Source organism: Vicugna pacos, chromosome 23, assembly GCF_048564905.1.
Source record: "Vicugna pacos chromosome 23, VicPac4, whole genome shotgun sequence".
NCBI lineage: Eukaryota > Metazoa > Chordata > Mammalia > Artiodactyla > Camelidae > Vicugna > Vicugna pacos.
In genome coordinates this window covers 17,905,210-17,977,298 of record NC_133009.1, presented here as the reverse complement: position 1 = coordinate 17,977,298, position 72,089 = coordinate 17,905,210, and the positions used below count along the sequence as shown (strand labels likewise).

The window sequence follows — 72,089 nt, the reverse complement described above, 5'->3', positions numbered from 1 at the left end:
AAACCACCATGAATTTATTTCACTTTCACCTCTCTCCACTTAGATAATAATGTGATTTTATTCTAGTACCTTCCCTTCAGGAATGTCTAATGTATCATTCTGATTCTAAAGATCATGGAGACAGATCAAGTACAGAAATATAATTTTTGAATTTTTGATTAAATAGCCTCTAAACTAGGGGGAAGAGAATGTACCTTAAGTCATCTGTAACCCAGTATTGAACTTCTAGCCTACCCTATTATCTTAGTAACTTATAACATCCCAATGGCTGCCTCTCCACACCCAGCTATAGTTATCCCTGAATGTCTATTGATTATTTCTCATTTTCTAAGCTCTGTTCTAATTGTAGTGTCATTTCTCTTTCTAATCATAGTATTTTTCCTATTGTTTTCCTTTCTTTGTTCATATCTATCTATCTATCCATCCATCAATCCTATTTTGTGTAATGGGGTAGGGAAGGATGCAAAGGAGTGGAAAAAAAGCCAAAAATTTCTCTTACATATTCCAAAACCCTACTGATGACAGTTCTTTAGATTAACGGACATCTAGTTTTTTGTTTTTTCTTTTGTCTTTAGAAAATATGACAAAAGTATTTTTAATGGTGGTATAATTGACATATAATATTACATTAGTTTCAGGTACACAACATAATGATCTGATATTTGTAAACACTGAGAAATGATTATCATTACGGAAGGTCTATTTAGCATCCTTCACTATACGTAATAAAATTTTTTTTTCTTGTGATGAGAACTTTTAAGATCTACTCTCTTAGCAACTTTTAAATACAATATTACTTATGAATATTATATTGTATTTTGAAGAGGAGAAGAGGCAGATGTGAAAGGAGAATGCCATTTGATAACAGAAGCAGAGGTTGAAATGTTGCTGCTACAGGCCAAGGAATGAGCAAACCACCAGAAGCTATGAAGAGACAAATATGGGTTCTCCCCTCCAGGTTTCAGAGAGAACACGATTCCGCTGACACCTTCACTTCACATGTCTGTTATCCAGAACTGTGAGACAATAAATGTCTGTTGTCTTGAGCCACTCAGTTTGTGACATTTTGTTACGGCAGCCCCCAGAAACTCATACACATGGGTCATAAACATTTGTTTCTACATTAGGTCAGATGTAATTCCTCCTGAATGCAAAACCTATGAAGTAAAAAGATACCTTGTTGCCTCCCCTGTTTCCCCAGTGCACATGTACCCAATGTGCGGTGCTGGGACAGGCCAGGGCGGGTGAGTGTGTTCTGCACAAGGGGTGAAGAGGAAATGAGAGTGTGACCAGAAGAGTGGTCGGTGTAGATACCAGCGCCTCCACTGAGGCCCAGTGTCCCTGTCCTTCCATGTGCGTGTTAAGATTGTCCTTCCTGGTCTCTTCAAAGTCCAGGCACAGTCATGTGACTAGGTCTAGTGGATGGGTTTGGGTAGAAATGATGTGCTTTTAGCTACTGGCCCAAGACTTCCTAGCCATCATGAAAACCCTTTGTGAGATGAGTTTCGATCAAGCTGCACTCTAGACTGAATCTGATGATCAGAGCTCCCCTCTCCCCACATTGAAGATGCAAGTAAACCCCTGTTACTTTAAGCCACTGTGATCTGGGGTTTGTCACCACAGCACAATCTAGCTGATCCTGACAGTACATGCATCTAACTCAGTGGTCTATCTTTGTAAATATTGTATTCTATTATAATAATATAAAAGAAATGGGTATCTGAATTCAATTTCCAATACTCCACAAAACCTTTATTCTTCAGACTGGAAGTGTTTTGTGAGTGTCCTGACTCCTCATCTAACTTTCTGTTCAATTCTTTGGGCTCCATTGTTATTATTATCACTTGTACTCATTCACAGATTTATTAAATGCCAAGTACACATCAGGTCCTATTTTAGGCATTGGCAAAGATAAAAAAGACACAGTTCCTGACCTGAAGTAATTCACAGTCTAAAGAGTTAGGCAAACATGTAAGCTACTTACGTCATTTCAGTGTGAGAAGATTTACCTAAATCGTTTTACTGTTTGGTGCACCTAGGGGACTGGGTCATGGCTGCTGTGAGTTGCCTTCAGAGTCAGGATCCTGGTGTGGGTCACTGTGACGTGCACATGATCAGGGTCTTAGGTGGAAGATAATGGAGGTGTCATAACGTAGGATTCATGAGTCTGTGGAGAGCTGAGTCTTAGGAAAACTCAGGTCAGAAAGAAAAGCAGATGTGAGAATCTGGAAATCAAACTTCTCAGTCTTGGAGAGGGGCAGAGGCAGGACAGTGGAAGGACAAATTTGGAACCTTGGAGATAGAGCAAAGCCTAAGATGCTGAAGAGGCTAGGTGAGGTTCTGTGTGGGGAGTGGGACTGGAGACTAGCAGAGATGGTTAAAGGGACAAAGTGGGCTCCACACTTTCACAAGGTGTTACAAAAGCTGAGAGGAAATGACAGTTGAGTTGCTGTTGAAGGATGACTAGGTGTTTCCCCAACTCAAACAAACAGGATTTATTGTCAGGCGATAAGGAACATTAAAAATAATTCTGGGCAGAGGAAAGTGATGTGAAAGATTCCCTGGGATTAAAGCAGAGTTCATAGGGGATGGGATTTAGTCCCAAGATGATATCCCTTGGGACTAAAGTAGAGTCCAGACAACTGCAAAAAAAATTTTGTACCCAAAGGTGAAGAGCTTGGATTTGATTTCTGAGACCACAGAAAGCCAGTGAAGTGTCTAAGCAGGAACATGGTGTGATTGAGTTGTTATTTTGGATGGGGTGGTTTTTCAGCCTCATAGTCAAACTAGTGGGAGGGAGCAGGACAGATGGACAGAAGGACCAGGCAGTGATCCAGGCAAGAGGCAAGAAGAGGCTGGATCAAGGCAGCCACAACAGGAATGCAGAGGAGGGACCAGAAAATAAAGATATTTCTAAGGTTGAAGGCTGAGATTTGGTGCTGAGCTGGATACAGGGATAAAGAAGACACAGGTAAATCATATAGACAGTGACTTTCAAAAGATGGTGATAAAAACCAGGGTTGGCCAGCAGTGATCTCAGTTCCAATTCCAGTGCTGCCGCGAACTGGCTGTTGGACACCACAAAACCACTTCTTCTGAGTTTCCTTATGAAAGGAAGGAATTAACTGGGAAATCTCAAGTTTCTTCCAGCTTGAAGATTCTATTACTCTAAGCTATTTCCCCCTGCATTTTACTTAGTTCCAAAGCCAGTGATACATGAAACCCCTGGAACTTTTCTTTAAAGTAAACTTAGACAAAATGACCTTGCATCGCCTTGAAGAACCTAAGGGTCCAACATTGACTGAAGATGTACTGAGGCAAATGTTGAGGCAGATCACTAGCCTCTGGAATTTGACCTTGAGAAAACAGCACATCGTCCACAGAGGGAGGAGATAAAGGGAACTCAGAGATAGGTTAGGAGATTTGAATTGAGCAAGATAATTAAAAATTGAGAACAGTTTTTCTCATTTGCTGTATTTGTTAAAAGCTCGTGGGTTATAGAAACATTTAACTTCAATTTTGGAGCAAAACCTGCAGTGAAACCAATTGATTTTTAGGCTGTTTGGTCATTCATACCTTCTTAATCACTGAGAAAACTTTTGCAAGTTTCTAGTTCTTTGCAGAGAATAGTTTCTAAGATCTTTGGATGTAGCCTCCATTGTCTGAGGTAAGTTCCAGAGCACAGTACAGTAAGTAAAAATGATCACAGCCCACACATTTAATGGGAATGATTAGCAGCAAAAAAGCTTGGCCATTTCCCTCCACACTGCCGACAGCCCTCCTGATGGATGGTTTGTGTTACTGTGCAAATGTTCTTTTCGGGCTGCCTGAATTTAGCGAAGCAGCTTGAAAAATATTTCATCTCACATTCCAACTATTTTGTTCCAAGGATATTGAATAATAAAATGTGTTTCCCAGCATCTTGAATAATCAATAAATTTATTCATGAGGCAACTCATTTTATAAACTTCATGTAATTTAGGTTTTTTTTTTTCTTCTGATCTGGTGTAAGATTTTCCAAGAAAGAGGAAGGATATAGAATCAATGGAATCTGGTCTTTTGCTTTTTATTTTTCTAAGTGTAATATGAAACTCAGGCCACAAAGATGCTTCAAACTGAAAAGCTGGATGTTTTGACCCTAGGCCTTTAGACTTTAAGCTTTAATAGCCTTAACCTCGACCGTAGGCTTACGTCAGGGGTGGGAGACAAATAGGTAAGGACTTCCGGAGAAATAGCACTTGACCTTCAGTTGTGGAAGAAGACAGTTTAAAGCTTCCAGTGCTGTAGGGATGCTAAACGATCTGAAAGAGGAAAAAATTGTGGACCATGTCACCTGTGGCGCTGAGAGGAGGCCGAGAGAGATCCTGCAACTGCCGTCTAGAAATCGCTGTGTTAGGAGCCAACCACCGTTTTGATCTGAACTGGAGTCTGGTTAGAGGGAGGTGAAGGGTTGTAGGACATGGAGTTGGAAATGGGCTGTTGGTAGCTGGTAAAAGTGAGGTAAGTGAGAAGACTGTTTGCACTCATTTGTTCATTCACTTATTCATCCATCCATTGATTCATCCAATACATATTTACTGAGTTGGAGTATGTTCTAGGCATTGCTGGGACTAGAGCAGTGAATAGTACAGACAAAGACTCTTGCCTTCAAGGAGCTTATATTTTAGTGAAGGAAGCTAGCCAGTAAACAATCAAGCAAAAGATACAGCCTGTCAGAATGTGGTAAGTGTTATGGAGAAAAATAAAGCAGGAAAGGGGGATAAAAAGTACTGGTGGGGATCAAACGCTACTGTAAATGGAGTGTTAGGGAAGGCTTCACTGATAAGGTGACTTTTTAGAAGTGAAGGAGGTGAGGAGACACCACCATCTGGGAAGAGAGAACATTCTCGGAAAAGATTCTCGTCCCAGGTAGAGGACAAAGGCCCTGGCTTGTACATGGAAGCAGGTGGGTGGAGGGGAGTGGACCCTGGGAAGACTGTGTGTGGGGAAGAAAGTCGGCTTCTCTGTGTGCAGGTGCGGTGGGGCGGAGGGGGGCGCTGTCCCAGCTCCTAGCGCCTCCTAGATGCCCACTCCACCCGGGACAGAAGCTGCTGCGGAGCGTTCAGCTCAAGAGGAATGTGATCTGACATGGATTTTCAAATAATCACTCTGGTTGCTAGGCTGCGAATAGACTGTGGGTGGAGATGGGGGCAAGGGCAAAAGCAAAGATACAGATATGCGGATCTTTCAATCAAGATGAGAGATGACAGTGGCGTGAACCTGGGTGAAAGGAGTAGGGATGGGAAATGGTTAGACTCTGAGTGTATTTTGAAGGGAGAACCGATTGGATCCACTGATAGCTTGGATATGTGCTCAACGAGAAAGAGAGGCATTGTAGGTGACTAAAATCATTTTGTCTGAGCAACTTGAAGGATGGAGTTGTGAGACGGGGCCAGCTGGGAGGTGTGAGGTTAGGAGTTTCTCTCTGAACCTGTTAAATGGGGACTGTTTCAAAATGTGGAGGGAAAACTAACAAAACAGGATCTTCCCCAGATTTTAGTATGTGTTGGTTAGGAATACAGATATGCATGATAAAGTTTTCTAAAGTAAAATGCAATGATACACACAAAATTTAAGGTAATGGCTTCCTCTACATTTGGAGGAGAAAGGGCAGAGTGTTGGCATAGAGAAAGAACACACAGATTGATGCACAGAATTTGGGGATGCTCCTGTTTTCAAGTGTTGTCGAAGGTTCATTGATGTTCATTTTTTAATGAACAACATTTTCACAACATATATATATTTATTAGTGAACTATTACATGATAAAATTTTTTAAAGAGAATGAGAGAAATTGGAAGCAAGAAGTCTAAACAACTATTTTGGGGGTCGTTTCTATGAAAAGGAACAGAGGAATATAGTTGAAATGGGGTTCAGAAATTGAAACTGAATAAGAAGCAAAAGGATGTGCATGTGTTGATGGGAATGGTCCAACTGAGAGGGAAACATCGATGGTACAGGAGGGAGAGCATCTCCATGCTGCAGAGATGACCTTGAGCAGGTGAGAGAGCGTGCCGGGCTGCTGCCTGCTGCTTGTCGATTTGATGGAGTTCCTTTCCATTCTAGATGGAAATCCATGCTTGGTTTTAGATGTTGAAGATATCATCTTCCATTCTGTCACCTGTCCTTAGCATTCTCCATTGAACAGAAATTCCTATTTTTTGACTGTTTTGCCTGTGGCATTGTTTTTGAATTCTGTTTAAAAAGGTCCTTCTGTACCTCTAGGTCATAGAGAGCGTCTCCTGTGTTGTGTTATATTAAATTTATCACTTCACCTTTCAGCTTTCAGCTTTTAATCCTTCTAGCCTCTGCTCTTGTGTGTAACATTAGGTAGTGATTCAACTTCAAATTCTCCAAACAGTAAACCAGTTTTTCCAACATAGTCTACTAAAGAACTTACCTTTTACCTATCCATTGGTGGAAAAATGACTTTGCAACTTCTCCCCCAGATAGTCGTGTTCTCCAAATTGCTTTTTTCACTTTTAGGATGTTTTGGCTTCTGCCTTTTTATTAGAAGTTTTTACTCAAGTGTCTGGTGAGCCTGCTGTGTGTGCACACATTTTAAGCTCGACAGCTCTGTGTGTGAGGGTGGGGGGCAAAGGCCAGGTCGGGGAGCGGAGCGTTGCCTACCCGCAGGCGCCTTGCAGGACAGTGGGGGTCCGTGTCACAGGGCAGTCCTCCATGTCAGCATCTGAAAACCTCTTCGCTTAGGGGTCAGATTCTCCTAAGTCTCTTCAGATATCCCGCCTAGAGGATATCCATCAGTGGCTCGCTTTCAGAAAAGGGGAGGAAGAGTGTAGGGGAAGGGTAGAGAGAGGCTTTCCAAATAGAATATGTACATTTTTCACATAAGCCCCCATTTTTATTGGGGCAGCCCAACCTACACCACATTCCTAAACCCAGAGACTCAGCTTTACACTGTCAGGGATGAAATGTTCAGCCCTCTTTCTGGGTTCGGGGAGGGCTCCTGGTTAGTCTGGCTAACTGGACTTGGGGGAGTGTACGTGGTTCTAGATTTTGCAGCGACTTTGGCCCGGTCCTCTTGCTTCAGCCTCACAATTACCACACTCCAGACATACTCGGAGCTGCCAAATCCTGAGACTCTGGGAACCCTGTGGAGTAAATTTGGTGGCTTCTTTGCTTGTTCCTCTTCGGCTGTCTCGTGACGTCTACGTCAGCACCATCCATCCACCTGTTTTCCAGCTTCCCAAATTCTGATGTACTCGTTTCTTCTCGTTTTCTATGTCTTTTTGTGGAGCCAGACAATCTCGGTTCCTTGCCGTCAGTCTTTCTTGGAGAAAAGTCATTACTGCTTCCCTCAAAGATGAGGCATCTGGGCTGTGGCTTTACTGGCCTCCTCAGCTGAGTGCCAGAGCTCCCTGGTATTTATGGGAAAGGCCTGTTCTGTTCTGGCCTGATCTGGCTGTGACGAAGAACAGAACAAGACCCCTCAGGCCCCAGAGACTGACCAGCCTCGGGAGTCCCCTCTCCCTTCCACTCGGCCTCCTTTGCCCTCAGTCGCCCTGTCAATCCCACCAAAGCCCTTTTGCCCAATGCAAACTGAGCCTTGGTGAAGGGGGAGAATGTTCTTAAGTCCAGATGACCTGTTCTTACAGGGACACCATCCCTGGATGCTACAAAATGAAGATCCCAGGGAGCCCAGCTGTGGGGCAAGAGGCCGTGTGCACACACTCATGTGCAGCGCTCTCTAACAGACCTGTGGGCAAAGGCAGCTGCTTGGAAACAAAAGGCCTCTGTCTCCTATTGTGTGACTGCAGCCGGCGTGATGGCTGGGAGATAGGTGGCCAGCTGTGTGAGTAGTGCTGTGTTTTTTCTTGTTGATTGTGACTTTGTGTTTTCTGTTTCTTTTAATATTGGCAGATTGAACTCTTGTTCACAGTTTTCTCCTCCCCTGTAGCGAGGGTCTACTTTCACAACCTTGGCCTCATGGCGGGTGGAGTATAATTCACCCTTGTCTTTGGCTCAACCACGTGATTCGTTTGGGCCAAAGGGATGTTTGGGTTTGCTCTCTTGCTTCTCTGCCATTGTCACCTCAATAGCCCAGTGGCCTCAGGAGAAAGAGAGCCCCATGCCACAGAGCTGCCCCAGTCAATCCGCAGACAAGTGCCCAAGAAACAAATGTTTACATAGAATTATTATGGCTCTAACTGACAGATCTACTCAACATTTTATTGTATTTGCTGAATAAGAACAGCAAAGGATGTAAGTTCTTGTTATTATTACCATCATTTTATAATTGACAGAACATCTTATTATTAAAAAAATAGAAACGTAATTTAGAATAAAGGACATTCTTTTAAGCTGAAACATTTAGCTCTACGAAAACAAATTACAGCATTCTCATGTTCCTCATTTTTTTTATGGTACCTGTGAAAATGTCATCATTGGCTGAGGCAGTCTGGGGACTATCTAGAAGGCGTCTTCTCATAGGAGAAGTGACTAAGTCTGGGTCCTCCAGAAGGTTTCTCTCATCTCCTCAGCTATGTATGAGTCAAAGTTCCTTCACATTTTTTCCCTGTGTGCAGGGTACCACTTTGGTGAGGTATGCTTCATAAAAGTCCGCTTTCTTTAACTCTGCAAAAGGCAGCAACACCTACTGCATTAAGAGTGTGCTGTTTTCGGAGGTAAGGGCGTGCTGAAAGAGCCTGATAGAGGCCCTGCAAGAGGAGTTGTGAGTGTCTATAGATGGAACCAGTTGTTTCCTGGCTCCAGTGGGTGGTAACTCAAGCCTCTCCAGGAATAGTTGAATTCTTTTGTCATAATTCTTCTCATTTATAGCAAATCATAAAATAATATCAATCACAAAATCTTTGAGTTGGAAGGGCTCTTAGAGGCCACCTAGTCCATTGCTTTATAAACCCCACTTTGTCCCTAGGATTTCATGGAGAAGTTTTCATGTGAAGGGGCTTTGCTGTCCTAGGAATGTTTGAGAAACTCCTGGTCTAATCCAACTCCTATGGCTCCTATATCTTCCCTTCGTCATTCCATCAGATGGTCAGCTTTTTGAGGAGGCGCTCATAGACACTCTGGACAGCAGATTCCAGTTTTGTGTGACTCTTAGTCACTCTATAACTTAACCAATTATAGGCATTACTTCTTTTTCCACCACTCAAATAGAGCAGCATTCATAGATTTAATACCAGCAATTTTGCCGTGGTCCTCAAATGTTCATGAAATGACCTAACTCATAATTTTATTAGAACATTAACTTGAGTAATGTTTTCTGCTAGACTGGTCTGTGGAGTTGAGTCCCTTAGCTAGTAAGTGGGCCTATCCAGAAAGTCAACATTCATTTGATTTTCTTTCTTCTCTTTATGTTCACAGTAAGTCTCATGAAAGGAGTAAATAACCCTATAAATGACTTTGGCCCTATATTTATTGCATACAAAAGATTGAAAGCAATCACTTAGAATTTTTAACAATTTATTATTGTATTTTGTGGGAGAATACAGCTCTTGTGGTATTTATATATTTAGGATATTTGAAGGCCTTGGGAAGCATTCTTAATGAAATGCCAACAGTCTACCATATAATCTGTTTCCACAGGGCATTTCTCCCAAGATCTCTGAGCACCACTTTAGCATTTCTTTATTACTAGGAAGGAGGTGGGAAGGGAGACATATATTGCAGCCTGTAAAGGTTTTGACATGTTGAAAATCAAACAGCATTTTAAAGGGAAACTGAAGGAACAGCACCTGGATTAGCCTCAGCAGGGAGCAAGCCGGTGGCGTGCCATGACAAATGTGTGCCTCAGTCCTGGTGACAGAAATCCCCTAATGGATAGCTGTGCATGAAACTGACATGATGGAAACTTTAAATTTAGTAACTCTTCTTCACAAAATGAATGTATTCATATTATTTTTTTATACTCCTCTTTGTTCCAGAACTGATTTGAGTTGGTTTATAAGCTATTGAATTGACAATATAGTATGAGTAAAAAGGTAGCAATAATACAGGTGACTTTCTAAAAGTCTGTTTTATAAGTAAAAAGGAAAAATGCATTCAAAGAGACTACCGAAGACTATCATGTATATCAAAGGCTGGCAAATGGTGGCCCACGGGCCACATCTGGCCCTGTTTATGAGCAGTATGCAAGGTAAGAAAGGTTTTTACATTTTTTAATGGTTTAAAATGAAAAATAAACCCTAGCAAACAAGAGAAGAATATGTTTGACAAATGTAATTTTTTTTAAGTTGAAGTACAGTCAGTTTACAATGTTGTGTCAATTTCTGGTGTACAGCATGTTTCAGTCATACACACACATACATAATATTTGTTTTCATATTCTTTTTCATTATGGGTTACTATGAGAATATTGAATATAGTTCCCTGTGCTATACAGAAGAAATCTGTTGTGTATCTATTTTATAATAGTAGTTAGTATCTGCAAATCTCAAAATCCCAATTTATCCCTTCCCATCCCCTTCCCCTCTTGGTAACCTTAAGTTTGTTCTCCATTTCTGTGAGTCTGTTTCTGTTCTGTAAATAAGTTCATTTGTGTCTTTTTTTTTTTTTTTTTTAGATTCCAAGTATGAGTAATACAACAAGGTCTTTTTTTTCCTCTTTCTGGCTCACTCCACTTAGAATGACAATCTCCATCTGTGTCACTTAGAATGACAATCTGCATCCATGTTGCTGCAAATGACATTATTTTATTCTTTTTTATGGCTGAGTAGTATTCCATTGTATACACATACTACAACTTCTTTACCCAGTCATCTGTCGATGGATACATGTAAATTACATACAACTTAAAGTTAGTGTCTTCAAACAACGTGTTAGTGAAATACAGCCATGTTTGGTCATTTCCATATTGTCTTTGGCCACTCTGATGCTAAATTGCCAGAGTTGAATAGTTGAGACAGAAACTGGATGGCATGCAAAGCCTGAAATATTTATTGTCTGGTTCTTTATAAGTAAAAGTTTGCTGACCCCTGATGCAAATCATTTAGAAATATCTCCTGTATGAAGAAGGCTAAGAATAAGGGGGCCTGGATGACCATCTGATCCCTGCCCTTCCTTGTAACAGCTTAACTATGTTCTAAGTCACTGTGATGGGATGGCAGCCACATGGCATCAGGGTTTAACTGTTTCATTCAAGGGAGGGGCCAGGGAGGTGGTGGCGAAGGGACCACAGGTAGTTGTTTCTAAAGCTGCAGAGTGTCTTCTGAGGTGCAGCAATGCAATTAGCTCAGAGGACTTTAGCTGGAGTGTTTTGGAAGGCCTGGATCATGGGTAGGGAGAATAAAGAACAAAGGAAAGCAATGTGAACTGAAGAAAGTGTGGGATGAGGAAAAAAAGAGGTGAATATTGCAAGGAGTCATTGCTTCTGGCTAAGTTTTTTTACCTCTGCATTCTTAGTGAAAGGGAAGTTTAGAAGAAGCAAGAAGAAAGTAGTCAATGTTTTAAAAAGATTATTCTATTTCAGTCAATACAGTTTTATTTTAGTTTATTTCCATCAATATTGATTTAGACTGACCTGTTCAAATGATCAAACGTCATGCAGCCGCATATGCTGACCATAAGTTGGGGGATAATAATAGAGTATTGAAAACATTTCATGATATTAAGATTACAGACTCTGAACAGCTCAAACCTTCCCCACTCCAGAAGCACAATACTTCTGGTGATGACTGGTAAAAGCTGGGTAAGGGGATAAAGTTTAAGCTGTGGCCTAGGTGGGTACCCCTTCATTGCTCTCAGCCTGAGTGGAAACTGGGATCTTACTACACCTTCAGGTTCCCGTGGTAGAGAAAGCTGTTACACAGCCAGCAGTCAGGCATACATGCTGGCCACACCACCTATAAGCTAAAAATATGTTTCAAGTTCATTAACACACAACCTCATCAGGAAAAGAAGTTCAAAAAAGAGGCAGAAGAGAGAGCCTCTTGGTCTGCCTTATTGGTTCTGAGTTCACAGTGGCTGTTAATGACCCAAGACACCATTCACTAGTGAAGGGGCCACATCAGTGGCTTGGAGGATGGCAAAGTAAAGCAGTGAGAAAATAGTAGAATGTTCTTTATAATTATTCCCCAATTTTTTGTCTATAAAATAAAGTGGACTAAGTGATTTCTAAAGCAACTTCTTGCTTTAAAATTCTATATTCATAAATTCTACAAATGAAGAAACTGCTTCAAATTCTCTTACTGTTTCTGATAAAGAATCTTTTCCAAAAATGTTGCTGATTAAAAGCTTGCAACAGACAAATGTGACCCCAAATTATCTCATAAATCTTACTCTAATGAGTTCTGAAATAGCATACTTCGCACAGACTTAGTGATGCCGACATGTTGAAATATTTGCAATTCAAAAACTTAAGCTATTTATTTAAAATACATTTCATGGCTGCAGTCAAAGATGGCAACTTTGGAGTCTCCTTAACTCCCCTCCTCCCATGGGCACACCAAATCTACACTCTACACAGAGCAATTTCCTCTGAAAGAAATCCAGACACTACACATTGACTCCTACACATTAAGCAAATGAGAAAAATTAGGCAAATGAGAAAATAAGAAACACTGAGACACACTCTCTCTATAAACCCCACCCTGGGCAGAATGCCATACAATCAGGAGAGAACTCATGCTCCCAGTTTTGCCCTGTGGAGCAAAGGGTTTGGACCCCATATCTAGCGCCCCAACTTTTAAGACTCCCTGAGGAGTCTTCAAATACCAAGCTCTGAAAGCCAATGGGACTTGCATCCAAAAGACCCAGAAGTCTACGTCAAACAAAGAAATGGTTCTCAACTGGCTCACAGGAACTCACTGTGGCTATGCTCTACGATGTAGCACAGAGGGAGCAGGCAAAAGATGCCAGTTTCCAAGTCTTTCCTTGAAAGGTGACTACTGCATACTTTAAAAGCTGGTGCCTGGCTCAAGCTTCAAATTTAGCACACATCTAGGCACTGACTGTGATCCTCATCAGAGACAGGGGAAGCCAGCAGACAGCACCTCAGCCCTCACCCTCTGGCCCACTGAAAATTGCCAGTATCTCTCTAGAAGGAGCTTTTGCACACATTAGGCACCTTAGCTTTTGCAACTGCCACCCAAAGGATGGGCCCCTGGGTCATCTGGCTCTGAGAGCAAATGGAGCTTGCATTCACAAGTTCCTCAAGACTTCAGCCAATAAAAAATCAGTTCTTAATGGTCACAGTATCATCCACTGCCCTGAGGCTATACAGCTAGGTCCACTGCAGAAAAGACAGGCTAAAATGCCCACCGTCCAGTTTCTCCCTGGAAAGGCCCTAACCACCGACTCTCCCAGCTGCTGTCTGAGGATCAGCTTCCAGCCATCCTGCATCCAGATGCTGGCAGCAATCATCCTATTTGGAACAATGACAGGTACTGGCATACCTTCAGCTCCTGGGAGCCAGCAAGAACAAACAAGGTAAACAAACAAGGTAATCACAAAGACTGGGCTGGTGGATAAGCTTCATGCCCTACATGAGCTCACAAATCAAGACTGGGAGAGGTGGCTGTATTATTTAATGCACAGAAACTAACACAGGGAGTAAAGCATAATGGAGAAAAAGGGGAATATGTTCCAAACAAAGGAACAAAATAAAACCTCAGAAATAGACCTTAAAAATCATATGATTGTCTCACTAGATGGAGAAAAAACATTTGACAAAATTCAATGTCTATTTATGATTAGAAACTCTCAACAAAGTGGGCATAGCAAGAACACACATCAACGCAATAAAGGGCCTATGTGAGAAGCCCACAACTTATATCAAATTCAACATCAAAAAGCTGAAAACTTTTTCTCTAAGATCAGGAACAAGACAAGAATGTCCATTCTCATCACTTTTATTCAATATCCTACAGTATGTTCTAGCCAGAGAAACTAGACAAGAAAAGGAAAATAAAAATCCAATTTGGAAAGGAAGAGGTAATACTATCTCAACTTTCAGAAGATATACTATCTATAGAGAACCCTAAAGATTCTACAAAAAATGATTAAAACTAATAAATAAATTCAGTAAAGTTGCAGTATACAAAATCAATATAAAAAAGATCACTTGCCTTTCCATACACTAACAATGAACTAACAGAAGGAAAAACAAAGCAAACATTTACAATTGTTGACAATTAGCATTGCATCATTTATAATTGTATCTGCAAGAACAAAATACCTAGGAATAAATTTAAGAGATGAAAGCTCTATGCATTGAAAATTATATTGATGAAAGAAGTTGACTAAGATACAAAGAAATAAAAAGATATTCTATGCTTATGGATTGGAAGAATTACTACTGTTAAAATTTTCATACTTCTTATAGCAAGCTACAAATACAATGTGTATCAAAATTCTAATGGCAGTTTTTATAGAAATAGAAAAAATAACTCTAATATTTGCATGGAGCCACAAAAGACATTGAATGACCAAAATAATCTTGAGAAAGAAGAACAAAGCTAGAGGTATTACATGTTCTGATATTAAACTACACCTAAAAAACTCTTTACAGCACAGGAAACCATCAACAAAATGAAAAGGCAACCTATGAAATGGGACAAAATATTTGCAAATCATATATCTGATAAGGGGCTAATATCCAAAATACATACTCTCGGTAAGAATTCATACAACTCAATAGCAAAAAAAAATTGATTAAAATAGTGGACAAATAATCTGAATAGACATTTTTCCAAAGAAGACACAGTTGGCCTACATGAAAAGATACTCAACATCACTTATCATGAGGGAAATGCAAATCAAAATCGTGATGAGCTATCACCTCACACCTGTCATAATGGCCATCAACAAAAGACAAGAGATAACAAGTGTTGGTGAGAATGTGGAGAAAAGGGAACCCTTGTGCACTGTTGATAAGATTATAAGTTACAGCAGCCACTATGGAAGACGATATGAAGGTTCCTCAAAAAATTAAAAATAGAACTACCTTACAACCCAGCAATCCCCCTTCTCGGTATATAACCAAAGGACATAAAAATAGAGTATCAAAGAGATATCTGCACTCCCACGTTCACTGTGGCATTATTCACAATAGGCAAGATATGGAAGCAACCTACGTATCTACCAACAAATAAATGGTTGAAGAAGGTATCATATCTACATACATGACATATGACAGATACGTGTGACACATATGGTAGATGTGATATATACGTGTGTACATATATATGCATATATTACACACACACACACATAAGGTGTGGCAACATGTCTACACCTTGAGGATATTTTGCTAAGTGAAATAAGCCAGACACAGAAAGACAAATACTACATGGTATTACTTACATGTGGAATCTTTAAATTTTTATCTTTTAATTAACTCATAGAAACAGAGAATAGGAAAGTGGTTGTCAGGGTCTGCGGGGTCCAGTTACTATTAGACGTTGGTAAAAGGGCACAAACTTTCAGCTATAAGATGAATAAGGCCTGAGGACGCAATGTAAGACACGGTGACTGTGGTTGATAACAATGTACTATATAATTAAAATTTGCCACAACATTGTAAACTGTACTTCAATTAAAACAAAATTTGCTGAAAGAGTAGAACTTGAAGTGCTATCACCAAAAAAGACAAATATATGAGATAATAGATATGACAATAATTAACTAGATGGGGGAAATTCTTTCATAATGAGCATGTGTATCAAGTCATCATCATGTATACCTTTAATGTCTTACAACTTTATTTATCAGTTACATAACTCAATAAGCTGAAAAAATATATTTCATAAAACACATTTTCAGGTTCTGACTTGGAGGATGAAAAAAATAACAGCGAGCCCAACTACCACTTTTCCCCATAGCTATGTAAATGATCATGTCAGTTAAGATTACACTTGGCTGCATAAAAATACTAGCAGAAGCTTAAATGAGTTAGAAGTGTATTTCTCTCTCACACAAAATAAATCCTGATGTAGGCGGTTTAGTCTGAAATGGTGGCTCCAAGGTCAGGGATAACTAGTCAGTAGGCACCTTGTTGTTCCATCAATGGGCTTGTGCTGTTACATCATCCTCAGTACGTCATTTCCGACTTCAAGGTCACCTCATCACTCAAAACGGCTGCTGGAGCTCCAGTTATCATGCTTGCATCTTGGCATGATACAAGAAACAGGCACTCTCTATGCTGACTGTTTGGAGCACACATACATCACTTAACACATTTCATTATCAGAACTTAATGAAATGCCTTCACTTTGGTACAAGGAAGGCTGCGATAAATATATTTTCTATAGTAGTGCATTGCCGTGTAAATAAAAATTGTAGACCTATCTTGAAGACAAGGAAAATGGATGCTGGTTTGGAAATATCAGCTTCTGATACAATGATGAAGAAAGGAAGTTGCATCAGTAACTGCTTCTGGACCAAAACTAAAGACACTTGGGATGGATTTTCTCAGCTTAGTAGATGATGCAGAAGCATGGGCTCCTTCAGCATCCCTGGTGTACTCTGTAGAGTTTGGTTCATTAGAAAGAAGGTGGGACAGGGACTGAGAAGATTTCATTTCCATTTGGCCTCCACTTGTTACAAGTGATATACATGAGTATATTTTCTTACTTGAAAATTGAGAATTTATATGATACCTTCCCTACCAATTTCCCAGGGATTATATAAGATTCAAAAAATGCAAAAAAGCCATGTTTACTGAGCAATCACTATTCCCCATTTTGTGGGCTAATGATTTATGTACAGTAGTTAATTTCACTGAGAGCTTGGATTCAACACTCAAGATTGTGCTAAATGTTTACTGTGTCTAGTATGTGCGAAACATTTGAATTCAGTGGTAAACAAGACAGATATGTCCCTATACTCCAGGAATCACATTCTGTCAGAGAGTCAGACATTAAGGAACACAATTATAGAAATAATTGCTTCTTGACAAATATTCTAAGTGCCTATAAGGCAATGTACAGGGTCCCATGAGGGCTAAAGAAGAGGGTGTGACTTACTTGGAGAGTCAGGAAAGGCTTCCTAGGAAGGAGACACAAAACAGATTCTGAGGGAGGATTAGAAATTAGGCAAGTTGGTGGAACATTTCCACAGACAAGATATTGCATATGAAAAATCACAAATATTAGGACTAAAAGTGCAGTTTTTCATTCTAAGAAGAAAGGAGAATTGTAAAGATCTGTGTTTGGAAGGACAGGCAGAAATGTTTTAAATTGCTTACTTCTCCCGTTTCCCCAAGTGTATATATTTGTACATTCTTCTCCACATGAAGAGGAAAATTGGCCTAAGAGTTGTATAGTATAGTGTTTAGTTTAACTGTAATTATTTTTATTGACAAACTGAAATTCTTCAGTCCTAGACAATTCTGTCCTGCCAAAACCCCACTGAAGTTGAACTAATAGATGATCTGAGAAATAGCACCTTGTGTCATTTCCCCGCACAGCTGGAAGTCTGCGATGTTCGCTGTCACTCTGCAAATGTGCAAGATGCCGAGGACCAGATTCTCCTCAATTCCCTCTCTTGCTCATGAGGTCGGGGCCCAGGAAACGCCTTTGTCAGAAAATATACTAGAGCTGCCAGCTGGTAATTTTCATTTATCAGCAAACCTCCATGGTTGGCTTGCACCAAATTATTGTCTCAGCCAAGAAAAGGTGGTAAAAAAGAACTGAAGCTAAGTGGGAAGCCAATCAAATACCAAAATTCTTCATTTGCTGACAGTTTTACGGCCAGATTTGAGAGAAAATAACTCACCTTGAACTTTTTCTGAGGATTAAAAACCTCTAGGGCATGTGCAAGCCCTGGAAGTGACCTTCAAAATCTTGAAGCTATTTGGTATCAAATCCTCTCAAGTGACTTTCTCTTGGCCTTCAATATCTAATAATAAACTTCGTATATCTGATTTTACCTTTTCAGAGGTAAAGCTGTTACCTTTTGCGGGGGGCAAGGAATAGTGACTTTATTCAGAAAGCTGGCAGACTGAGAGGATGGCAGACTAATGTCTTGGAGAACTGTCCTGTGCTAGTCAGAACACAGGCTCCTTTTATACAAAAAAACAAGGGGCAGGGTGTGGTTGGTTGTTGCAAACTTCCTGCTGCAGGCATTCTTTGTTCTTGCAGCCGTCCACCTGGGCCAGGTCATGGCGTCCCTGTGAACAGATTTTTGGTGTTTTTGTCTTTTGAAGAGGGCAATGTTCTGTCGGAGTTCGGCAGATGCTCTGGTTGGCTGAGTGGGTCCGTGGATGTGAGTTTTGGTGTATTTGTGGGAGAGGGTGAGCTAAGAGCATCCTTCTACTCCACCATCTTGGCTCCTCCTGCTGTTACCTTCTTAAAACTACCTTCTGGCTCTTTAACATACAGATCTGTATCAGGGGCAAACTAGAGAATGACCAATAACAGAACTTTAACTTGAGAACTTGAATTTTATCATTGGTAACAAATACTGTCAGTTGTTTTTCTTGAAGTCCCGGGCTTCCTTCATTTGTTTTGAAGAAAATGCCCTTAAATATCCAAGTCTGATATCTAAATATCTGTTGTCTGTCAGTTGCTCTTTCAAGTGAAAACAGTGTTCAGTGAGAAAAGTGAGTAGACCAGCTCACAGGAGCCATCACACCAGTGCATTTCTGCAAGTCAACCAGGAAATTTCAAGAAGAACCTTGTGTGTAGTTCCCACTTCATCACACAGGATATTAAAAAGACATGTTTTCATGAGTTAATAAAGTTAACAAGTTTTTACTGCTTCTTTGTTGATATTTTTAAAGGACACTGACCTTTCTTTTTCTGTGCGTACCTGGTAGTGAAGAGCGATGACCACTAGGCTGGTGTGGAGCCACCACCATGATTCATGCTAAGACACCAACAGTTTTACCCACCATTGCATTTGCACCATCAGTGCAAATGTCAGAACAATGGAAAAGATGGATATATTTATATAGAACTATTAAGAAAAATAGTTTTGACCTCACAGACCTCTTGAAGTGTTGTGGGCATCACTAGGCATCCATGACCACACTTTGAGAATGGCTGTTAGAAGATGTAAACTATTTCTGTCTTTTTTAGAAATTCAGTCTCATTCCTATTCTCTTAGGATAATTAAAAACCTTGGGAATTTGGTTATTTATTTGTCAAATACCAAATTTGAGGAATTCTAAATCCTCTGCCTTTCCATATGAATTTTAGAATTAGCTTGTTGATGTCTATAATAAATACTTCTGGGATTTTGATTGGAATTGCATAATACCTATAGCTAATGTGGGGAGAATGTGAGTCTTCCAATTGCTTACATGGTCTATGTCTTTATTTATTTAGGTATTCACTGTTTCCTTTTATTATTATTTTGTAGTTTTCAGCACAAAAATCCTTACTGTATTTTGCTAGATTTATAAGCTAAGTTGTAGTTGTTGGTGGTGGTGGTGGCGGTCCTCTTCTTCTTCCCCCTCCTCCTGCTTCTTCTCCTCCTTTGCCTACTTTCTGGTGTTATAAAAATGGTACTTTGAAAAATTCAAGTTCCTAGTGTTCATTATTGGTAAATAAGAAGGTAATCAATTTGTTAATACTGATCTTGCATCCTGTGACCTTGCTGAACTCACTTGAGCTCAGCATTAACTCTAGATCATTTTGTGAATCTCTTGGGATTTTCTACATAAACAAATATTTTGTAAATAGAAACAATATTGTTTTTTCCTTTCCAGTCTTTCTGTCTTTTATTTATTTTTCTTGCCTTGTTGCATTTCCACTATAATGATGAATAGGAGTGTTGAAAAAGGATATTTTTGCCTTGTTCTTGATTGAAAAGTATTCAATCTTTTACCATTTAGTATGATGTTAGCTGTAGGTTTTTATAGATGCCTTTTATCACATCAAGAAAATTCTCTTCTATTCTTGGATTCTTGAGAGGTTTTATCATTAATGGATGTTGAATTTTGTCAAATGCTTTTCTGTTTCTTTTGAAATTGTCATATAAGTTTCACCTTTTAATTTGTTAACAGAGTGGATTATTTTTAAGTGTAAAGTCAACCTTGTACTATTTCTGGGGTAAACCAACTTGGTCATGATGCATTATCTATTTATATGCTACTGGATTCAATTTCCTAAACTTTTGCTTAGAAAACTTAAACCTATGTTTATTAAGGATGTTGGTCTGTAGTTTTCAAAGACAAAATAGCTATAATGCTATCTCCCACCTTGAATCAGCTTGATTCAAGACACTAATTCAAATAACGCATATCAAGACAAAGATGCATTTGGCCTGCATGCCAGGGTGCTCTAAAATGCCTAAGAATAATAGAAAGTACTTAACATTATAGTCCTTTTTCTTAGGACTTTCTATATACAAAATAAAATACTGGTTAGAGACACAATGATTTATTCTAATTAAAAATATGCAGGACTTTTACTTTTCTGGCCTGTTTTCTCTGTAAGAAGTTTAAAACAGGATGAAAAAAATTCTGTGTGTGTGTTTCTGTTGAATTTTGCTCCTTACCTCATTTACAAAATGAGACCAGTTGTATCTGGTCCTCTCTGAGGTTCTTTTTCTGCTCTGAAATTCTGTGATGCTGCAATTGAAAAATGGAATTTTCAGAAAAATGTATCCAAGGTTAATTTAATTTGTGGTCACCTTTATGATCTTTAGATTTTCCAAATGATGTAGTAGAAAATATTATCCTCTGAAGAAGAGAAGCAGCTGCAAAGGTGTGAGCGATAAGAGTGTGGTGTAACCATCATTTATCTTCACTATTGGTACCTGGATGCAAATCTTCTACTTGGCAGCAGAGATACTTTTGAGGTCCACTAGACCTGGCTCCCAGGATACAGGAAGCCTGCTGAAAGGCCTGCTTGACTAGAAACATTTCTTCCCAGCCTTACCCCAGGCTGCTTCCATGCTTCAAGGCTGTTGTCTGCTACATCGGGGAGTGCTCTGTTAGGCTATTAACTTCATTGGCAACAACAACAAAAACAACAACAACCAAGGACCTGTTCTTTGGTCCTGCCCTAAACAAAGCTGGAAAGTCAGGGAAATCAATTATTCTCTTTGCAGCCATTCCTTCACCAGTCATTTCCTCCACTTTTATGGAGGCTAGCTCTGCTCGTTGGATCTAATCACATGTAGCTTAATCTCTGAGCAAATTCCTTAGACCACCCACTACTTCCAAGTACTTTCTTAGGTCTCCGAAGACCTCATGTAAGCCAGATGCATTCCTAAGCAGACCAGCTCTCATGGATGAGATTTTGTGCTCCTGGGTTAATGTCTTTTCCCTGCATTGACTAATGTAGTAGCGATCAACAATCATCTTTAACACTGGCTAAGAGGTAGATAAAATGTGTTCTCTGTCTTAATAGCTGTTCTCATTATTTTGACAAAATCTATCATCCAGGAACTGAATCTCATCTAAAACCTAGGTTCTCTTGTCCCAGGATATCCCTCCAGACAGAGCAGGACTTGCAATCAAGTCTTTGATCCTGTCTGGTTAGAGCTGTGTGATGTTCTTATACATGGTTGGGTATGGGGGACTTTATCATAAAACAAAAATCCTAAAACCCAGCAGTAGAACCATACCATCTCCCGCTCTTAACCAGTCTAAGTAAAACCAGAGCAGAATAGAATTTGATTATGGTTGTCTGACGCAGACTACATTGTTGAGATAGACAGACAACACATAAGCAATCTTTTAGTGGGAAAAAAACAAAACAAAATGAAACAAGGGCATGAAGTTTTACGCCAGAAATTCATGGTTTGAATTCTGTCACTTTAGTAGTTATGTGGCCTCAAACAACGAACTTAACCTCCCTGAATGTCTCTTTACTCATCAGTCAGAGTGAGAACGCGAGTCATAACAATGACGGCAAATGGGATAATACCCACTTCATACTGCATGTGTGAATTAATTGCAAGGAATACAAAAATGTCTGCCAAGATGCTTGTCTGACAACACAAATCAGTTTCCTTTCCTTCCTCCGAACACTTTTATCCTGTCCTTGTTTTCTTCAGACAAAATAAGATCAGAGTTTTATCCCTCAGCAGACATCTTTTACAACTGCCGTCTTCCAGCGGATTAACAGACATTTACTAAGCACGTTATGCAAAAAGTAGTTTTCCAGCGATGTGGAAAATACAAGGAGATGTGAGCTTGGACTCAAAATATTTGCACATTCATAAGCAGCAAACATATGAAACTGCTTAGTTTCATAGGAAGACACTATAAAAACTCTAAATTAAAGGTATGAACACTACGTGATCTCAAATCTCCAAGGAGGTCTGGCCACATTTCATTCTGGTAAAACAAAGGAGACATGCTTCATTCTTCTGCATTTGGATAAAAATACATTTTTCTCCATGATAAAAATGTCCAAGGTTGGATGGACTTATGTATATGCAGAATCAATTGACATATGAGGCAACCGTTTCACTGGAAAACAGAATATCTTACTCTTTCCTCCCACATTGTATATTGCATGGCTTCCATAGCTGCCAGCAAACTCCACATCAGTCGTCTGTGCCTTCCTTCAGGTCCTGTGGGCTGTCAGATTGCTTGCGTCATGGCCTGTCGTTCTAGCTAACTAGCAACATTGTGATAATTATACAATCCAAATTTAATATGGATGGAAGATTTGGGGTAAAGTTTAGTTAACTTTTCCTCAAGAAATACACAGATGAAAATATTTTAAATTAATTTTATGCTGAATTTAGCATATTTTAAATGGGTAGGAAAGTTTTTTAAATGGCTATGTGTTTGATTAACAATGTGGGTTAGATTTAGGAAGCCTGCCGGTCCATCCGCAGAGGAAGTGTGAAGCATGTGGGAGGAATCTGAAACTTAATAGTCCTTGCAAAATCCCCTGGGTTCTGCCACTTGAGGGCTTTTCTTTATGTAGGCCACTGTCTGGCCTTGCTACAACACCCTCCACTTCAATTCTGGAGCAAGATCATTTATAAAAAGATGTGCGTTGTAGACAACTTTAATTTTAGGATGAAAAAATTGTCCTTTCAGAGAAAGTCACTTTTGAGCTCATAATTCTCAAGTGATACTGGAATTTTAACATAAATATTGAATTTCTTTTTAGAGTAGCCACATCCTAGGAGCAAAGAATTAAGTGGCAATGGATTTACTGTTAATGAACATAATAAATAAAACAAAAGTCCAAATTTCAGATTAAATTCAGAATCAAATTTTTTTCCATTTGTATTGTGAAATAGTTGATGCAGAAAGGATAAGGTGTGAATATACACATATGTGAAAGTTTGCCAATCTGCACGCTTAAGATTTGAGGTTTGCGTACTATACTGTAGGTTAAGTTACACCTAAAAAGTTATCAGCATGGAATGTAATTAATATCTCAATTATAAAGCATTGTAACTAAACCCTATTACGATCAGCCAACTTGAGCTACAATATTATCAACAGTGTGGAGGATCCTCTCCTTTCTCCGCATAAATGTACTCCGTTCTCTGCCTTTTCAGGACCATCTCCGGAGTTTCGTGTTGTTTACTTTTTTTATATTTTAAAACAAATTTGTATATTTTAATTATACAAAATGGCATCATTTTTTGCCTGGTTTTGAACTTGATGTAAATGACATCAAACTGTTCCTACTCTTCAGCAACTTACTTTTTCCCCCCAACACTATGTTTGTGAGATTTATCCATGTTGATTTGTAAAGCTGTCATCCTAGTACTCAGAGAAAATGGAGTATTTCTCTCCCACATTAAGTTAGAGATTAAGCTGCTTGTGGCCAGAGGTTACTTCTAGGGACATTAACAATTCTTGGCCACGTGAAGAAGGCCCAAGTGCTTTGTATATATATTGTATGTATGGGGTTTTTTAGTGAAAGTTTTCTACCTTCATAAAGTGAGTTGAGGATTACTCCCTTTTTTTCTCTTTTCAAGCGGAGTTTATGAAATACTGAAACTACTTTTTCATCGACTATTTGATAGAATTCAGTTTCATTGCCCAACGGATTTGGTCATAAGACAATTTCACTGTAAAAGATAAAATCATGAAAATAAAAGAGGAACATTAAAAATGGTGTAACAAAAAATGAAAAAATTAATACCAAAATTTTAAAAGATTTTATTTTGAAATTGAAAATTTTTTAAATATTTGAGCACATTTAAAATGTCTGTAGGTTCAAGGTTATAGTTGTGTTCCCATAGATCTTAGAGAAATTGATGATGATTCCTTTCCCAAAATTAATTGTTAAGGATTTAGAATCTAGTGTCTAAATGATGTAAGAAAAATCTGCTGAAAATCTCTTCAGATTTCCCTGGAGGTAAAACAAATAGAAGAGAGGCACTGCTGGTTCTTATCAATGTATATAACATATACAACTGGTGGTATAAATCTGGACAACATGGAAATGTTCTATCACATACATGGTCCTTCTATTTTACCAAGCCATCTAAGCCAGATCTGTGCCAAATGCCAAAATTCTGTCTCCATCATGTTCTCCGCTATTAAATAGCAAAAAAAAAAAAAAAAAAATTCACTATTGTCAGGAAACTTAACAGGGATCATGTAACCATTTCTTTCCAGAGTGATAGGAAGAGCTTAATTTCTTTTGCATCCAACCTCTAATATTTTAGGATAAACTTAGGAAAGATGGCAGGAGAGAACAAGCCATTGTGTCTAAATTACCCAAGAAATTGATCATTAATGCTCTTGAAGACTATTATGAATTACTCTTCTATATTTGCCATAGCTTCATTTTGAGGGATGAGAGAAGACCATGCTCACCAAAGTATGGGTTATCATTTTCCAGTGTTATGAAATCAAAACTGTCAATCAACCAGTGATTTTATATCTTATAGCAAAATGGCCATATGGCCAATTAGTTGTGTGGCGAAACTGCTTGCTGCAGATTCTTACTGTGAAAATACTTAGAACCAGCTCTGAGCTATGTCTCCCTTTCCATGTCTAGAATTGTTCATCTGCAACTTCTTTCTTCTTTATTGTTCTTTGTGCTACAGACTTAGCAATTTTATTAGTCTTTTCAAATTCAGTTGTGTTGCTTTGTTTTGCTTTATTTTTGTTTTCTATTTTATAGTGTCTGCTCTTAGCCTTAGTAATTCCTTCATTTCTTCCAGGTTCTTGGGTTAGTCACTAATATTTTAAGATGAATAAATTTTCACCTTTTCTCCTTCTCTAGTATGAGCTTGTAAAGCTATAAATTTCTATGTAATGCCTTATCTGCTTAAAGGAAAAGACCTCCCCCGTTTGGTCCCCCTCCTATCTAGGGAAAAACTCAGTTCTTCCCTACAGGTGAAAACCCAGTCTTTCACTTGTTTGTCTCCTTTACTTTCATGTTACTTCCACATTCACACAGAATACTTCATTCCTGACACTCCTGATCACCATATGTGGGGGGGGTTTCTCAACACCAAGCAATTCTCGGTGACACCAGGTGGGTGTCCCACACTTTAACTCAACTCTAATACTATCTACCTGGAGTTAGTGTCATATTCCACAGGTTAAGGACTCAGTCCCATTAGACTGCCCCCCATCCACTTCAGTTGCCAATCATGAGTGGTAGATCCCCACTTTATCCATAACTTCTGTCTAATTTTCTATAAATTAGGGGTTCCCATGATGCCCTCCTCAGGTTCTTGGATTTGTTAGAGGGGCTCACAGAACTCAGGGAAACATTTCCTTACGTTTACCCGTTTATTATAAAAGGATGTGAGAAAGGATACAGATGAACATCCAGATGGAAGAGATGTGTATGACAGGTATGTGGGAAGAGGTGTGGGGCTTCCAAGGCTTCTCTGGACACATCACTTTCAGCATTTCCATGTGTTCGGCAGCCTGGAAGTTCTGCAAACTTTTGGAATTTCGTGGGGGCTTCATCAGGTAGGTGTGATCATTCATTCATTTCCAACCCTTTTCATGAGAAAGGGGGAGTAGGAGGGCTGAAAACTTTAAGCTTTTAATCATGGCTTGGTCTTTCTGGTGACCAGCCATGTCTCCAGCCAGGAGCCCCTTTGGAGTTGCCTCATTAGAACGAAAGACTCCTATCATCCAGGAAATTCCAAGTGTTTCAAAAGGCTTGTGTCAGGAACCAGGGTCAAAAGCCAAAGATTAGAACAAAACATGCTCATGGTTCTCTTGTCACCTAGGAAATTACATGAGTTGCAGGAGTTCTGCGCCAGGCACCAGTGGCAGAGACGAATACATACTTTCCATTATTTCATAATCTGCATCTCACAAGTCTTTATATAGTTGTAAGTAATTTCTAATTTTACTCAATTTCTTCTTTCACTTACAAAAGTGATTTAGAAGTCCATTTTTAAAAAATGTCAGAATGTAACAGTTTAAATTTATCTTTTATTTATTTCTAAGTTGATTATATTACGGTCAGGGAATTTAGTTTCTATTATGCCAGTTTTAAAAAATGACTTGAGACTTCTTTTCTAGTTTGGTATGCAGCTACTGTTCCTGAAAGTTGTATGTATGCTGGGAGACAGTGTGTATTATTTACATCTTTGGGGAGGGATTCAGTATATGTTTATTAAACCAGTAATTGTGTTTTCATATATGTATTGATGTTTTTCTTTCCTTGATCGATCAAATAACTAGAGTTGTGTTAAAATAACCCACTTTGATGGGTGAATTTTTCAGTGTCTCTCATTTTGTCAATTTTTGTTTTATATGTTTTGAAATTATATTATTAACTGGATAAAACTGTAGGATAGTTATAGTTTCCTAGGGAATTAATCCTTCCTTCACATGAAGCTTTGTCTATAATAATGACTTTCACCTTAAAATCTATCTTCTTTGGTACTCACATGGCTACTTTGGCTTGATGCAGTTTTCTCTTTTTTACTTTTAAATATATATTATCTATATTTGAATACACATCTCATCTACCTGTCAGACTAGAGGACTAGAAGTTGTATGTGTGCATGGGGTGGGGGGGTGGGAGGGAACAGTGGTGGTAGTGGAGAATCAGCAGCTGTTTTTGACATGTTAAATGGGAGAGTCCATTTAATACGAAGTGAAGATGTTTAGCAAACAGTTGGTGTTAGTGTCTGAATATTTGTGTCTCCCCAAATTCATATGGTGAAATCCTAACCCCCAAAAATGATGGTTTTAGGAGGTGGAGCCTTTGGGAGGTGCTTACGCCATGAGGGTGGTGCCCTCATGAATGGGGTTAGTGCCCTAATAAAAGTGGCTGCAGAGCCCAGCCCCTTCCTCCATAGGAAGACACAGCAAGAAGGTGCTGACTGTGACCCAGGAAGGAGCCCCTCACCAGAACACGACCAGAACTGTGAGAAATAATGTTGTTTATAACGTACCCGGTCTGTGGTAATCTGTTACAGCAGCTCTGAGCCAGCTGTATGCTCAATTCGGTGACAGAGAGGTGAGAATACGAGGCTGTTCCAATGTAACTGCCACTGTGCTCTCAAAGAAGTCTGAGGGGAGTCATCAGCTGAGAAGTGAGGGGAAGGATCTGGGAGATTTGAAGAGAAAGGAAAACACGTGAGCTGATCACCTCGGATGGTGAGAAGGTGGGTTTCTGTGGACAGGGGAGCAGGCTTGTCTTTTTCCAGCCACTTTACTGATCTCATCAAATTTGGTGATTGTTCTGCTCTACTTCTGGGTTTTCCAAATAAATAACATATCATCTTTGCAAATAATAATAATTTACTGTTCTTTTCTTTTCTGTTTCATACCTTGTGACCTTGGAGAGAACTTCTAGAGGAAGGTGATTGTGGACATCTTTGCTTTCCTTCTCATTTTAATACATATTATCTTAATCTTATATTACTAATTACAATGTTATCTTATGTTTGGAAATAGATTTTCTGTATCAAGAGAAAAATGTCATCCTATGGCCAATTTATTAAAATGTTTCATTAGAAAATGATCATTGAATGTCCATTAATTTCTGATTGTTTCATGAAAGCTTTTTCTTTTCTTGTTTTGAACGTTAAATGTTAGTGTTTCAGACTCCAATGGGTGACAGTTCTATTTCTCTCTGTCAAGTTTTCCAGCTTTAATTTGATCCTAATTTAGACTTACATAATATCTGTTTAGAGACTCCTCTTAAATGCTCCCTTAGCACCCCATTCCAGTTCCTATCATAGTACCTACCACATGGTCCTATTAATTTATCTGTCTTTCTCCATAGATTAAACTACCCCAAGGACTTGTTTTATTTACCATTATATCATCAGCTCCTAGCTCAATAATGTTTGTTGAATAACTTAACGGCATCATCTGTGTGTTAGTTCTCTGTATCATCAATCCTCCAATTTATACTTGCCCTAACTTGGGGGTAGGGAGTGTGCATTTACCATTAACAACAATAACCACCACTGTAGCAAATGCATTATATTTTTCATATCATTTAATCATTACAAAAATTGTATAGAGATGAGTACTATTATTATGTCCATGAGGGAATAGAGACCTAGAAAGGTTTAATTGTTCAATTTCATTGTGACCCAGCACCCACTCTATATGCTTTTGGCTACTGTATTCTCTTGCATTCTTTTATTTACACCCACGTCTCCCTCTTTACTGTGTTCTCTGAGATTTTTGAGACAATAACAGGCAGAGTGGGGAAATGCTTGCTGCACTGAATTAGATGTTAAGACAGGCACCTGCTTTGGGAACATGAAGTCATTGAGATATAGTTCATGATATGGACATTTGCTGGATCAAAGAGTCTGCAGTACACTTTGCTGTCATTTCTTCTTCTTAGATAAATCTGTCTCTTTCCTACATTGTGTGTTATTTACCTTTCCATCTTTCTCTTGATGTCTTCCAGCTCAAACAAACATTTTTCTTAAAAGAGTCTTAGATAAAGCATTTGTCCACACTTCTTTGCTTTTCTTCTGTAAAGGTACCACGTTGATGTTAAAATCTGCAATGACGTGTTTGGGATTACTTTGTGAAATTGTTACCATGCTGGACGGTAATCTTGTAATACTTAGCACTTATTGAACATTCACTATGAGCCAGGGACTGTAATAAGAGTTGTCATGTATAGTCTCATTTCTTTCTTAAAACAATCCTATAAGCCCAATGCTATGACCATCAGCCTTCTTTTGATGAGGAAACTGAAACATGCAGTAATTAGATAATTTGAACAAAACGACAGAGCCAATAAATTAGAATCTGAATTAAACTCACAAAGTCTGAGTCCTCTGGCATATTCTACTACCTATCTTGTCATAACCTGTCCCTATTATCACTGGAAAAATTTGTGTACTAGGCACAATTATAGAAAATTTGGGAATAGACCCATCTCTAAATGGCTAACTCATTTTTTGTGTGTTTCTCCTGTGATCTATCCCTGTAGAGTTTTGTACACCCATTCATAACAGCCTGAAGTGGCCAAATATTGATAACTCCAGGGTTAATACCCTCCTGCAGTGACAACACCTGTTTATTTCTTTCAAACCCTGCTGGCACTCAGCTTTCCTCTTTTAGACACTATTAAGTCAGCACCCTCTACCAAACAATTTTCTCAAATTGACCCGGCCCTTCTGATAACCTGGCAGCTTGTTTTTTTTTAAGTGTATACTTAAAGTCAGAAAAAATTTTTTCCCAGCTGCAACTGGCAGAGAGTGAAAAGCTACTTATCTTCTGTTTTCTCAATGGCATTCATCATTGACAGTAAGCCCTGTGTAAGGCAGAAAAGCCACAGGTCTGGTAAAGGTTTCATGACATCTGAATATGGAGGGAGGAAATTGCTTCATAGAGAGGAAAGCATTTGTCTTTAACTATCAACAGAATTTCGAGTTGGACAAAATTGCAGTGCCCTCCCGAGATATTCTAGCCCCTGTTCAGTATCTTTTAAGTGGTTTTCCAGTGGTGATTGTCCCCTCCACTAGGGTGTCTGGGGTAAATGATTAAATCTTTTCTCATCCATGGAAATTTGATCAACTGTCTTAAACTTTCTAGACATTATTCCGAATTTTTTTTCCTCTCCAATTCTGAAGAAATTTGTGTGTTCCTATAATCAAGGGTCTTATTTCCAAAGACGTTGCAACTAGAGTTTGTCATGGAACGAATGAGCCAGTCAATAACTGTCAATGCCCTCTTGCGCCCCTCTTCCTGGGACACCTTTATCTCTACCTGAGCCCCAACTGGTCATATCCTTTTTGGGGCACCCTCATATTTGTTTTCTTTCATTGGTTCCCAAATGTCTTTTTTTTGGAGGGCAGACTCTCTCAGAATCACCTTGGCCACTTATGAAAACTATACATCCTCAGGTCACATCCCCAGTCTACAGAATCAGATTCTCTAAGTTTGGCCCAAGAATTTATATTTTTAATAGACTTTCCAGGTGAGTTATTTTAGTATCAAGCATCCTGTTCTCTCACTGCTGCCACTTAACCACCCTGCTCACATCCTCTGGAATCCCTTCCCCAAACACCTCTCAAGCACAGGGACCTCCAGTCCATTGACCTGACTGCTTTTTCCCTGTCTCTCTCCTCACGTCCTCACTTCACATCTTGCCCTATTAGACACCACAGCTTAGCAACACCAGCCTCTGATATCTGTTCTCTATCTTCTTGTCTCTTTCCTCTTCTAAGTAAAAAACGAGAATTTTTTTCTTGGAAAAATTTCAGTTCTGATTTTGCATAACTATCTTCTTACGCAGTGCCTGCACGTGAGCAGCTAAATATTTCAAAAGAAAACCAAAACCGGGCTGACTGGCCAAGTTTTAATTTATTATCATAAATTTCATATAGATATTCAATGCTGCCAGAAAATGTTAGCATTCCTCCCCCACCCGAATTTTTTCATACCTTTTTTTTTTCCCTCTCCCTCTCTCTCTAAGTCTCTAAGCCTCTCCCTCAGTTCTCAAAATAGAAGCACTTAGATGAGAAATCCTGCATCTTGCCACCAGATAGGACAGCAGCCCACCAGCATCTGTGCCCTCATGCTTTGCTTTCACACCTGCTGCGCTGGAAGATGCATCCTGCTTCTGTCTAGAGCTGACCCCTCCATTTGTACTTTGGATCCCATTTACCTCTCCAGTTCTCCAGAATTTTACTCTACGATTTACCCCCTAGTCTCCCTTCTGCATCATTATGATTTTTCTTTCTTCTTGATCATTTCTATCAGTAGATAAACATGCTTTTATATCTTCTATTTAAAAAAAGACTTCTTTCAATCCATGTGTTTCTCCACCTACTGCCCATTTTTCTGCTCATCTTACAGTAAAGCTTCTTGTGAGATTTGACTGTCAGTTATCATTTTTATAGACCTGTCTCATTTCATTCCAATAGAGTTGTTGATCCCAACCACCACTTGGTTGAAATTTCAAGCAATGAGGTCCCTAGAAAAGGACCCCACTGTCAAATGTCCGTTCTCCCCTTCACTCTGTATCTAATTTAATTGGGCTGATACAGTCGACTGAACTCATCTTCTTTAAAACGACCCCTTCTTTAGACTCCACGGTGTTCTGGTTTTCCTTCTGTCACAGGTTTGTTTTGTTTTGTTTTGTCTTTGCAAGAGGTTCTCTTTCTCCCCAGTAGTCTCCTTTGTCAAAAATCTAGGAGCTGTCTTTGATTCCGTTCTTGACTTCATCCAGTATCTGACCTATCAGCAAGTTTGGTCAGCATTACTTGAATAAACATCCTGAATCCTCCCCATGCATAGAGCTGCAATCGTAGGTCAAGTCCCTGCCATCTTTCACCTGGTCTGCTGGAATAGACCTGTTTCCTCTCCTTCCTTCTAGTCATCACCCCTTCAAATCAGTCTCCACAAAGCAACATTGTAATCTTGCTAAAGCATAAATCTAATACTGTCATTTCTTATCTCATTAAAATCCTTCTTTGGCTTCCTATTTCCTGGCTAAGAATACAAACAACTCACCATGTTCTGTACAGCTCTGTGTTTGCTCATCATTCAACAAAACATATCGAGTATCTATGAGCCAGATACCATTTTAGGTATCAGGAGAACATTACTGAACAAAATTAAAATCCTTGCCTTTGAGGCTTACCCTCTAATGGGGAAGGCAGGTAATAAACAAGTTGATAATGAACTGGATGGGCTATCAGACGGTGATGAATGCTCTGAAAAGAAAGCTGGGAGGTGGGGAAGTACTTCAGGCAGTATTGGTGGTGCAGTTTTAAATAAGGTAATGGGCAATGACCTCCTGAGATGGTGAAAAATAACATCTGCAAAGGACTCAAAAGAGGGGAGGGGAAAGCTAGGGACTCTCTATGGGGAAGGGAGCTCCAGACAGAGGACTATTCCATGTAAGAATCCTGCTGCGGGGGTGGCCTCTGGTGGGGCCAAGAAATAGCCAGGAGGCCAGTGTTCTCTGGGAAGGGGAGCATGCCAAGGGGCAGTGGTAGGACATAACCCAGGAGCAAGAGGGAAACCATGGGGCATTGTCTGCCATGTTGCGAACATTGGCTTTTAATCTGGGTGAGACGGAAAGATAGTAGCATCTTGAGCAGAAATGACTAACGTTTTTACAGGATCACTGTGGAGCCTCTAGATGAAAAATAGACTGAAATGGGCAAGGGAAGATTCTAGGAGATCAGTTAGAAGATTGTTGCAATGATTCCCCTGAGAGGTCTTGGATCAGGGTGGTAGTGGAGATGGTAAGAAGTGGTCAGATGCTGGATACATTTTGAGCTTTTTAAAAAAATTGAAGTATAGTTGATTTATAATGTTGCGCTAGCTCCTGGTGTGCAACATAGTGATTCATATATATATATAAACACACACACACTCACGTGTATTCTTTTTCATATTCTTTTCCATAATGGTTTATTACAGGATACTGAATATAGTTCCTTGTCCTATACAGTAGGGTCTTATCATTTATCTATTTTATATACAGTAGCTTGTATCTGCTAATCCCAAACTCCTAATTTATTCCTCTCCACCTCCTTTCCCCTTTCGTAACCATAAGTTTGTTTTCTATGTCAGTGAGTCTGCTTCTGTTTCATAAATAAGTTCATCTGTGTCATATTTTAAATTCCACAAATAAGAGCTATGATACTTGTCTTTTTCTGTCTGACTTTACCTAATAGGTCCATCCATGCTGCTGCAAATGACATTAGTTCATTGTCTTTTATGGCTGAGTAGTATTCTATTGTGTATATACGTTACCACATCTTTATCCAGTCACCTGTCGATGGACATTTAGGTTGTTACTGTGTCTTGGTAATTGTAAAATAGTGCTGTTAGGAGCATATAATACATTTTTTGAATTAGAGTTTCCCCCAGACATATGTCCGGGAGTAGGATTGTTGGATCATATGGTAAGTTTATCTTTAGTTCTTGAAGGAAACTCCATACTGTTTTCCATAGTGGCTGCATCAATTTACATTCCCATCAACAGTGTAGGAGGGTTCCCTTTTCTCCATACCCTCTCCAGCATTTATTATTTGAAGACTTTTTAATAATGGCCATTTTGACTGGCCTGAGGTGGTACCTCATTGTAGTTTTGACTTGCATTTCTCTAATAATTAGCAATATTGAGCATCTTTTCATATGTCTGCTAGCCATCTGGGTATTTTCTTTGGAGAAATGTCTATTTAGGTCTTCTGCCCATTTTTGTGATTGGGTTTTTGTTTTTTGTTATTGAGTTGTATGAGCTGTTTGTATATTTTGGAAATTAATCCCTTGTCAGTCTCATCATTTGCAAATATTTTCTCCCATTCCCTGTGTTGTCTTTTCATTTTGTTAATGGTTTCCTTTCCTGTGCAAAACTTGTAAGTTTGAAAAGTCCCATTTATTTATTTTCATTTTTATTTTCATTACCCTAGAAGACAGATCCAAAAAAATACTGCTTTGTGTATGTTAATCTTGTATCCTACTACCTTGCTAAATTTGTTTCTCATTTCTAGTAGTTTTTGTGCAGAGTCTTTAGGGTTTTGTATACATAGTATTATGTCATCTGCATGTAACGACAATTTTACCTATTCTCTTCCAATTTGAATATGAAGGTAGGGTTGTCAGCATTTGGTTACAGATTGGATGAGGAGTACAAGAGAAAAGGAGTCGTCAAGGATGACTCCAACATTTTTGGTCCCAGTAATTGGAAGAATCAAGTTGACAGGGAAGGCGAAGTTGATTAGGGATGAGCAGAAGTTGACTTTCAGCTGTGTTATTTCACAGATACATTACTGTCTAACTCTCTGATGAAACCATGGTCTCAGTGACACCTTGGTTGCAGCCTTCTGGGGCCCTATAGCAGGATGCCCAGCTAAGCCATGCTCAGACTCCTGACTCACAGAAATGTGAAATAAGAAATAAATTGTGTTGTTTTAAGCTACCAAATTTTGGGAATATTGTTGCAGAGCTGTAAACTAATACAGTGAGAGTGGTCTGTGATTAGCTTGACTGACAAAAGATTTAATTGTTTTAAAGGGTGATATCTCTAGTACATTCAAATGTGGTTTTATTTATCAAAATTAAATTTAAAATGTATTCAGTAACATTTATGCTATAAGGTGAGGTATCCTTATCTTAAGGTCTAAGCCTTAGGATTTTCAGAGCTTTTAAAAATATTTTTTCTTTGGAAATTTCTATCTTACTTATGTGTTCGAAGTGCTTTTTACCAGCTTGGTTTTTTAATCTGGCATATCTCATACTGGTTCAGTCAAGGGTAGCTAAAAACACCAGGGATGGATGTGTCACATAGTCCTGGAGAATTAATTTAACTGACAGTCTGCAGAAATGAAGGTTTGAGTTCTTATGACATTGAAATATTTTGTAAGATGAATGAGCAGGTAAGTTCAGCAGGCCGCAACTTACGTATGTTGGACAATTCAAGGAGAGCAACTGAGCGGGAAATTTGTTTTGAAATCTCAGGAAATCAGATGGTCTTAGCCCTGCCAGTAACAAAAGAGCTATGAGGACTAGGATGTTGGGCTGACGTAGCCTGCTGTATATTGCCAGAGAGGAGAGGCTGCAGGATCAGCTTTCCCAGAGATACTGGAGGCTGGCAAGTTAGGGTTTGGTTTTGGCTTACTTGTTTTAATGCACTTTTGCTGCACAAACACAGTATTTTTCAGCATGTAATTCGACCAAAAAGCCATTAGCTACCATCAGTCAGTGTGTTTTGCCTCGATTACAGTAGACCATTTAGTTGACAAACTTGCAACTGGACTTCAGTCTCCTTATGCACTGATTTTGCTAATCCTATCAGATCTCCTCCTCCCCAAATTTTATTTTCTCCCACATTTGTGGCAAATTTTATCTTCTAAAAGAGAAAGAACTTTCAAAATTATATTTTCAGGTGGGGACATCAAATTATGGCTGAAAGCTGGAAGTTAGAGACCTTAGTTTGAATCCATAGGGAAAGCCCAAGATCATCCTGGGTCAGATATCATCTGAGGAGCTCCCCACGGCTCACCTGAGAGTGTGAATGAGAATCAGCAGTCATGTTGGCAGTTGCTACAAAAGTTCTTCATTTCTGTGGGGATGCTGAGAAGACCAAGCCATGTAGAAACTGTTGCACTGATGGCATCAAATGCGTAATATAAAAATTTGTAATGTTAATTTAGAATAAAATACCTGCACCTGAAAAAGACAGATGTTGGTTAAACCATGCAATGAGAAGTAGCCTTAAATAAACAATTGTAGCATTTGTCTATAGGTTCCACTCCCCTAAATGGAGAGCTTAGGATGAAACCCTGAATCTGTTTTGGGTCTAAAATAGCCACCAAGCTTAAAGGAGGCAATTATTAAGTGACATTTTCATGTGACCGACTTTAATGTGCTCAGCAGATATATTGAAACAGCTGGCTAAGAGACTGGCTTTGACTTTGTTCCATCCCTTACAGATAGCTGAAGGCATGGGCATGCATAGTATGCTTGTTCTATTGGTCTTAGGTCACCATATTTATGGTTATGTTGTCCTGGAAGATGTTAATTTAAAAAAGACCCTTGGCAAAAGAACTGGTGAAGACATTCTCAACAAGATGTATGAGGTATTTAGCAGACACTGTAATACTGTATCAACTACAAAAAGAAAAGAAAGAAAGAAAGAAAGAAAGAAAGAAAGAAAGAAAGAAAGAAAGAAAGAAAGAAAGAAAGAAAGAAAGAAAGAAAGAAAGAAAGAAAGAAAGAAAGAAAGAAAAAAATGCATGGCCATGTGCACAGATGGAGCCAACTCCGGAAAGGCAAAGCTGAGAAGGGGAGTACCTCACACCCAGACGGGTGGTGCATCCAGGAAGCATCTTTTACCAGCATCTTTTACCAAGACACCTCACCTCAGAAACTTTGCCACTTTCTCAGAGTGCTCAGTGGGGGTGGAGGGTATGAAACTATGACTCTTCTAAAAAGTCATCAATTGCTTAAAATTCTCCTCTTTAAAAAACAAATTTGTCAGAAGACCAGAAATGTCTTTGAAAGCTGGCTGTACTGCACAGATGTAAGCTGGCTTAGCCAAGAGAAAGTGCTTGTCAGAATCCATTTTTCCTAAATGGACCTCAGGGGTGCAATAGTGGTGGATCGTCAGCCGCTTTTATGTCATACTGTCGTCTTTAATTTACCCATGAGCCACTTCTATATTATTTATTTAAAATATTTTAAAATAATAAACAGACCACCAATTAAAGAACTAGAACCTTAATAATGGCCTCCATCTACCAATGAGCTTTTCTCTGTTCCATCGCCCTGACTGCTCCCCAACATCCTGAATTTGGGGTTATTGATTCCCTGCTTTAAAAATATATACATACACATATGTAATGTACATTGCTGATTGTAGTAGCTAGTAAACATTATCAAAAGGTTTTTATGTTACATGCAGTCTTCTGGATACTTGCTTTTTTCACACATTATTGTTACTAAGAATTTTCCATAGTTTTCAGGTTACTATAGTTCATGTTTGCTACCATATAATATTTCATTTTGTGAACACACTGGACAAGATAAATCCAATTTATTCAGGCAGAGGGAATGATATTCAATATCTTATAGCAATCTATAATGAAGAAGAATATGGAAAGGAACTTGTGTGTATATGTATGACTGAAGCATTGTGCTGTACACCAGAAACTGACGCAACATTGTAAATTCACTATACTTCAATGAAAAAATGGAAAAAAATCCAGTTGATTCAGGATGTAATATCTCCTTTACACACTACTGGATTTAGTTTGTTAATACACAGTCAGGGGTTAAATGTGCTAGTGACTTTCTTCTTTAGGATGACCCAGGCCAAAGAGTTGGGAAATATTCCTTCTTCTTCTCAATTAAACTTTTTGTTGTGAGATTACTGTGAATTCACAGGTAGTTATTAGAAACGCAGAGATCTCTTTGTGGTTTCCCTCAATGGTAGCATTTTACAAAACTGAAGCACATTATCACAACCAAGATATCAATATCGATGCAGTAAAATCACCAGAAGGGTTCTTTATTTTGCCCTCTTACAGCCACAGCCACTTTCCTCCTACACCCTTCCCCCAACTTTCACCTCTGGCTGTCACTAATCTCTTCTCCATTTTTAGATTTTCAAGAGTGTTATAGGTGTAGTATGCAACCTTTTGAAATTAGATGTTTTTTACTCATAATTCTCTGGAGATTCATCAAGTTGCTGCATATGTCAATGGTTCATTCCTTTTTATTGTTGAATAATAGTCCACAGCATGGATATATCAGAGTTTGTCTAACCATCACCCATTGAAAGACATCTGGATTGTTTCCAGTTTTTCATTATTATGAATAAAACTGTGATAAACATTTGCATACAGTTTTTTGTGTGAACATAAGTTTTCACTTCTTTGGGATAAACACTCAGGAGTGCAATTGCTTGGTCTTATGGTAACTGAGTATTAAGTTTTTTAAAAACTGCTAAAATACTTTCCAGAGTGGAAAGGTTATGTCATTACTGGGTAAGCATGGAAATCCAAGCTCCCCACATGGTCTCCACTGACATCATGGTGGGGGGGGATTTTGCTACTGCCTTGAGAGGATAAAAGTACAGCTCCATACTTGGCCTTCTCTGACACTGCCATGAAGGGGGTCTAGTTACAGCTTCATGAAAGTAGAAGTCTAGGCTTCTCCCTTGGTCTTTGCTGATGTGGATGTGGAGGGGGCCACAGTTTTTCTTCTGCAGCTTTGGCTGGAATAGAGCAGTTATTGTCTAGAGTTTTTTGTCTTGATAGACTGCACCTTTCTTGATCTTTTAGTTAAAGAGGGCAAGCTTTTGTTGGGGCTATTTTGTCTGGGTCCACGGGCATTTCCAGGCTTTCAGCTTTTTCAACTTGAAATATGAGATGTTTGAGGCAAAATACAAAAACAAACAGAAAACAACCTCAGGGAACTCACCACTGTGTTACTTCATTCAATACTGAGATCCCTAGCCAATCTGTGTCAGATTTGTCTTATGTTGGTTTTACATGTAGTGTCCAGGGTTTCTTTCTAGTTGTACTTAGCGGAAGGAATAGAAAGAAAAAAAAAGCACATTAATTCGATCTTTAAAAAATTGTTCTCTATTCTTCCAAAAAAATGGAAGAGGACACATCCCATTTCATTCTATGAGTATTATTTATTCATTATCATGCATTTATTGCTTAGGATGAGTATTATTCATTCTGGTATTATTCTAATGCTGAAACCATACAAAGACATCACAAGCAAAGAAAACTAGAGACCAGCATCTGTCATGAATATAGATGCAGAAATCCTTAACAGAATACTAACAAACCAAATCCGGCAATACATAAAAATGGTTATACACCATGACCAAGTGGATTTATCCAAGCAATGCAAGATTGTTTCAACATTTGCACATCAGTCACCGTAATACATCACATTAACAGAAAAAAGACAAAGCCACATAATCATCTTAGCAGACACAGAGAGAGTATTTGACAAAAGCAAATACCCTTTTATGAGAAAACCCTTTAAAAATGTGAGAAATAGAAGGGAAATTTTCTCACCTGATAAAGAATATCTATTAAAAACTTAGAGCTAGCATCTCACTTAATGATAAAAGACTAAGAGGTTTCCCTCTAGCCCCAGGAACAAGAGAATTGTTGCCACCTAAATCTGTTGTTGTCACTTCTAGTCAACACTTCTCTGGAGATTCTAGCCAGCACATTTTGGCAATAAAATGAAACAGAAGACCTTCAGACTGGATAGGAGAAAGCAAAACTCTATTTGCAGATAACATGATCATGTATGTAGAAAATCCTAATAAATCCACTAAAAACTTTTTTTAAGGGCAAAAAAAAAACCACCCCAGGTTTAGCAAGGTTGAGGGATAAAAAAAATCAGTACAAAAAAGTCAATTTTGTTTCTATACACTAGAAGTGAACAATTCAAGAATTAAATAAGAAAACAATTCCATGTACAATAGTATCAAGTACATACAAGAATAAATTTAAGAAAGTAAATGAAATATTTGAACACTGGAAAGTATAAAACATCACTGAAAAGAAATTTTTAAATACCTAAATAAATGAAAAAAACATTTATTTATTTCTCTTGTTTAGGGGTTGGAAGACTTAATATTGTCAGGATGTCAATATTCCCCAAATTTTGACTATCAAAATCCTAGATGCCTTTTTTGCAGAAATTGACAAGCTGATTCTAAATGTTATATGAAATGCACGGGATCCAAAATAGCCAGAGCAATCTTGGAGAAGAAGAGAAACGTTGGAGAGTTCACACTTCCTGATACCGTAATTTATTACACAGCTATAGTAAGCAAGGCTGTGTGCTACTGGTTGAGGATAGACATGGTGTTCAATGGAATAGAACTGAGAGTTCAGAAATAAACCCATATATCCATGGTCAGTTGGTCTTCAGCAAGTGGACCAAGATAATTGGGGAAACAATATTTTTTCGAACAAATGGTACTGGGATAATTGCATCTTCAAATATAAAAGAATGAATTTAGACTTCTTCACACTATGTACAAAAACTAACTCAAGATGGATCAAAAACCTAAATGTAAGAACTAAAACTATATAAATCTTAGAAGAAAAAATACATATAAACCTTTGATACCATGTATCAGGCAACTGTTTCTTAGATATGACACCATAGACAGAAGCAATCAAAGAAAAAAATAGATAAATTAGACTTCATCAAAATTTAAAACTTTTGTACTATGAAGGACAGCACTGAAAATGTGAAAAGACAATGCACAGAATGGGAGAAAATATTTGAAAATCAGTCTGTTAAGGATTTAGTATTCAGAATATATAAAGAACACTTACAACTCAATGATAAAAAAAGAACACTTAACAACTCAATGCCCAATTAAAAATGGGCTAAAGATTTGAATAGCATTTCTTCAAGGAAGGTATACAAATAACCAATAAACATTAAATGATTTAACATTATTAGTCTTTAGGGAAACACAAATCAAAACCACAATGAGGTACACCTCACACTCAGTAGGATGGGTAACTAAAGCAACAATAACAAGTGTTGGCAAGGATATGAAGAAATTGGAACCCTCCTACATTGTTGGTAACAATTTGAAATGTTTCAGTCATGACAGAAAAGAGTTTGGCAGTTTCTCAAAAGGTTGAAGACAAAGTTGTCATATGACCCAGAAGTTCCATTCCCAGGTATATACTTAAGAAAACTGAAAACACATCCACTTAAAAACTTACACACAAATATCATGTCATTTTTCATAATAGTCCAAAAGTCAAAAAAGCTCAAATGATGAATGAGTAAACAAAATGTGGTATATCCATACAATGGAATATTATTCAGCCATAAAAGAGATGAATACTGATACATACTGTAACATGGATGAACTCTAAAAACATAAAGATAAGTGAATGAAGTCAGACACAAAAAGCTGCATATTATGTGATTCCATTCATATGAAATATCCAGAATAGGAAATCCACAGAGACAGAAAGTAGATTAATGGTTGCTAGGGATTGTGGGAGGAAGGAATGGGGAGTGGCTGCTAATGGATATGAGTTTCTTCCGAGGATAATGAAAAAATTCTGGAAAAAAGTAGTGGTGATGGTTGCACAACTTTGTGCTCACACAATGGTATGGGAAAAAATTGGCATCTGTATCTTCTACCTGTTAAGTATTGGCAAATTCTCATGGCCCTTGATTTCCATTCTTCTCCTTGGTTTAAGTAGATTGTGTAGCCTTTATTTTGGAATTTTCTCTGGGTGCTTTTCTCAAGTCTTAGACCTATCGCCTATATGCGTATTTCCCTAAGGGTAATGCTTACTTTGGAAGGGCACAAAGCCAAGCCTAATTGGTGACTTTGTGTCGTCTCTGGTTAGTTCATGGAGAAGAATTTCTAGGAGTGAGAACCACAGGCACCAAAATAACCCACAATTATCACCAAATTTACTCTCACCCTACTCTGCAACTCCTAAAGTTAGGGCTTCATTTTTAAGTCCCAGGGAGATGTGCCCTGGAAAGAATCATCTCCCTAGGCTGAATCCATGAGTGGTGGGGCTTTCAAGTGGAGCAGGTGAAAGAGTGGCTCAAGGCCAATTGGACCCAAACTATTGTCATGACACCTCACTCCTGAGGGATTTTTAAAGGAGTGAAGAAACTGCTATTAACTTGTATCTTTATATGATATGATATTTATATGCTTGTGAATTCTCAAAATCTGTGACACCAAGTCAGAGATGTTTTAACCATGATGCAGATTTAGGGCTCTTGGATGCAGCCCAATTTTCCAATTTTAATAGACCCACGACCACACTATGTTTCATTATTAACCAATTAGTCTTGAAGCAATTTGTTTCTTTTCCCTGATGGTCATTGGAAATGCTATTTTTATATTGAACCACATGGATATATTATGAAATGGAATGCAAAATTTATGAATTTTGAAGATAAACATGTAACTTGCAGTAAACCATGTCAGTCTAAACTGAGACCAGACCAGTTGAGGTCCTTTTTGCTCTGCTTAAAAGAATATATTGAAAGTATAAATATAGAAACATAGAATTTCTACTTAAGAGTAGAAATGTTTGAGAAACATGATTCTAATTCAATTATCTACCATCCCTCACTTGACACTAAAGATGAGCATGAGGGGTATAATATTTGAGCAAGATTTTAAGCTCCTGTGCACTAACATCTGAAAACCACATTGTAGTTTTGGAAACACACTGCATTTTTGCTTAATTTAACTTGATGTTCTTTCACAGTTTTACAGTTCAAGTATAAAAATGATCAAGTTTCTTCATCTGCAGTGGCCACTTGACGTAGTTCCCGATGCAACCTCTGGCATGAGGCCCACCGAAGAATTCATTTTGATTTCCAAATGTGGCAAATTGCATAATGCACTTTACACTGTGATTTTTGAAGAGTTCCAATCCCTCTAGCAGGTTTAGAAATATTAGTACAAATATTTGGCTTTATCACATTTAAAGGTGTGATTGTAGGAGGCAAATATCACAAAAAATGAAGTGGAGTTTTGACATATTTTTTAAAGAGGGGGCTAAAGAGAGGCGGATTGGTGGCAGGCATCTCTGGAGAACACCACTCACTAAAATGAAAAATCATTCTTCAACTTTCCCATCTGCTGCATACTGGATTTCTCCTGCAAATACCAAGTGTAACGAAACATACATTCTGAATGTAAAACACATTGAAGGGAAAATAACAATCACCAACTTCTGCCCATTAAATGTTTGCTCTAATAAATGAATTGCCTGCACAGCTGTTGGGTTTTATCATTTCTCACAGTGACTAGTCCTCATTTCCATCTTTGAAATGCTTTTTACAAATCTTGAAAAGAACATTAAGTTTTTAAATTGAGCAGATTAATGATTATCTCATTAGCAATCTGGATGATAATTTTCCTGTAATAGGTGGCTTCTCTGGGAACCTTTGGAAATTTTGGAATTCGTTGCTCCTAAACTTTCTGTTCAAAAATGTCTTACCTACATAGGAAAGTCTGTGTCATGCATGCTAATGTGAATCTCGGCTCCTAAAGGATCTGGCAGCCTTGAGAGAGACCCAGAGAGTGATGAGGAAGAATGTATAGGTCAGTTTTTGGCATGGTAATGTTTTGTAACAAACCACCCCAAAATACAAAAAAAGTATCTATTTCTAGCTCATGAATATGTGAATCAACTTGTCTGGGTTCAGCTGGGCTTAACCCTAGGACATGGGTTCAATTTAGATCTACTCCAACCTCCTCATTTTTCTAGGACATGTGGATTAACCCCTGAGGCAATTCTTCTCATGACGATGGCAGAGGGCAAGAGCACAAGCCTAATCACATACATACAACAGGTCATAGCCCATTGCCAAAGCAGACGTGCTGCCAAAACCAAAGTCAAGGGCAAGAAAACATAGTCTGCCTTTAGCCGGAGGAAGCACAAAACCATAGGGCAACAGGTGTGGATACAGAAAAGGCTGAAGTATTGGAGCTGATAATACAATCTACCATGTGCAGCTTTTCAGAGTGTCAAATTATAATCAAATAAATTTTAAAATTTCTTACCATGAAATGATGGCACGTGCACAGCCTTTTCTTGTCCTATATACCCAGAGATACAAGTCATTGTTTGGGATGTAGTGGTGATTTTCAACTATTCCCTCATTTAAGGATTTAAGTATGTCCCATGGCGTCCTTTTCTTTTTCTTTCCTCCCTTGCTTTTTTTTTTTTTTTTTTTTGCTAAATCTGGCAATGTTGGTTGAGAGCAAAACGCAATTGCACCCTTTCCATCTCCTCCTTTACAACTTGCTCTGCTAAAATGCATCTTGATGTCTTTGGTCTGTTTTGAACAAGGCCAGGCTTTGCTCTTTTTCTGGGCTGTAAGATCAGCAGTTTTCTAGGCCCAAATCTCGTTCCTAGGGCTCTTCCATGGGAAGCATGGTTCAAGAGTGACTCCATCCCACAGTGCCTTAGTCTTTTCCTGGATTCCTTAGGGAAAAGTTTTTGGGCATAAAACTAGCACTGGGCTGAAGACTGAGCACAGAAGAGCAGGCCAGAAGACAGATTGGAACTCTCCCAATAGTCACAATGCTAGAGTGTGCAGTAAGTGCTGAAAAACAAAATAAGCTACATAAATTATGTGGAAAACGAATTTCAGTGCTTAAAAAAATTAAAGGAGGGATGATTGAAAACCCTATGCCATTACAGTGTCAAATCAGTGTAGCGACTGATGATTTGTTTTTGCACAAGGCAGAGGTTGGAGGGCAGGGTTACAATAATTGCCTCCAACCCCACAGTTTTCCCCACTGGGGCAGCTCCACCATAATGCATCTTATTTACTGATTTCCTCAATCTCTGATGGGGTAAAACCTGATAAACCTATCCTAAGTTAAAAATATCATGTCAAAAATGTATTTAATACACCTAACCTACTGAACATCATAGCTTAGCCTAGCCTACCTTAAATGTGCTCAGAACATGTACATTAGCCTAGAGTTGGGCAAAATCATCTAACACAGAGCCTATTTTATGACAAAATGTTGACCATCACATGTAATTTATTGAATACTGTACTGAAAGTTAAAGACAGAATAGTTGTGTGGGTACAGAAAGGTTGTAATTGCATGAGTTCTTTATAATTGCGATCACATGGCTGACTGGGAGAGAGGATTGTAGGATACTGTGCTCACCCAGGAAAAGATCAAAACTCAAAATGTGAAGTATGATTTCTACTGAATGTGTATCACTTTCGCACCAAACATAAAGTCAAAAAATCACAAGGGAAACCATCATAAGTACAGGAGCATCTGTATTGAGGTTCTGAATAATCCATTTGAGAGGATCACAGACTCTTGGTGGACCAGGCAAGTGCTGAGGTAGCGCTTCCAGCCTTTCAGAACCTTGACTTCTCTGACCCTCTGACTATACTGTTTTTGCAGAACAATGAGCACCTTACTTTTAGACAAAGAAAGTCAGCACTGTTAGAGCTGATGTGATTGATTTTCTTCCTTAGTGCAGAGATATAAATTGTGAGGAGTCTTTAGGGGAAGACTTAAGTCCACAGTAAAGTGAACATTGCTTTAGATCTGGATCTCTGTAGATCATAAACAGATGGGCACAGAAGACCTGAAGACTTGTATTAAATATTATTCTTTAACTGAATGCCAGTCTTCCTGAAGATTTTAATGAGTAGGAAGTATTTCATGTACTTGCTGACATCAGAAGTCAGCTCAGAAGTTCTGAAAAAAGTTACCTAGGAGCAATTAAAGGCTTTCATTTTTGTTGGTTTAACTTTCCATATTTAAAGGAAGTCCAGAAGGTAGAAGTCTCTGGAAAACTTGAAGACCTTGCTGTAGTTAGTCCTGACGTGTGTGTGTGTGTGTGTGTGTGTGGGTGTGTGTATGTGTGTGTGGTGCAGGGCCAAGAAGGGATGGAGGGGAGCTTTGGATTTCCTCCCTCATTTCCATCCTTTCCACAGGCTGCCTGAAGCCACAGGCAATAGTGTGCTCTTTGGCCTGCCGTCTGTCCATCCAGAAGATAAATAATGTGTTGGTTTTCTTCATTTACTTTAAACAGTAACCGCAAAGGAGAAAAGCAAAAATCATGTTCATGTCTCAGAAATGACAGAAAACTCTACACGCTTTGGAGATAAAAGCTTGCACAGTAAATGAAAACATGTGAGCAGAGTAAGGAGACTGAAATGAGAAACCAGAAAATTAAACACAGTGAGACGCAATCCACAGTGATTATCGGTAATGTGGTTACTGTCACTTTAAATGTGCATTGAAAAACCCCCCAGATGTTTGTTCTCTGAGTCATGGCTTTTAAGACCAGAAGATTTGATTTTGTTTTATTTCTTTATTTTAGGAGCAGTAGCAATCTGGTGCTGTTATCAAGGCTGGCGGACGTGGGCTCTCCTCTTTTGCACAGGATCGTAAAACACCCAGAGCCATCAGCATGCAATTTACATAACCCGGTTAGATGGCCCTTACACCATTTTCTGGGAGAAAAGTTATGAGCATGCCTGCAAGGGCTTTGTGCACATGAAACGCTCTGTTAGAGGCAAGGCCCACTCATTGCATTTCTGCCAGCAGTTCTTCTTCTCTGGATGGACCAAAAGCACAATCGAGGCTGTGCCTTCTAGACACCAAGAAGTATCCAGAAAGAGAATACAGTTTCACTTAATGACTTATGTGAGGGATATTCAGGAACTCCTACTGCATATGTATTTCAGAATCATAGTCACAACATGAAAATTGCAAACATTTTATTTGATGCTGCTAATTATTATAAGAAAGCAAGACAGTAAGATAAGTCAGGGCTATCAGCAAGGTGAAGAATCTCATAAATGTATAGAATAGCCATATGGGAGAACTGGGAGAGAGAGCTCAATGGGCTTTTGTATTTATTGTTTATAATAGCACAGCTCCTAGTTTATTAGGGATGTCTTTCTGAATCTTTTTTTTTTTTTGGTCTAACATATTACACTAATTTTTTCCAGTTCTATTGAGATATAATTTATATTCCTCACTGTATAAATTTAAGGCATATAGCATTATGCTTTGACTTACAGATCTTGTGAAATGATTACTGCAATAAGTTTAGTTAGCATTCACCATCTCATACAGATACAGTAAAAAGAGGAAGTGAAAAAAGAAAAATGTTTTTTTTCCTTATAATGAGAACTAGTAGAATGTACACTCAACAGCTCTCACGTACACCACACAGCGGTGTTAACCACCACACCATGCTGTACATTACATCCCGAGTACTAATTTATCTTCTAACTGGAAGTTTGTACCTTTTGATCGTCTTTCTCCAATCCCTCCCTCCCCCACCCTCACCTTTGATAACCACAAGTCTAATCTCTTTTTCTACATTTGTTTGTTTGTTTGTTTTTAAAATTCCACATATAAATGAGATCACACAGTATGTATCTTTCTCTATTTGACTTATTTTACTTAGCATAATGCCCTCCAGGTCCCTTCATCTTGTCTCAAATTGCAGGATTTTCTAGGTTTTTAAGGCTGCATAATGTTTCATTGTATTTATACACACCACAGTTTCTTTATCCATTCATCCACTGATGGACTCTTAGATTGTTTCTATGGACTGGTTTTGTGAATAATGCTGCTTTGAATGCAGGACTGCAGATATCTTTTTGAGTTAATGATTTATTTGCTTTGAGCATTTTCCCAGAAGTGGAATTGCTGGATCATATGGTAGTTCTATTTTTAGGTTTTAAAGTTTTCTCCATATTGTTTTCCACTGTGGCTGTACCAGTTTACAATCCCACCAACAGTACACAAGGGTTCCCTTTTCTCCACATCCACAGCAGCCCGTGTTGTCTTTATCTTTTTGATGATAGTGATTCTAATGGGTATGAGGTGATATCTCACTGGGGTTTGGATTTGCATTTCCCTGATGACTGGTGGTGTTGAGTATCTTTTCATGTGTCTTTTGACCTTCTGTATATCTTCCTTGGAAAAATGTCTACTCAGTTCTTTTGCCCATTTTTAACTGGATTTTGGGTTTCTGCTATGGCATTGTAAGAGTTCTTTATATATTTTTATATTAACTCTTATCAGATACATAGTTCACAAATATTTTCCCATTAAGCACGTCTTTTCATTTCACCAATTGTATCTTTTACTGTGCAGAAGCTTTTCAGTGTGATGTAGTCCTATTTGTTTATTTTTGCTTTTGTTGTCTTGTGTTTCAGGTTGTCATATCCAAAAAATTATTGCCAAGACCCATGTCAAGGATTGTGAAGGGTTCAAATGCAGAATAGATATGCTTTCATATTTGATCAGTCATTGAAGATGCTAATGAGGAATGAGTCAAGGTAAGGAAAAGCACTAATCTGCATTGCTCACTTTATAGACATACATTATTTAATATAAATTTGCCCTTAAGTACTTTTAACTCCCCCCCAACCTTTTTCTGAAACATGTTCAACTCAAAGGCCCCCAGATACATTATACATATATTTTTATATATATATTTATAATGGACAGGCTTGGACTTTCAACCCAGGTCGTCTGAGTATAAAACTCCCTCAATTCCTCTATGTGGTCACCAATATAAGAATGGCTTTAATCTCCATTTATGTGGACAGTTTGTTGAAGACTCCATAAAATATGGTAAGAGGCCTTTCAAAGGTATAATTTCTTTTTTAAAATTTTCAGTGCATGGCAGAATTATGTTCATTGTGACCACATATGTATTTTTTCATATGTTTATTTTTCAAGTTACACTTTACTTATTCTCCTTTGACCCCGCTGAAGAAAAGAACTAGTTCTCCCCAAATTAATAATTTTCTAGAATTTTACAAGACATGAAATATTCTGAAATCCACCAGGAACAGCTTCAGACCCAGGCTCTGAGCCCTGACTTGCCAGGGTCCAACATGCAGCTTTGGCAAACAGTGCCTCCTCCATAATTTCTCACCTGTAAAATGAGGACAGTGAGTGGAATGTAGTGGGATCCCAGGTCAGCGTGCCCAGGTGAGGGTGAGGAGACAAGGTGAGGGGCAGGGGCGGGGTACTTGCTGGGGGTGGGGGTCCCCTGAAATCGCTGGATGCAGTCTGTGCGGGGGAGGCCCTTTGAAAGCTCATGAGCCTTCCCCGCTGACCTAAGTGAGGATGGCCTCTGAGCAAGCTTTGCGGGAAAACTGCCAATCTCAGTTAGGGAAAGTGTAATTAGAAGCCACATTCTGTTCCTTCTGGCTCCTTGTGGGAGACCACTCCTCTGTAACATGTCTTCCTAACGGCTACTCTTCCAAATATATTTATTCTCTGAAAGTCCAGTTGATTGAGGTTGCCCTGAATTCTCATGATCACCTGATTTTTTTCTGTACTAATTGTTGGGGGAGGGAAGGGAGGCCTAAATCCTACTAGACATGGCCTGGGTTGTAACTGAAGATTTTTTTTCCCCTTAGGAAAAGGTTTTCTAGTTAAAAGAAAAGTTGTTTAGTGTGTGCACGTGTGTATTTGTGTGTGTGTGTGTGAGAAAGAGAGAGAGGGAGAGATTGAGGAGAACAAGAGTGAGAGGAAAAGACTGGGAATGAATAAGCTTTGAGCGAGCCCATTCTCTGGCCTGGGTTCAGACAAAAGATCACCAGAAATAACAAGAAGCAATTTGGAGTGAAGCAGAGCATCTTTGTTCTCCAAGGATGGCTCTATACTTAGAGAGCTGCCTCTGAGCATACGAGCAGGGAGCTATGAGGACTGATTTCACGTACAGCTGAATGAGACTACCTAAAGCAGCGCCATGCAGTGGAACTGTGTGGTGATGGAAATGTCCCCTACAGGAACCCTCAGCTGCTGTGGTCACCACGCTCTGAAAGGTGGCTGAGACCTGAGCAACTGAATTTTTAAAATTTCATTTATATTAACTTAAATTTAAATCTAAATGGCCACAAAGATCTAGTGACCACATCAAACAGCACAAATTCCAAGGGACAAATTTGGATACAAAAATGCCTTCCTATTTCTTCCCTCCTTAATGTCACTTTGCCAGGTCACCTTTGTACAACGAGTTTCCATCTGCCCTCGGCTTTCTCAAGGGGACTCTGCAGGGACTTTCAGTCTGAAATTCATTCTCATCCAGGAACTTAACAAAGAGCAGCAGGCTGTGCAGAGAAACTTGACAGATCGCCGTCATATCTTAGACTTTTCATTTTTCTCCCTCTCTCCCCTATTACGGAAATGTTAGCTATCTTGATTGTGGTGGTGGTTTTACTGTGTATTCATCTATCAAAATTCATCAGATTGTATATCCTAAATATGTGTAGTTTACTGTACAGGAATCATACCATGATGAAGGTGTTAAAAAATAAAATAAAAAAAATTTAAAAACCTACCACGGAGTAAATTGTGAGCATTTTGGTCCGAAAGTACCTGCTCCAAATTGTTCATGACCATGGAACATATTTTCTTTAATAACCGGCACCCAAAGAGACTTCCCTAAAACATAAACCAGTCTCCTTGAAACCCGTTGCAGGTTCTCCCCGAAAGCTCCTCGCTCTCAGCACTGTGCTCTGCTTACTCATCAACTGTCTGCCTTCCACACAAGGTCAGCTTTCAGGCCTTTCACTACTCCAGATGTTGCCACCTCAGACCTTCTCCTGTTGGATAATCCAAATCCTGTCATCCAAAGTCATAACTGCTGTCACCTTTCTGGAACCCCTGGGAGGCAAGGGAGCACAGAGGTTCAGAGCACAGAATCTGCAGTGAGACTGTTATAAGCACATTGCTGGCTTCAGCATTCAGGCTAGTGCTGCTCTCTTGTGCCCTAGTGCTACCCTGGCTGTGACCTTGTAATAACACCCTCTGGTGCAGCCATGGAAAATAGTATGGAGATTCCTCAAAAAACTAAACATGGTCTTACCATACGATCCAGCAATCCCAGTCCTGGGCATATGTCTGGAGGGAACTCTAATTTGAAAGAAACATGCACCCCAATGTTCACAGCAGCACTATATACAATAGTTAAGACATGGAAGCCACCTAAATGTCCACTTACAGATGACTAGAAGCTGAGGTACAGTTATACAATGGAATAATACTCAGCCATAAAAAAGAATAAAATAATGCCATTTGCAGCAACATGGATAGACCTAGAGATGTCATTCTAAGTGAAGTAAGCCAGAAAGAGAAAGAAAAATACTATATGATACTCACTCATATGTGGAATCTAAAAACAAAGGAAAAAAAGGACACTACGAACTCATCTACAAAACAGAAAATAGATTTGCAGACATAGTAAACAATCTTATGGTTACTGGGGAAAGGGAGTGGGAAGGGGTAAATTCAGGAGTCTGAGATTTCCAAATGTTAGCCAATATAAAAATAGATTTAAAAAGCAAGTTTCTTCTGTATAGTATGAGGAACTATATTCAATATCTTGTAATAACCTTTAATAATGAATATATATATACATATATATATGTCTCTGCATGACTGGGACACTGTGCTGTGCACCAGAAATTGACACATTGTAACTGACTGTACTTCAATTAAACAACAACCCCCTCAAACTGCATTATAATAATCTGTTCTTTTGTCTGTATCCTCCACTAATCTAGGGGATTTAAGACTGCAGATCATAAGGTCGACTTAGTGGATTGTCACAGTTATTGAGAAATGAGTAGAATCGCTTAGAAAACATCAGTATTCCTTTTGTGGCTCCTTAATGAGTATTGTCTCAATACATTTTATTGCGGTAGTTCGGGGTCCTGGGGGGAGTACACGCGGAATGGGGGAAGGCGGCAGGCTGCCAGCAAGCATCAGAATTGGGAGCTTGGCCTGCCAGTCCGGCCCAGGTAAGCCCTGCTACCAGGCCGGGTGTGCAGACCGTGTCTGAGGTGTTCAGAATGGGGGTCAGTGGACACAGATGGGCTGAGCAGTGTTCAAAGTGAGCCCTGAGGGTGAAGTCAAGGTCATCAGGTCAGGGGCTTAGAGATTCAAGTCCGGCGGAGACCTCGAAGAACATGAAACTGAAGACTTGAGTTTTGGGACTCAGACTGCCTTGTTGCTTCTAACCCTGCCTTGTCTGAGAGATCACCCAGCCCTCCCTCCTCCCTTCGCTCCCACCCCTCTCCCCTTCTCTGTACACTCAATTTAAGGATCCCTCTCAGTGTCCCTCTTTTGCCAAGCCAATCCTGGATTAGGCCCAGGGGCTCCAAGGAGTCCTGAGTAATTTCCCGAATTGCATTCTTTGCCAATGAGACATAGGACCCATTTCCCAAAGCCCACTGTCACGCTTTCCCTAGGTTAGTCTCTTTGAGCCCTGTCCTCATGTGCTGGCTCCATGACAACCCCTCCCTGCCTCTTTTTTTGTTGGCTGAGGGAGACCATCACTAGAACCTCCAAACACGGCAGTGGGGAGGCAAGCAAGGAGGGGTTCAGCCTGGGAGTCCTGATCTATTTCCTAAGGTGGTGGAGTACAGCCCCACAAATGCCCTAATGGCCATGGCAACGGGTCCCAGGAGAGGGGCTTTCTGCAGCAAACATACTCACACCCTTGACTTTTTCTCTGTGCCGAAGCATTTATTTAGGGAAGAACTCTGGGGGTTTTCCCTTAGGTCAATGTCCAGTCCAGTGCTGGTGGAGAACGCTGGCCGGTGGGCTCTCCCTGGGACACTGACTGAGCTGGCTTTGGCTGTGGGGCCTGGAGACGAACTCCAATTTCTCTGGCTGTTAAGACAGAAAAAACAAGCAGAAACAAAGATCAGGCTTAGGTTTCTAAAATCGTTTTAAGATATCATAGTGCCTTTCTAGCTCCTACTAGGAATGGGATTTATGTTATGTATGATCCAAAAATGACAGACAATCCTCACATCATGGGCTAATGATGGGCTAATAGAAAAAGTTAATGTGCTGTTCTTTTGGATGTGGGTTTGTGGCTGCCTCGTGCATCCACAACGAAACAGACGTGAAATGCTGTTTTCTGAGCACCCGCTACGTGTCAGGCATTATACTTGGCAAGCAGTATAACTTCTCTTTTGTCTCTTCTTCTTTCTCTGTGCTATCTACTTTCTGTCTCTAGACTGGAATGGAGAGCAGTGTCCACTAGACAGATGCAAATCTGTAATATAAAGCACAAATGCTCAGTCCTGGAAGAGGGAAAGTGAAACTTCTCTCTTTGAAATACTGATGACACATCTCAAACCATTTAACAGTGCAGAATACTTTTTTCTCCCAAATGAAACCTCATCTGCAATAGTAGAAAATGAAAAAGAAATAAAAGATGTCACAGAGCAGAGGCACTATTCTGGTTGAAGGGATTTGTGAGTGGAGCCTGGATTCCCAACCCCTAAGGACTCCAGGCACATCCTCTTAGCACTTGAGAGCCTTGAGGATATTCAATGAGCACAAACGCAATCAACAGCATCCACCTCTACCAAGGGAATTCTCTCTGTGCAGAATGTTGCCCACTTTTTGCTTGCATCGTCCTTTTGCTATTCATAATGCCATGAGACTTACGATTGTTAGTGGCAGTATTAGTATGATTCATATCATCCCCATTCTACAGAAGAGGAAACTGAGGCTTCAAAGGTTTAAACATCTTCCTCAGGTGGTAGAGCCTGCATTGAACTTTAGATAGAATCATGCCTGACTCTGAAACCAACATTTCATTGATTTATTCTTTCAACAAATATTCAACAAATATTTATTGAGCACCTTTTATAGGTCAGGCATGCCCTAAGTAAAGAAAACAAACAAAAACCCCTGCCTTGTGGAGTTGATAGTTTAGTTAAGAGATTGGGTAATTAGCATCTAGAAAGTAAATAAAATAAGTAGGTAAGAAATAGTATGTTAGACAGTGATAAGTGCTCTGAAGGACAATAAAATGGGAAAGGATAGTGGGCTTAAAAAATTAAATAGGGTCAGCCGAGTTCTTCATCAGGAAAATGAGAACTCTGATATTTTAGTTAAATTTGAGAAAAACAACCTTGGGTGGAAAAAAGATAGACACTGTTAAATCAGAAGTTATTAAGTTATATTAAATGAGGTAAATGGTAAAATGAGCAAGATTTGGAAAACGAGTCTTTCTAGTGGGTGAAACGTCAAAGCAGTAGAGACTAACCATTCATCTGATTTAAGATTCATTTAAAAATGGGCTCCCCAGGTTGGCATCTCTGTCCAGAGAATGGAAACTCTTCACTACAGGCGAAACACTGCTCACGGACATATATCCAGGGTGTTCGGCAGAAGCTCTGGGCGTGCGGAATTTCATTTGTCGGTGGCAGCCAGAGTGTGCTCATTTTGAAAGTGACTGCTGGTTTTGATTAGGAAGGATTTCCTTGCTCGTTTTAGCTGAACATTGACTTGTTCTGTTCCTTCACAGTTTGCTTGGCAGCTGTTCTATTGCAAATCCAGGCAAGATCTGATAAATTTAGCACTGACTAAAAACTAAATCCTTGAGCTGTAAGATGGGTTAAGGTCCAATTGCTTGGCGCAACTGTTTCCTTGCCGCTTAGGGAAATGGCTTACTCAGAAATCCTGATGCAAAACATACGACTGGATCTCAAATTTCTTAATTATACCCACAAACTTAGGCAATTATTTGCTCTCTAAAGAAAATCTGAGTTCCTTTGTGCAACCACCATATGTTGCCTGTAAGTGACATGTGGCAAACCTGCAGTGACAGATCACAAAGTCACCAGCAAAAAGAGAAACAAGACCTGAATTTGTTCCCAGCTGGGAGACTGACTTTGAACTTACAGTTTTGTAAGCAAAGTGGTAGCAGTACTCAATTAGAAAGCTTCATGGAAGTGATGATTGAGTTATTAGACTCAGAGCAGGACTTGCATGTGGGCAAATCAAAGCCTCCCATGCAGTCCAGCTCAACAAGCACTTACTGAACAACTCCCCTGCGCCAGGCTCTGCACAGGGCGCTGAGCTTACTTGAGGACTCGTGACTGCAGGGTGGTTATAGGGCGGCCCAGCATGTGCTTCCAGGTGCCAGCTTCAGTGCACAGGCACATAGGCTGCACTATCTACCATTGGTGCAATTTTTTGAGCTAGCACATTTTCTCCTGAAAGTCCTTACCAAATGTAAATGTATCACCTGGAAAAAAGTAAGGCATTAATAGATATTAATCTTTGTCAGCAGAGCTTAGCCTTTCAACAGAGTGGGAGATGGTTTGTATATTCACGAGGGATTCCTTTGTTTGGATCTCTGTTGAATGCCTACTACGGGCCAGGCACTGCCTGAACAAAACAGACATTAATTAATATCCTGCTCTCAAAAATGTACATGCTGCTGAGAAGAAAGAGAGAAACAGACCACCAAATATTTATGATGTGTCAGATAGTGAAAAACAAGGCAGTGTAGAGGCATAGTGAGGGGTAGGGCCAGGCCTCATGACTTTTACCAGGGATGTCAGGAAAGAGCTTTTTAATAAACCGGCATTTGAACAACTTCTTTACCCAGTCATCTGCTGATGGACATTTAGGTTGTTTCCATGTCTTGGCTACTGTAAACAGTGCTGCTGTGAACATGGGAGTTAGGCTCCTTTTTTTTTTTTCTCCAAGAGAAGCCTGTCTATTCAGGGATAGATAAACAGCTTCCTGTCTTGTCTGTCAGGATGAAAGGACCAGTGTGGAATCCACCGCTCTTCACCTGGATGAATGGGCCAGGCCGCAGACAGAGGGCTGCACCTCCTGCTCTGCGATGCTCTCGCAGCTACGCCCTCTTAGTCCTACAGTCTTAAGATGGTCCAGAGTCCTCAGCTTTCCCCACTCACGTTGTCTTGTTTTGTGATAAAGGAAACAGACTTTATCTTTGTTATGTTCTAAAGGTAACACAGCTTCCCCTGGAATCCAGAGACTGAGTTTCAGCCAGAAATTTCAAATGCAAGAAATAAATAAGGCTTCCCTGCAGGAAGAGGGGCCTCGGAGGAAAGCAATTACAGCCTTTGATTAGGAAAGAGCACTCTTGCAGGAATTATGTTTAAATATCCCAGCCCCATCTCCTTTGGCCTTTCTTACAAGGTGTTTTCATCAAGAGCAGAAATCTGAGAGGCCGGCCGGTTGAGACGCTTGGCCCCGGCTCAGTTCCACGGCCCGGGGAAGCGGCAGCAGCCGCCTTCCTCTCAGCTCTGCTTTGGTTGCCCTAACATTCCAAAGGAATGGCCTGCTGACTCCGAAGTGTTTAGGTCTGCAAGCCAGTTAAGAAAATGAAACCTGGACTTCATACAGTCACCCCCTTGCTCGGGAGACGATACCCTGGAGGGGTTTCACAGTGTCCCCAGCGTGCCAGGCACGCGGTAAATTTCCCGGGGATCTGGCCGGGAGGCACAGTCCATAGCCCTGCGGAGGGAGCTTTGTAGCATGTTGCAGACTGTATGTTAAAAGGTTAAAAAAGCCCTGATTGGAAAGGGTGTCATGACCTTCATGAATAGTTAATGGTCACTATTTCGTGTTCTCTGTAGGGAAAGAGACAACAGTGAGCTTGACTCGTCCCACCGTCTGTGGGTGTGTTTACTGGCTCGAGTATCGTTTTCTACCTACGTGTTCATGCGTCAAACATCTACTGCGTGCTGCAGGGAGGGTGTAGCTCAGGGGTAGAGCGCATGCTTAGCATGCACAAGGTCCTGGGTTCGACCCCCAGTACCTCCATTAAAATGAGTAAGACCCCCCCCCAAGTCTTCAGAATCTCAAACAAATTCTCCTCCTGGTTTTATGCCAAGGAGTCCTCCCGGGAGGGTGGGATAAGTCTCTGTGGTTTGGATTCAGCTGATACCCAGACCTGCAGAAATTCTGAGCCCTTTTCACTTGGATTTGAAAGTCTCTGCCAGGAAAGGGATGGGCAGGATTCACTCCTCTTGTGCGCCATGAAAGGCTGCACGCGAACAGTGACTGATCTGGGTCTTGAGGCATCAGTCAGAGCTTCGCAGATGCCCAGTTCTGTGCCTGAGAAGCGCAGATCCCATTCTCCACAGAGGCGGCAGTGCGTTGCCACCCTTTCCTCGGATCCAATTTGTTAAGACCAACAATTCCTAATGCTCTTTAGTTTCTCAGCCACAAACAAAGCTTTCTCTTCTCTGAACACCCCATTACTGTTTAACACACAGCAAGCATTCTTAAGTACTATTAAGGGAATGAAGCTCTCTGATGAAACAGTGTGTCTGTGTATGTTAAAAAAAATAGACAAAATTCTGTATTCTATGGTGACAGGTGTAAGTAAATTAATGTGAGCGTTCTGCTATCCAGTGTAGAATGTAGGCAAATAAAACTGATGGTCTGTTAACTTCATAACAAAACAAAATAAAGCGAACAACGGAGAGGAAGAGTTTCAGGAAGAGCCTTGTGGAGCTTCTAAACATCAGACTAATCCAGCCCTTAAAATCTCAGCTTGCTGTGTGTACAAGACAGGAACCCACAGTGGCCAAAGCACCAATAATAAATCAGATGGTCTGGCTTGCATATTAAAAACACAGTTTCAGCCTGTCACTTCCTAATTCATGCAGTTTATAAACAAGGAAGAATTACGACATGTTTCTGTTTTTCTTTTCCCAGTAGACCTAATGGTGAGGACAAAGAACTGAAATAGAGCATACATGGAGGACTGTACTGTATGTCTACCTGCCTCAAAGATTTCTAACCCCAAACCTACACTCTACCCTCTACTCTGAGCAGATCCCTGGGGCACACATCAGGGCCTCTATTTTAATGATCCTGTTCACATACCCAAATGTCCAACAGGACTATTAACTTTATTCATCTCTCTTACGATGCTCGAAGGAGAGAGACATTGCAAAGATCTTTCTGTTTCTGAGTGGTGTGCTGTTCCTTTCCTCCAGAGAGGAAACGTAGTCAGAGAGATTGCTGCCATCCAAGTTAATCGCGTTCACTGTGTTTCCAATAGAAAGGTTAAGAGCATTGACAGGAGTCCTACAGACCTGGGTTTGAATCCCAGCACTGCAGCCTACCAGATATGAGACCTGGACAAGGTGCCTAGGCCTCAGTTTCTCACCTGAGAAAATATAAGCCTATTTCAAAGCCATATTCTAAAGACCAAGAAAATTGATGTATGGTAAGCACATAAAGTAATAAACAGGAAGTAGCCACAGCATTAGTGTGACACGTCTAGCAATATCGAATAATCAACGAATGCTTTTTTTTTTCCCAGTTAAGGAGAGACTGCATTCAAAACAGCAAATGTCTTTCTCTTAGAAGACAAAATGTTTAACTCACCTGTTTTCAATCATAGTGGTTCCAATTGGAAAAATCATATCATCAAACTTTATTCAAAAAAGTAAATTAAATGGAACAACTTCAGACACATTTTGTACAATTTAGTATAGAGAGAAGATAAAATGGAACAGAGAGGGAAAAATGATGGTGGCGTGAGCAAAGAAAAGGGAGAGAGTTTTAGGAAGGTAGTGAGATGTGGGGAGAAAATGGGAAAAGAGAGCTTAACTAGGAGTTGAGGGCATGTTAGCTGGAGGGCGCGTCCCACAATTCCTGAGGACTTTGGTCTCCACAATATTATCACATCCTTTCTGCTTTTACTACTCAATTACTTTGGAGATAATGACAGGACATGAACTCAGACAATGCTCAGCTGTTGGAAATGCAGAACAAGGTAGGAATTTGGCAAGAGAAGAGGAAATCATAAACAGAGAGAGGAAAGTGAAAAGGCAGAAGAGGAATTCTTGTAAAGTGGAGGGGTGGGGAAGAGCCAAGAACTGGGCCTGGGGCAGGTGCACAGCTGAGTATACGGAGGAGGAGGAGAAGGGGTGGGACAGGGAGGCCAAAGCCAAATAGTCTTTACCTAGTTCTAGTTATGATATATTTTTTGTAGAGTCTTTTGGAATTATCTACACTCATACCATCTACCAATAGTTCATTTCTTTTTCAAACTGTATTCCTTTTTTGGCTTGCATCACTGTACGTTAGGATCTCCATTATAATACTGAAGTGTTGAGATCACTTGTCTTAAATCCTGATATTATGGAAAAGGTATGTATTCAGTTTTCACTGCTAAGTATGAGGTTGGCTGCAGGTTTTCATACATGCCATCTTGACAATGTTCCCTGCTAATCCCTATTTTCTCTTAGTTTGTATGAAGAATGGATGTTGAATTTTGGCAACTGCTTTTTCTGCATTGAGATGATTATGTTTTTATTTTATTTGTTTATTTAATTGTATTTTGTAGATATAATGAATTATGCTGACTGATTTTCAAATGTGGAGCCAGTCCTGAGTTCCTGGAGTAAACCAAACTTGATCAAGAGGTTTTATCTCTCTTTTTACATTGCTAGATTTGATGTGCTTGTATTTTGTTAAGACTTTTGCATACATGTTGATAAAGCATATTGGTGTGTAGTATTCTTTACTTGTAATGTCTTTGTATGGTTTTAGTATTAGGGTAATACTGGTTTCATAAAAAGATTAGGAAAGTCTTCTCTCCTCTACTGTTTCCTGAGCTCTGCTGAAGATAAAGTAAGTCATGTGTCCTGTCTCTTTCTGGAAGTGCTCACTATTCTCCAGGATTCGGTATACTCTATTGCCCTAAGATCTTAGCTCTCTGAAAGATTTTTTTTTTAAGTTATAATTTTGTAGATTATCTGGGTTTTTCTTACCGTTAACATAGGAGCTATATTCCCTTGCCACTTTCTAGATGCTAAGCAAAAGCAGAATTCTTCCATGACAAGATTGGTGTGTTGTATTTTCTTTATCATTTAGTTCAAATATTCTCTAATTTTCATTAGGACTTCTACATTAATCTGATTATTGGTCACATTATTTATCTTATAGGCTATTAATTTCCAAATACTTGAAATTTTTCTAGTTATCTGATTATTACTGCTTTCTAGTTTAATCACACCATGGTCATATGAGGTTTGCTTTTAGTAGAACGTCTATTTTGGTAAATGTTTCATGTAAACTTACAAAAAGCATACTGTTTGGCATGGGTGCAGTCTTTTATGTGTGTGTGTGTGTGTGTGTGTGTGTGTGTGTGTGAATTATGCCAACAAAGAACTTTTTTTTCAAATCTTCCATATGCTTATTGATGTTTTGTTTGCTTGCCTTATCAGTAATCGAGAGTGATGCATCAAAATCCCTGTTGTTGCGAATTTGTTTCTTTCTCCTTTTACTTTTGCGGGGTTTCATTTATGTATTTTGAGGCAATGTTATTAGGTGCATAAAATACAGAATCATTATGTATTACTGTTGATATTAACTTTTTATCATTGTGAAATGCCTGTTATTTCTAGTAAATCTCTTGTCTTAAAGTTTTCTTAGCTTGATTCTGATATAGCTCCCCTGGTTTTCTTGTGCTTGGTGCTTGTATGGTATCTCTTTCTCCATCCTTTTGCTTTTAACTTCTCTGTGTCTTATGTTTAAGATGTATCTCTTATGAGCAGCAGCATAGTTTTCTCTTCTTCTTCTTCTTTTTTTTTATTATTCAGTCTTCCACTTAGCGTAAGTAGTCCATTTACATTTTAAGTAATTACTTACAGTCTGTATTCATATCCCCAAACCACCGTTTTCAATTTGGCTGATTTGTTCCCCCCACCCCCCGCCTTTTTATTTCTTTCTTTCACAGCTGCTTTTGTGTTAATAATTTTTTAAATTATCATTTCATTTTGTTTTAGTGGTTACTCAAAGATTTAAATATGCTTCCTTTGTTAATTTTATCTACTATAAATGAGCACTTTTACCATTTCTCAAAGAATGCAAAAATTTTAGGATACTTTAATTTTATTTATCCTTTTTTTCTTCTTATTTTTGTCATCTTTTAAATTCTACATACATTTAGAACTCTACAAAATATTACTATTATTCTCTTTTACAGTCAGTATTGAATACCTATCCACATTTTTACCACATCTGTGATTTTTATTTATTTCCGGATTTTTGTATTTCAATATAGGGTCAGTTTTTATATCTGCCTGAATACATTCCTCTAGTATTTGTTTAAATATAAGTTTACTCACAACACATTTTCTTAGTTTTTGTTTGTCTGAAAATGTCTTTACTTCACCTTAAATCATCCAGAGTATTTTCTCTGGATAGCAAATTTTGGGAAGGCAGTGTGTCTCCTTCGGTACTTTAAATATATTCTTCCATTTTCTCCTTGATTCCATAATTTCTGAGAATTCAGTTTCAATATTGTTATTGTTCTTTGTAAAAATACGAGCTTTTTTCTGATTTTAAATTTTCTTATTTTCTTTAGTTTCAGCTGTATTACTATAAAATGCTTTGGTCTTGTTTACTTTTATTTATGCTACTTGGTGTTTGTAATGCTTCCTAAATCTGTGGTTTGATGTATTTCTTTCATTTTTAAGGATTCTTGGCTATTAACTCTTGGACGATTGCTCCACGCACCCTCCTTCTACTCACATTCTAGGACTCCAATTACACGCATGCTATCTTTTCACATTGCCTCAGATTTCTTATATAGTCTTTTCTGCATTTTCCATCTTTCTTTTCTCTGTGTGCTTCAGATTTCATATTTTCTACTGCACTATTTTTCAGATGACTAATCGTCCTTCCTACTATGTCTAATCACTGATGTATGTATTTAACGTATTCTTAATTTCAATTGTCGTTTTTTTCTATTAGAGAATTTTTACTGAGTTCTTCTTTGTAGTTTGCAGTTATTTTCTGAAGCTCTGTATCTTGTCATCTAATTTGCTGAGCATACTAATCAAAATTATCCTGAAGTCTATCCTGATAACTTCATGTGTTTTCTTCATGGTTTTTATTTGCTTGGTCCAATCTTCTGATATACCTAGTAACTTCTGAATGTTGTAACATTGTGTATGAACAATTATAAAGAGTCTGACTATTTTCCTTTAGAAATGGAAATTAATTTTCTTCTGGCAGGCAGTTAGAGTCATGCCATATTATCTTGATATAATCAGATACTTAAGTGGTTTGAGACTGGCTCATAGTCCTTGTAATGGCTGGTCTTTATTCATTTGCTTTTTCTCCTAAGATACGGCTCTTTCTGGGTCTCAACCAAAGGTCTAAGTTGTTTACTGGGACCTCTTCCTTCTGGGATTTCTGAACTCCAATTTTTATTTCACCAGCAGGGGAGAACACTGAAAACTCAAATGTATTTAGCCCTTCATTTTTTTTTTTTTTTATTAACCACTTCGTGGTTGGCTTTTTGGAAAAGCCTCACTCTCAATACTCACAACTTAAGAAATGACATATGCTTTGAGGGGAAAAGCAGTGCAGAATGTTGGACTGATTTCACTGCATTTTGCTTTTTTCATCTTTCTTTTTGCTTGACCCCTGAAGCTCTGGAGTATAAATTTCTGCTTCCTGGCTTTCCATTTGGCCTGTATGTCCTGAAGGGCTTACAAATAGCAAATGCCTCAAAGAGCAACAAGGGGGAAATACTGATCTTACAACATTGCATTTCCTCTCCCACCCCTCACCGCTCTCTAGAATACTGGCCCCTCAAGGACTGGCTGCCTTAGTCATTCTCCAGTATCTTCATACTGATGTATTTCTGATATTTTATCCAGTTTTTATAATTGATTTCTTCAGAATATTGATTTGATATAACCTACTCCCTTAAAGTCTGAAGAAATTCCTTAAAACCCATATTTTAAAATAATATTTTATCATATGTGCTCCCAATGTAACATTAAAATTAAAAGATATTATATTAAACAAGATAGTCAAAAAATTTTGTTTTTAAATGTAAAAAATGAATGATATATACATGATACATACATACTAAGTATAAAATTAGGATAATACACATACACACATATGAAAGAAGTGTACCATAATGCTGATTACAGGTAATGACATTATATGTGCTTTTTAATATTTTCCAAATTTTCTGCAATGCTTTACTTTAGCACTAAGGAAGAAACCTTTCATTTTAAAAATAAATGCTTTAGTAAAGTATATTTAAGAGACTAATAGATACTTAAACTAAGAGGTATTGTTTACTCTCAGAAGGAGGTCTGTGGCCAGAGAAGGCTGTGTTCGGAGTGGGCTAAAGACTGACTCCTCGGGGAGAGATCAGCTTTCAGTATCTTATGCCAGTGGCCTAGGAGCAGAATGTGCATGCAAGCAGTGTGGAAGGAGAGCAAGGATCATGTTGGTCTTTTCAGCAACTCTGCTATGAGCTTAGGGAATCGGATGAAATGGACTCCCTCTAACTGCTCTTCACTGGCTATGCCATTACCTTGGCCTCTCCTTTCTGGGGGCAAAGCTGGCATTGTTTTCTACTCTGGAAATGCACTACCCTCTCAGGGATGGGTCAGTGTATTTGGGGAAATAACCCTAGTTTAATCTCTGTAGTTTTCCTCTTTTTTAGAGGAAAGAAGGAACATTATTGTACCACAATAGCTGAAGCCTGGGAACAAAAGTGTTCAACCCATGAAAACTATTCTCATTCTGGAGCATCTCTCTGGTAGAATAGTTCCCCATGGCTTCGTTAGTACAGTGCTCTCTGCTTCCATTATTTTAAATCAAGTTGGTACAGATCCCACAGAACCGCTCCATCTCTTCTCCATAGCTAGCTTTAGTTTATCTTTCTTTGGTAGCAAATGTAGCACAGGACAGTGTAGGCTCGCAGGTTGTGGGCCAGGTATCCTGGGTGCAGACCCCAGGTCCTGTATTATTCATTAAAAATATTTTTTTTAGTTTCTAATTTGAGTTGGGCTCTGTTTTGGCAAGTGAAGAAATGCCACGCACTAGCAGTATTATCGTAGAAAATTCCCTTAGCCCTTATGTGGCTCAGAACCATCAGAGGGATTCACATTTGACTAACAGTATGCAGTTTGTAATTTCACATATATATCTCCTTTGACTCTGTTGGCAAGGCAGTCTCGTTATCTCAATTTTTCTTAGAGAAAAAAGCAGCTATAGCTCAAATTTAGAAGTTTTAATGATATCTAGTTCTCTCTACTAATTTTGTAGAAAATAAAGCTGAATCTCAGTAATATTCCCTGACAAAGTTAGCAGTAATGCTGGGAGCAAATGTAGATCTCAACTTCTTTAGATGAAATACAATGCTATTTTTTTGTTTTTGTTTTGTGGGAGGAGGTAATTAGGTTTCTTCATGTATTTTTTTAATTAATTTTTTATTTTATTTTATTTTATTTTATTTTATTTTATTTTTTAGTGGAGGTACTGGGGATTGAGCCCAGGACCTTGTGCATTCTAAGCATGCACTCTACCACTGAGCTATACCCTTCCTCTCTCTCTTTTTTCAGTTTATAAATAAAGAAATACTAAAACAGAAATAATCACATTCCTTTTGATTTTTAATCGAAAGGAATTTTGAATTTGAATAATCAAATTAAAATGTATTTTGAATTTGAATAATCAAATTCCTTTTAACATGATTTGGATTTAGGGAAAAAATGTCTAGGATGTCAAATATGTGTCCTTTCCCCTTCACTCTCCTCTCCTTCGCTTCATCTGAATCAGAAGCTCTGGCCCCTAGTTCAGTACCCTTTCTACCCTGTAGCTCAGTTTCTAGGAATATTTCACTTGAAGATTTTCACCAACCAAGGCAACCCCAGGGAAAGGTGAAAGTGCAAAAAATTCCAACTCCCTTCTGAAACAGTTTAAAACTGAGCTGTGCGTGTCCTAAATCGTTCTCTTTACCTTTTATTCATCAGTGACTTGCAGATGCTTATCATTTAAGGGAATACTTATTTATCTGTGCATCATTGACAGAATCTTTAAGATTATGTTATTTTCACAGAAGTAACCTTTAGAACAGTGCACTTGTTTAATTTCAGGTTGGCAAATTCCTACGAGGAGAACTGTCATATGGTCGTGTCACCTGAGAGAGGATCTTACATCTCAAGCTATGCTTCCACCCCGAATCTATTCATTTCCTGTCTGAGCTGCAGTGCAAGGAGTAAGAAAGATACACTTAATTAGCTGACTGTTTTCACCGAGGAATGTCAGGGCAACAAATCAATAGAGAAATCCATTTTCAATCTTAGTTGAGGGTCACTTAAAACGAACTTTAAAAAGAAATGACTGCTTAATAAACACTGCTTTTTTGGATCATGTTAGTTCGAACAGCATTTTATTTCAGATTTCAAATGGTTAAAAATCAAACAGCAAACACCCTAAGCATAGAGGAAAGGAAGGAAAAAGAGTTCTTGATTGAAATTTGAGAAAAGATGAGAAATCAAGGAGCTGATAGGTTGTTCTGAATGTGAGAAGCCGCAGGTGATTAGATGTTCAAGCATCCGGATTGGGAGGCTTGTGAATCGTGTTTCAAAGGATGACGGAGAAGTGCATGAAAAGAGCATTCACTTGTACATCCGGGATTCCGGAGACAACTACCCCGGCCTTAGGTGTGCACGCATGTGTGAATTCACCAGGCAGTGCGGACGTGATACCCAGCAGAATTAGCAATTACGGACTTCTCATTAGGGCTCAGACTCTGTGTTGACCTCCAGGTATGCACTTTCCTCTTTAGTTCCTGTAAGTACCCTATGGTACAGGCACTTTTATTATCTTCATTTCACAGAACAGTTAAGCAGTGAAGAAATTAAGCTGAAGTTGTACCACCAAGAAGTGGCAAAACTTAGGGTCTGTGTGTCTCTCTGTGTATGTGGACATGTGAACATGTGTTTCCAATACCTTAGCCTGTTAAATCCTTAATACTGTGTCATATCGAGAGAATTCATCAAGGACATTCTGAAAAGGAGAAAAATATGAGTTCAAGAAAAAAGAGGATTTCAGGGCAAGTAAAATGACTCGGAGCAGTCAGGGGTGTCAGGAGTCATTCACATATCAATGTCTAAGCAAAGGGTTAACATGGAATTAAAGAAGATAAGAAACAGAGGCGGAGATGCAAATCTTGCACCTTCTAGATACTTTTACAGTAACTCGGAATCGGGTTAATCAAAAAGAATTTACTTATTTCTGTTTCAGCCTATTTCTATTTATAATGCTAAAAAGAGAACATAAATGCATGTATTATCATAAAGCAATTAAGATCTAAATCTCATATGTACCGTAGAGATGGTTCAGGGCCATCTTCAGTGATTTTCCACTTATCTCCAGGACTATCACCAAAGCCTCAAGAATAAATCTAAAAGCCAAAAAGAAAAAGTATATTTACCGTATAGCAACTGTGATAAAGCGGGAAAAAGACCTAGGTTTGGAGTCTGAAGACCTGAGTCCGGTGACTGGATTCACTATGTATAGTCGTGTGACCAGAACATTCCCGCAAATTCCTCGCACGGTTGAAACCTCTGATGGCACCACTTTGCCCCCTGCTTTCTCAGCTGGAGGCTGTTTTTCTTTTAGTACCTTAGACCTGTTTCTAAGTTGTGGTTCTCCCTGCTCCAACGCCCTCAGCTCCCTTCAGACTCATGAACTGTCTCCTTGTTGCTGTCACCTTCTTTGTACGTTCCTCTGTACGCCACTTGCTTTCTGTCGCCCGTCAGAATTACCACACTCTCCGTCCTACTCACCTGAGGAAACCCCGATGTGTTGTCAGAAACCTCCTCTTTCCTCGTGCCTGTGAGGGATCGACTGCTGCTGAAGGCGGTCACGTCGCTGTGCTGACGGACGTCACCTGAAATGTGTGGCCACAAACCCCAGCGGCCAAGCAGCTTTGAGTGGTAATCGTGCTCTTCCCTTCATTAGCTTCCTTTCTTATTTTTCTGGGATGAGTTTTTCATAACATATACTTGCTCCTCAAACCTCCCACATCCCTTCTCTCTCATTTTTGTCCCAACTCCCTGCTAATGATATTGCTTTATACTTTACCCCCCCAAAAAGAAAGGAAACATAAAAACTACCTTTCTACTTCCAAGTGCCCCAAATAGTCACATGTTTACACATCTTCATCTCCCCTCCTGTTACTATAGAAGAGTTCCTCCACTAAGGTTTCCTTTAAGAGTTAACCCTTCTATGGGTTAGTTCTGAAACCCATCCCTGTTTGGTCTTCCAAGAGTCTTTGATCAATGGTTCCAAATTTCACTCCATCAACCAGTCATCTGCTAGATCATTCCTTTCAGTAGATAAATAGTATTTGCTATCTCTTTGTTCCTTCCATCTTTTTTCATCTAATGCACTGTTTTTTCTTTTTTTTCTCTCTGCTGACCTTCTCAACAAAATTTCTTGAAGTAGTTGACCAGACAGTGCGTCTCCGATTACTTCCTAATCATTCTTCAGCTCATTCTAGTCTGGCTTCTGTCTCCACCATTCAACTGAAGTTGTGCTTGGGAAAGTCTCCTGTGATTTTCATGTCACCAAATTCAATGCCAAATGTCCGTTCTTTCTACCCACCCTCTCCAGTAGTATTTTACACCGTTGAACATGTTTACTTCTTTTTGAGAAACCGTCCTCTCTTAGCTTTGAGTCACCACACTTTCTTAATTGTCTTTCTATGTCTTTGGCTGATCATTCTCAGTCTTCTGTGCGAACTCTGTCTCCTTTGCCTGACCTCTAACCACCGGATTCCCTTACAGTTCAACCTGGGGTCCTCTTGGCTATCTACACCTACTCTCTAGACTCAGTGCTTTAAAAACCACCTATAGGGTGAATTCCAAATTGAAGTTCTGTCCCAATTTCTCTCCAAAGCTCCAGATTTATGTCTACTGCCTACTTGACATCAGTGTCTAGATGTCTGAAGGCACTTCAAGCATATTTCCAAAACCTAAAAATTGATTTTGTCCTCCACTAATTTGTGTTCCCTTTTCCCCATCTATTTTCCCCATCTCATTGTTACCATCATCCGTCCAATCACTCAAGCCCCAAAATGCATACATACAAATTAAACAAACAAAGGGAATCATCTTTTATTCCTCCCTTTTCCTCATCTGTCACACTGAATCCAGTAGCTGGTTCTCCTTATCACTTACTACCTAACATGTTCTGTCGTTTACTTATTTATCTCCTTTATTAGTTTTCTGCTCTATCAGAATGTAAACTTCATGACAGGAGAATTTTTGGATTGTTTTGTTCTCTGCCAGAATAGTGTCTGATACATAATAGACATGCAATAAGTATTTGTTAAGTGAAAGTCCCAAGTACCTTCACCTCTTCTTGAGCATGTTATAGTGTGAAAGACTATATATTTGACCATGTTTGTACCCTCAAAACAAAGGGTCACGTAACAAATAATATTCTGTTAAATTTCAAAAGTACCAATCTCTTTACACATTTTCCCCACTTGTTTCTCCTATTATAGAAGAAACAGAGTAAGGAGCTAACAAAGATGGTAAAAAGAGAGAAAGGTCATAACACAGTAGCTTAGTTTTAGTCCAAAGTTTTAGTCTTAAATATTGTGGCATGAGTTCTCATTCCAGTGTCTCTACTATGGATAACTACTCTGAGATTCAGAGTGGTTAAATATTTGCTTAGGTCACAGAACCGCTTAGTGGTGCCACCTGGACTACACTGTGGTTTTCTGCTTTGCAGACCACCGTGCTGACATGTAGGCTCACTCATGTGCACTGAACTGCAGAACCAAGTGTATGCCTTCTTTTCAGACACATATAATCAGGTGGATTTGTACACAGTGTGTTACTCTATTCTTCTTAAGTGACTATTGATTCTCAAAATCTATTCCTAGAGGAAGAATCAATCTACACATGAAGTAGCATATTTGCACTAATGAATTGGCTTCATGGTAGGCAAAGTTTTAAGAGAGGAGGTTTCCAGGTTAACTACATGCTTCAGGGACTTGACAAGAACTAACAAGCCCCGGGTTGAACTATGGGAGTGTCCGGAGGCACAGGTATTTGCTGACTACCTGACATTTCCCTCTTGGGTTTGTATAGCCCATATATGCTCTTCTAAGGGGAGTGAAGTGTAAGCATGGTCTTGATTAATCCATTTGAATTCACTGTATTTGTATCCAAATTTTATTCAAAGACTGAATTTTGGAAAATATGAATATATTTGAAAAAGTGAGAGATTCTATCTTGGGGTTCAGTTCCAAATTTATGGATCTGGAAACAAACTCTAAAGATTCTGGTGATCTCTCTCTCTCTCTCTTGTCTTCTCAATATGAGCCCCTGGAGTAGGAGGACTTGTTGAAAGCTTTTTTGTTGGAAGGAATCCCAGAGCCTATTGATTGGGTTTCACTCTTTATGTATCAGAATTTTACTTTAAAACCATAGGAAGCAAATAAATGGAGGTATAGCCAGAGCTTTCATCTTAATAAACATGGACAGAAGCAAAAATGTGTAATTTTAAAACATGCTGAGTGTAGAGAAAGATAGTTTCATAACTAAACTACTTAATCTAACAAACTGACAGTAGATAATTAAATGTTCTAGTTTACTAGGATTTCCCAGCAGTAATCTATCATTTATATAGAAAACTTCTGGCTCTATGCAAGATGGCTGGACTCAGGAAGGCAAGAGATGAACACAAAAGAGGTGCTTGTTTCATGGGGATCTGGGGGGTCAGAGAGTCCACAGTGGGACAAAACCACCTACCAAGTCACTGTGGAGAAATTCTCTTCCTGTGGATAATGCACATTTCAGGATCAATTTCCCCTTTCCTGGAAAAATTTCTGACCCTTTTAGATTAGATTCTTTTAGAAACATGTATTTCCCATAGGAATGGATTTTGAGAATCAACAGTCATTTAAAAAGAACAATAGAGTAACACAGTGTGTACAAATCCACAAAATTCTCTTTAAATTATTTATCATACTGTATTGAAATTATACACTTCCTTTTTGACTCTCCCCTAGAGGCCGAATATTGATTCTTATTTTCTGTTGTGTCTTTAGCACTGCACGTAAAAGATACTCAAAAAAAAAATTTTGGGGGTGAAATAAATGCATGAATAAGAAATGTATATATATATATATGTATATATTATGCATACACATATACACACACATATCAAGAACCTATAACACTGAAAGGACAATCAAATGTGTAGTTAAGAACAATGGACACTGTGGGAGTTCAGATGAAGGCGGTCATGCTGAAGGCCAGGTGCTCTGAGAAGCCTGGCAAAAGGAATCAGTCCTAGCTGGGTCTTGAAAGATGAGCAGTAAGAGATTTGATAATGACTAAGCAAGTGGAGAAAAGCCTCAGGTCATAGTGGGAACTGGGGACAAATCAATCCAGAACCTCCATCCTCCGTTGTACCCGGTGGTTCATTCCTGGGATAGTTAGCTTCTACTCGAAGCTTCTTTCTCATTTCTCCTGTGGGGTGTCACCCACACAGACAGCATTTGAATTTTCCTAAAGCATTTGCTAGACCATCACAACTGCATTCTTCCACTGTGTGTGTGTTTTTCTACCTGCAGTTTTTGCCCCAAAGAGGGTTTTACTCATCTCACCATTTCAGTGACTTCCTCTTATTTGGAAACAATGTTTCAAGGGTCTGAATATTTTTAAATTAGATGTTTCAGTGTTTTAAATGTTTTCTCCATCTACACTACTTCAATTTTCTTTGCTCTATTATCCCCATTTAGTAATTGTATTGCTCGTGGAAAGGATAATCGGAGAGCATAGAAAAATGTTATGAATAAAACTTAATTATCACAGCATTCTTTCTGCCTCTCCATGTTACTGAGTAGGGAGAGAAGACATCTCAAAATTAAAGATGAAGATGATGCTTGTTAACAAATCACTGTTCCTGCAGCATAAATGTCACCCTAGAGGCTGTGAAAGAGGCAGGACGCCTCTGCTGGTTCTCTCCACACACACCAGGTGTGTACCTGCTTCACCAGCGGGGGCGGGGGGAGAATGTGGTGGAAAATAAGCAGTTGCCAGGGACTTGGTTTTGAATGAAAGGCATTATTGTTCACAGTCCTGAGATAAAGTGAGATGTGGATGCAGGGAGGCTGCAGAGTGGTTAACAGGGAAGGTTTGGACTGGACTCTGTCCTCTGCGTTAAGAGAAACTCTTACCTCTGAGGGAATGAATCAGCATAATATGTCGGGAAGAATCCTAGGCAGTTAGTTGCCGGGGCTATAGCACAGAGCATATTAACACATGCTTTTGTTTCTTTTCCCTTCCTATAGTAACACGTATGATTATATGAAACCATTGATGATCATATTCTGGCTAATTTCTAAGCATCGGCAGGTGAAGGGGAAAACGCAAAGACGAAGATCTGAACACGTTCTGTTTGTGCTCCTGGGTCACAGCTGGGGTCCCAGAAGAAGCCGAGACTGGCAGGGTTTGGGGAGGAGCTAAAATCAGCTCTCCTTTTGTGAACACCATGGAAAACGAGGATCAGGAGAAAAATCTGTGCCTAGGTCCTGGCCTTACTTGGGACTTGGATCATGAGTAGTAAACTGGATTTAATTTCTCTATGCTTTCATCTATAATTATTTCCTAACTTCAAAGAGGTCTAGTGAAGATTCTATTCACCAAAACTTTAGGAACTAAGGTATATGAAAATCAGATGGAGTTGTTACTAAGATTGCATCGTCTCAGGAGCCAACAATTTAAATTTTGAAATAAGGTCAGTTGGGGCAAAATCCAGCTTTTGTTTGAGAGCCAACAAATCTTAAAATTTTTTTTAAATTGAAGTATAGTTGATTTACAATTTGTTGGTCTCTGGTGATTCAGTTTCAAATATATATACATTTTATATTATATATATATATTCAGTCTCTTATATATGTGTGTGTGTGAGTGTGTATATTCTTTTTCAGATTCTTTTCCATTATAGGTTATTAGAGGATATCAAATATTGTCCCTTGTGCTATAAATAGGTTCTTGTTATTTATCTATTTTATATATAGTAGTATGTATATGTTAATCCCATACTCTAAGTTTATCCTTCCACCTTCCCCCTTTCCCCTTTAGTAATCATAGTTTGCTTTCTATGTCTGTGAATCTATTTATGTTTGGTAAATATGTTCATTTGTATTATGTTTCGTAGTGTCCACCTATAAGTGATATCATATGGTATTTGTCTTTCTCTCTCTGAGCTTACTTCACTTAGTATGATAATCTCTAGGTCCATCCATGTTGCTGCAAATGGCATTATATCATTCTTTTCTTTATGGCTGAGTAGTATTCCATTGTATATATATATATATATATATATATATATATATATATATATATACACACACACACACACATTCATACCTTGTCTTTATCCATTCATCTGTTGGTGGACATTTAGGTTGCTTCCATGTCTTGGCTATTATAAATAGTATGTATAATAATAGTGCATGTATCTTTTCAAATTAGGGTTCCCTCCAGATATATGCCCAGTAGTGGGATTGCTGTAGCATATGGCAACTCTATGTTTAGTTTTTAAAGAAAACTTCATACTGTTCTCCACAGTGGCTGCACCAGTTTACATTCCCACCACAGTATAGGAAGGTTGCTTTTTCTCTAGACCCTCTCCAGCATTTATTATTTGTAGACTTTTTAATAATAGCCATTCTAACCAATGTGAGGTGATACTTTATTGTAGCTTTGTTTTGCTTTTCTCTGATAATTAGCAATTGAGCATATTTTCATGTACCTGTTGGCCATCTGTATGTCTTCTTTGGAAAAATGTCTATTTCGGTCTTCTGACTATTTTTTGACTGGGTTGTTTAGTATACATATAAACATATGAACTGTTTTTCTATTTTGGAAATTAATCCCTTGTTGGTCCCATGATATGGAAATATTTTCTCCCATTCCATAGGTTGTCTTTTAGTTTTGCTTATGGTTTCCTTTGCTGTGCAAAAGTTTTTAAGTTTACTTGGGTCCCATTTGCTTCTTTTTGCTTTTATTTCCATTCCTCTAGGAGATGAATCCAAAACTTATGTCTAAGAGTGTCCCACTTATGTTTTCCTCTAGGAGTTTTATAAGTTTCCAGTCTTACATTTAGGTCTTTA

General features: G+C 39.0%; 1 long non-coding RNA gene across 1 annotated transcript; it reads left to right on the top strand.

The window, feature by feature from the left end:
* The first annotated feature begins 26,109 nt into the window (after nt 1–26,109).
* LOC140688616 (uncharacterized) lies at nt 26,110–64,273 on the top strand. The gene is made up of 6 exons (XR_012063315.1): nt 26,110–26,192; nt 45,375–45,550; nt 45,666–45,774; nt 47,521–47,643; nt 47,816–47,941; nt 64,039–64,273. It is a non-coding gene; the product is annotated as an uncharacterized lncRNA (long non-coding RNA).
* The last annotated feature ends 7,816 nt before the right edge of the window (nt 64,274–72,089 follow it).